Source organism: Microtus oregoni, unplaced genomic scaffold (genome assembly GCF_018167655.1).
Source record: "Microtus oregoni isolate MIOR12 unplaced genomic scaffold, Mior012 000171F_ref0000002, whole genome shotgun sequence".
In the NCBI taxonomy this organism is placed as follows: Eukaryota; Metazoa; Chordata; class Mammalia; order Rodentia; family Cricetidae; genus Microtus; species Microtus oregoni.
This window is the reverse complement of record NW_024544827.1, coordinates 663,437-735,525: the sequence shown is the minus strand read 5'-3', so window position 1 is coordinate 735,525 and position 72,089 is coordinate 663,437. Positions and strand designations below refer to the sequence as shown.

Below are 72,089 nucleotides of genomic sequence, written 5' to 3'. Positions count from 1 at the left end.
TAGATTAAGTATGACTGACATTTTATGCCCTGGCTCTCCTCTTGAATAAGGAATTACATAACTTGTTTGAAAGATACTGAAATTTTTAAGTATTAACTTATTTATACATTTATTATCTTATATTTATAAGGCTTATATTTATTTATTTATTTATTTTTTATTGAAAAAATTTCCGCCTCCTCCCTGCCTCCCATTTCCCTCCCCCTCCCCCCACTCCCCTCCCACAGGGCAGGCAACCCTGATTGCTCTTTGGACTGGAGGGGGGGAGGAATACTGAATTTTTAAAGTGTTGGAATTTGTAATTTTTTGGTTGCTCTGTAGATGAAGCTGGCCACAAACTCAGATCTACCTGGCTCTACCTCCCAAGTACTAGGATTAAAGGCATGTGCCACCATGGCTGGCAAGTGTTAGAAATTTTTTGGTTCTTTATTTCTTTCCTTCTTTTTTAACTTTTTCAAAAAATTTTATTGATTTTTATTGAGCTCTACATTTTTCTCTGCTCTCCTCCCTGCCTTCCCCTCCCCCTCAATTCTCCCCCAAGGTCCCCATGCTCCCACTTACTCAGGAGATCTTGTCTTTTTTCTACTTTCTACTATTCATGTAGATTGGATCTATGTACGTCTCTCTTAGGGTCCTCATTGTTGTCTAGGTTCTCTGGGATTGTGGTTTGTAGGCTGGTTTTCTTTGCTTTATGTTTAAAAACCACTTATGAGTGAGTACATGTGATAATTGTCTTTCTGGGTCTGGGTTATCTCACTCAAAATAATGTTTTCTAGCTCCATCCATTTGCCTGTCAAGCTGTTGTTATTTTTTTCTGCTGTGTAGTACTCCGTTGTGTAAATGTACTATATTTTTCTTATCCATTCTTCAGTTGAGGGGCATTTAGGTTGCTTCCAGGTTCTGGATATGACAAACAATGCTGCTATGAACATAGTTGATCACATGTCCTTATGGCATGATTGAGCATCCTTTAGATATATACCCAAAAGTGGTATCACTGGGTCTTGAGGAAGGTTGCTTCCTAATTTTCTGAGAAATCGCCACACTGACATCCAAAGGAGCTGTACCAGCTTGCATTCCCATCAGCAATGCAGAAGTGTTCCCTTTCCACCACAGTCTCTCCTGCATAAGTTGTCATCATTGTTTCTTTTTTTTTAAGATTTATTTATTTATTATGTATACAACATTCTGCCTCTGCCCGCATGCCAGAGGAGGGCACCAGATGTCAGTACAGATGGTTGTGAGCCACCATGTGGTTGCTGGGAATTGAACTCAGGACCTCTGGAAGAGCAGCCAGTGCTCTTAACCTCTGAACCATCTCTCCAGCCCTCATCAGTGTTTCTTATCTTGGTCATTCTTATAGGTATAAGATGGAATCTCAGAGTTGTTTTGATTTGCATTTCTCTGATGACTAAGTATGTTGAGCATTTCCTTAAGTGTCTTTCAGCCATTTTAGATTCCTCTGTTGAGAGTTCTCTGTTTAGGACTATACTCCATTTTTTTTTATTGGATTTTTTGGTCTTTCTTTCTTTCTTTCTTTCTTTCTTTCTTTCTTTCTTTCTTTCTTTCTTTCTTTCTTTCTTTCTTTCTTTCTTTTTTTTTCTCGAGACAGGGTTTCTCTGTAGCTTTGGAGCCTGCCCTGGAACTAGCTCTTGTAAACCAGGCTGGCCTCGAACTCGCAGAGATCCACCCGCCTCTGCCTCCCGAGTGCTGGGATTAAAGGCATGTGCCACCACTGCCTGGCTGGATTATTTGTTCTTTTGATGACTAATTTCTTGAGATCTTTGTATATTTTGGAGATCAGTGATGTGGGGTTAGTGAAGATCCTTTCCCATTCTGTAGGCTTTCATTTTGTCTTATTGACCTTGTCCTTTGCTTTACAGAAGTTTTTCAGTTTCAAGAGGTCCCATTAATTAATTGTTTCTCTCAATGTCTGTGCTACTGGGGATGTGTTTAAGAAGTGGTCTCCTGGGCTGGAGAGATGGCTCAGTGGTTGGGAGCATTGCCTGCTCTTCCAAAGGTCCTGAGTTCAATTCCCAGCAACCACATGGTGGCTCACAGCCATCTGTGATGGGGTCTGGTGCCCTCTTCTGGCCTTCAGGCATGCACACAGACAGAATGTTGTGTACATAATAAATGGATAAATATTTAAAAAAAAAAAAGAAGTGGTCTCCTGTGCCAATGCGTTCAAGTGTATTTCCAACTTTCTTTTCTGTGAGGTTCAGTGTGGCTGGCTTTATGTTGAAGTCTTTGATCCATTTGGACTTGAGTTTTGTGCATGGTGATAGATATGGAATATCTATTTTCATTCTTCTACATGTTGATATCCAGTTATGCCAGTACCATTTGTTAAATATGCTTTTTTTCCCATTTGATATTTTTTTTGCTTCTTTGTCAAAAATCAGGTGTTTGAAGGTGTGTGAATTGATATCAGGGTCTTCTATTTGGGTCCACTGGTCCTCCTGTCTGGTTTTTTTGCCAATACCAGGCTGTTTCAGTACTATAGTTCTGTAGTAGAGTTTGAAGTCAGGGGTTGTGATGCCTCCAGAAGTTCTTTTATTGTACAGGATTGTTTTGGCTATCCTGGGTTTTTTGCTTTTCTATATGAAGTTAAGTATTGTTCTTTTGACGTCTATGAAGAATTTTGGTGGGATTTTAATGCATTGAATCTGTCGATTGCTTTTGATAAGATTGACATTTTTACTATGTTAATTCTATCTACCCAAGAACATTGGATATCTTTCCACTTTCTGGTGTCTTCTTCAATTTCTTTCTTCAAAGATTTAAAGCTTTTGCCGGGCGATGGTGGCACACGCCTTTAATCCCAGCACTTGGGAGGCAGAGGCAGGCGGATCTCTGTGAGTTCGAGACCAGCCTGGTCTACAGAGCTAGTTCCAGGACAGGCTCCAAAGCCACAGAGAAACCCTGTCTCAAAAAACTAAAAAAAAAAACAACAAAGATTTAAAGTTTTTGTCTTACAAGTCTTCTACTTGTTTGGTTAGAGTTACTCCAAGATATTTTATGCTATTTGTGATTATTGTTCACACACCTTCAGGGTGATGGTTCTCTGATTTCTTTCTCAATCTTTTTATCATCTGTGTACAGGAAGGCTACTGATTTTTTTGAGCTAATCATGTATCTTGCTACATTACTGAAAGTGTTTATGAGTCATATAAGTTCCTTGGTAGAATTTTTGGGATTGCTTATGTAAACTATCATATCATCAGCAAACAGTGAGAGTTTGACTTCTTCTTTTATGATTTGTATACCGTTGATCTCCTTTTGTTGTTTTATTGCTCTAGCTAGGACCTCAAGAACTATATTGAATAGATATGGAGAGAGTGGACAACCATGTCTTGCTCCTGATTTCAGTGGGATCACTGTGAGTTTCTCTCCATTTCGTTTGATGCTGGCTGTTGGCTTGCTGTATATTGCCTGGCTCAGGTCTACTCCCTTGAAGGTCCCAAATCCCAAGTTCACGGGGTCTCTGGCTCTGGCCCACTCACTTAGCAGTTGCTCTCCTGTACATGCTATTGTGGAGTTTCCTGTCTCAGGTCTGCTCCAGCCCAGGTTGCTGGCTCAGTTCTTCTCTTTTGGAGTTTGCTGCCTCAGACCTCCTCCTCCTCCTCCTCCTCCTCCTCCTCCTCCTCCTCCTCCTCCTCCTTTTTCTTCTTCTTCTTCTCTTTATTTTGTTTTCTTTTTCAAGACAGGGTTTCCCTCTGTAACAGTTCTAGCTGTCCTGAAACTCAATTTGTAGACCAGACTGTCGTCAAACTCACAGAGATCCACCTGCATCTGCCTCTTAAGTGCTGGGATTAAAGGTGTGCGCCCTGACCCACAATGTTGGAATTTTTAAAGACTGTGGGAATTTTAAAAAGTTGGACTGTGTTTTATATTATGGTATTAACATGAGACTTTAGAACTGGGCAACAACAACAATAAAAATCATGAGATCTTGGGACCAAAAGAATGGAAAGTTAAAAGGGATGTGTTTGAGCCAGATATGGTTGAGCACACCTTTAATAATTGCACTTGGGAGGCAGAGGCAGGTGATTATCTGTGATTCTGAGCCCAGCTTGGTTTGCATAGCAAATTCCAGGTCAACCTAGAACAGGAGAGAACCTGTCTCGAAAAAGAGTTGTGTTTGCATGTCAAGTTGACAAGGAATGGAGTGTCCTAGTCATTTTTAACTGTCAACTTGACACAGTCAACTAAGAAGGGATTCTCAATAGAGGGCTTGAACAGATAAGGTTTGTCTGTGGATGTGTCTATGGGGGGTTTTCTTGATTATTAACTGATGCAGGATAGCACAGCCCATTGTGGCCTGCTCCAGCCATGGGCAGGTGGTCCTAGAGTATATAAGAAAGCAAATTAACCATGAGCCTGAGAGTGTGCTACTAAGAAACATCCCTTTATGGTTTCTCCTTTAAGTTTCTGCTTGAATTCTTGCTCTGATGTCCCTTAATGAGAGACCACGACTCAAAATTGTAAGCCAAAGCCGGGCAGAGGTGGCACACGCCTTTAATCCCAGCACTCGGGAGGCAGAGGCAGGCGGATCTCTGTGAGTTCGAGATCAGCCTGGTCTACAAGAGCTAGTTCCAGGACAGGCTCCAAAACCATAGAGAAACCCTGTCTCGAAAAACAAAACAAAACAAAACAAAAAAACAAACCCAAAAAATTGTAAGCCAAATAAAGCCTTTCTTCCTCCAAGTTGCTTGTTTGGTCATGTCATGATATTTGTCACAACAACAGAATGAAACCAGACACTTGATGTTTTTATGGCCATAGATCCATTTAGTGTTTGATAAGTTCCCTGGCACCATGCACAAAAATCCCCGAGACTCAGCTATACTCCAATGCTGGGCAGAATGGAACTTTCTGGGCTCACCTAGGAAGACACTCAGGAGGGTTGGTCATCCAGTGTCTTGCGCCCCATCATGTTTCCTGTAATTTGCTGGACAAGTCTCAGACACAGTGAGAGAACTACTTCTTCAAAGCAGCACACTCTGGAACCCAAACACATTAAGAATGGTCTCATCTATTTTCAGATGATAGAGATTTTTTTTTAAAAATATATTGGTGATTACTGTTTCCATTAAAATGTACTTCAAGAAATACAGGGGGGCTGGAGAGGTGGCTCAGAGGTTAAGAGCACTGGCTGCTCTTTCGGAGGACAGGTTCAATTCCCAGCAACCACATGTCGGCTCACAACTGTCTGCATCTCTAGTTCCAGGGAGTCTGACACTCTATACACATGCAGGCAAAACATCAATGCACATAAAAAAAAAAAAGAAATACAGGGAAACCATAGAATTAAAAATAAGAGTGTTTGTATTAGTGCTTATTTTATTTAGATTGCTATGATAAAACAACATGACCACTGGGCAATGGTGGTACACATCTTTAATCCCAGCACAGCACACTGGAGGCAGAAGCAGGTGGATCTCTGTGAGTTTGAGATCAGCCTGTTCTACAGAGCAGTTCTGGGACTGCCAGGGCTATTGGACAGAGAAACCCTAACTTGAAAAACTTGAAAAACCAAAACCAAACCAAAACCCAAAACAAAAATAACAACAAAAAACAAACACCAAAACACCAAAAGAATCCCCAAACAACCAACCCACCATGACCAAAGCAATTTGGAAAGAAGGATTCTTTGGCTTACAAGTCCTGATCCGTTCCTCAAGAAGGGAAGTCAGAGCAGAAACCTGGAAACAGAAACACACACATGTATATATTTAAATTAAAAAACATTTCAAATATATATATTTAAAATTTTTATTATAAAGGAATATCACACCTCTTTGGTACATATTGATCCACCAGTAAACGGTAACTTTCTTCTATCTACATTATCTCATTGTCTTAGGAACTGGGGCATTACTCAGCTAGGCCCAGCAAAGCGTTTGTGGACAGTAAGCTTGACTATATCTGATTCTTGTCCATCTATCCATCAGTACTTGGGGCCAATATGTTGGGCCGTAGTGTACTCCAGGGTGGTCATGGCCCTATGAGCTACAGTGTACTTCTTCCCTCATCTACAATGGGTTAGGAGGCAAAGAAGGGGATTGCCCAGAGACTGAAGGTGGCAGGTGACTTTTCAAAACCCATTAGGGTTTAGCTACTCCACTACCCTTACTCAGCCCTAGAGTACCAGGCTCTGAAGCTGTCAGATAGAGTCAGGGGAGTCAGGGTCACCTCTTGTGCTCATTTGTCTTAGTATATTTAATGTCAGAACAGAAACTTGTGGTCAGAGAGAACGCTCATGAGTTTTTTCCTTTTTTCTTTTCTTTTCTTTTCTTTTCTTTTTTTTTTTGACAATGTAGATTATTTCAAGCCCGAGTTAGCAGATCTCTAGACATAATGCAGTTTTGCTCCTCCCTCCATACTCCCTCTGGCCTTCCCGCAACCCAGGAAACCCTACAGATTCCTCTTGGTTCTCCTCATACCCATATGCCACTGCTCTCCTGACCAGATGCCATCGGGCGACTTTCAATCAGGTTGGGCCTCTTTTTAAGGGTGGGCTGCTACTATGCCATCAGGAATCTGTTCCTTTTCTCATCTTGTTTCTAGTCAACACTAAAACAGAGAGAAAAATTGGTCAATTCATGGATAGGAGACAGAGAGAGGAGAGAGAGAGAGAGAGAGAGAGATTGATTTAGAGTCTGATCACCATAAAAGATGGCATCAAGGTAGGAGGATGCCCTGGATGAGTGACTAAATGGATGTAACCAGCTGGTGGAGGTGGCACACACCTTTTATCCCAGCACTTGGGAGGCAGAGGCAGGCAGGTCTCTGTGAGTTCGAGGCCAACCTGGTCTTCAAGAGCTAGTTCCAGGACAGTCAGGGCTGTCACACCCTGTCTCGGGGGAAAAAAAAAACCTAAATGGATGAAACCAAGTTCTGTTACTCTTTAACGCTTGCTAGAATGTTCAACTGGATGGTGTTCACATGGACACTGGGCAGGGTAAAACCACTGAGCTTGATGATGTAATGATGTGTTCAATTTGCCTTCTTTGTAGTTTTGACTGCTTGCAAAAGTGTGTTCAGGACTTCCTAATCTGGAAGGGGGGAGATTTCATGGAGGCCCCAACTGCAGACGAAAGATGAAAGATTACAGGCAAGTAAGGAAGTCCTAGAGCAGAAGTAGTCTTTCCCAGGAACAGCGCACCCACTTCATTATCCAGTACCAAGTGGTTAGCCCTAAAATCTTATTCATACAAGTGACATTATATGAAGTAAGCAGGTTATATTTATATATTTAGGAAGTTATTATTGTTATTATTATTGTGGTTTTTTTTTGAGACAGGGTTTCTCTGTGTAACCCTGGGTGTCCTGGAACTTACTCTGTAGATCAGGCTGGCCTTGAATTTAGAGATTCAGGTGGCTGCCTCTGCATCCTGACTGATAGGATTAAAGACATATGCCATCACACCTGGCTTATGAATATATATATATATATGTATAATGTGTGCATGGCTGTAACAATAATTCAAGAAAAATTAAGCAAATAGAAAAGGGGAAAATGATGTAATTATATTTTATATTTTAATTTCAAAAAATAAAAACTTGATTTAAAAAAAAAGTGTTCATGTTTCTAGCCCAAAATGTTATTCCAGTTTCCACATTAAATGTCCACAATTCTGTGTAGTCCTGTTAGAAACACTCACTCTTCCATAGGGCTATAGCATACATGTACTCTTGGAAATGAGTTCATCATGATTGACCAAGTGTGTTCTGTGTTGAATGCATCTGTAGTTCTCTGGCAAGAGATCAGAAATGGCCAGGCGGTGGTGGCGCACACCTTTAATCCCAACACTTGGGAGGCAGAGGCAGGCGGATCTCTGTGAGCTCGAGACCAGCCTGGTCTACAGAGCTAGTTCCAGGACAGGCTCCAAAGCTGCAGAGAAACCCTGTCTCGAAAAACCAAAAAAAAAAAAAAAAAAAAAAAAAAAGAGAGAGAGAGAGAGAGAGAGAGAGAGAGAGAGAGATCAGAAATGCCTAAAAAAAATTCTTCGCCTTTGTCATCTTCAACATTGGCCAGGCTGAGTGTGGTGTGAACTGCAGGGCAGCCCACAAGGCACTCCTATGGGATGGGATGGGTCACACAATACACACCAAAAGACACTGGTAAAGGCCATTGTTTGGGGAGGGGTGGGTGTGCGGTAGGCTCATACCGGAGCAGGTCTTCAGAGGAGGGCTATTTCAGCAGCCTGATAGGCACTGGCATCTGCTGTTCTGGACTGTACAGTGGGAAAAGATCTTACAGTTCCAATGGAAGGAATGAAATTAAGGCTGGAATGCTTGTAAAAAAATGATGCTGAGCACCAGGCAGTGGTGGTGAGTGCCTTTAATACCAGCATTCGGGAGACAGAGACAGGTGAATCTCTTAGTAGGAGGCCAGCCTGGTCTACAGAGAGAGTTCTAGGACAGCCAAGGCTGCACAGAGAAACCCTGTCTCTGGGGAGTCGGGGGATGATGGTGATAAATGTGTGCAAAAGATCTTGATGCAAAATTTTAATTTCATGGTGAAAGCTGTAGAATATATATATATATATATATATATATATATACATATGTATATGTATATTCCCAACAAACAGTAACATCCAAAATTCAAGGTTCTGATTTTGTTCAATTTAAGATAATGCAGAAAAGAGCCATTTTAAAACTAAGCTGTTGCTTTGCATGGTGGCACACGCCTTTATCTAAGCACTAAGGAGTCAGGCAGGTGAATCCCTGTAAATTGGAAGCCAATCTGGTGGAGTTTCAGGACAGCCATGGGTACATAATGAGACCCTCTCTTATACCCACACAAACCGTTCCCCACCCAAAGTCAAGCTGTTGGTACCCATTCTGCCTGCTTATAAATAATAAGGTGGGGTTCTGGGTCCTTAAGAACCAGTGTAGTAATTAGGGCGGCGGGGCTGCATTCCCAGCACCCCGGCCACCTGCTCGGCTAGCTTATGCCCCAAAATAATTACACAGACACTGTATTCTTTTAAGCACTGCTTGGCCCTTTAGCTCTAGCACTTACAGGCTAATTCTCACATCCCGATCAACCCATCTCTAATAATCTGTGAGAACCGGTCTTACCGGGAAGATTCTAGCCTAGTCCATCCTGGGTTGGAGCTTCATGCCGTGTGTCTGCCCGGGAGCGGGGCATGGCTCATCCCGGGAGCTGGGCATGGCGTCTCTCTCAGGCATCTGCTCCGGAGAGGAGAGATGTCGAGACTCTTAGCTCACTTCCTCTTCCTCCCAGCGTCCTGTTCTGCTTTCTCCTCCCACCTATCCTCTAACCAATAAAATGGGCCAGGGCAGTGCCTTTATTAGCCAATGACCTTCCTCCATCAAACCAGTATCTACAAAACCCCAGTAGTGAGAAAGGGAAGCCTAGCCAAAGAGCTATTTACAATTGAACTGCTGGAAAGGGAACATCTAGTTTCTCCACTGTGTATAGCAACCATACTCCAGGGCAGACCCCAAGTCCATAAAATGAACTTCATGGTTTTGCATGATTTTATTTTGTTTTTGATATTTTTGTCCTGTTTATTTCCTTTCTTTCATCTTTCCCCTTCCTTCCTTCCTTCCTTCCTTCCTTCCTTCCTTCCTTCCTTCCTTCCTTCCTTCCTTCCTTCCTTCCTTCCTTCCTTCCTTCCTTCCTTCTTTCTTTCTTTCTTTCTTTCTTTCTTTCTTTCTTTCTTTCTTTCTTTCTTTTTGTGTTTTTTCAAGACAGGGTTTCTCTGTATAGCCTTGCCTGTCCTAGAATTAACTCTGAGGAGGAAGCGACTTTGAACTCACAGAGATCTGTCTGCCTCTTCTTTCCAAGTGCTGGAATTAAAGGCGTGTACCACCACTGCCCGGCATCTTTTTTTCTTTTTAAGTTTGTCTGTTTTGATTTTCAGTTTTTGTTGTTTTTCTTGTCTTTTGGGGGTGGGCATGAGGTTCAGTGGCTAGCAAGGTGGAGAGGATCTGGAGGCTTGGGGAAGAAGAAATTATGACCAAAATGTATGAAAAACATTTTAATAAAAATTAAAAAATGAAACAAAAAAATCAAGTCTTATCAGATTGAGTTTTATGGTACAGGTCTTTAATCCCAGCACTTCGGAATCAGAAGTTTGGGGATCTGTGAGTTTCAGGCCAGGCAGGTTTACAGAGTGACTACCAGGCCAGCTACTCATGAGACTCTGATTCAGACAAACAAAATTATTGCCGGGCGGTGGTGGCGCACGCCTTTAATCCCAGCACTTGGGAGGCAGAGGCAGGCGGATCTCTGTGAGTTCGAGACCAGCCTGGTCTACAAGAGCTAGTTCCAGGACAGGCTCCAAAACCACAGAGAAACCCTGTCTCGAAAAACCAAAAAAAAAAAAAAAAAAAAAAAAAGAGTCTAACCTATTAAAGTAAAATTCTGAAATTGCTTCAAACTACAAAAATTTCAGATAAACAGTCTAACTTCAAAACTGACAATTGAGGGCTTCGTAAGGAAAAGGCACTTGCTTCTATGTTTGACAGACAGTCTTATTTCTTACTTCAATCCCTGGGACCTGAGACCCATATTGTGGAAGGAGAGAACTAACTCTCATAAATTGCATATGAGTTCCATGCTCATGTGTACACTGTCTTGTGAGGGTGGAGAGAGAGCGAGAGCGAGAGCGAGAGAGAGAGAGAGAGAGAAACTACATGCACAAACATACAAATGAACAATTTAAAAAAACCTGATAAAGGGCTGAGGAGGTGGATCAGTGGTTAAGAGCACTGGCTGTTCTTCCAGAGGACCTGGGTTCAATTCCCAACACCCACATGGCAGCTCACAACTGTCTGTAATTACAGATCAGAGGATCTAATACACACAGACATATATGCAGGTCAAATACCAATGCATATAAAATAAAAATAAATAAATAAAAGAAAAAATCTGATAAATGATTTCAATAAAAGTTGTAAAATCCTTTATTTTTAAACATAATCTTCTGTGCCAGGCAGTGATGCACACCTTTAATCCTGGCAGTCAGGAAGCAGAGGCAGAGGATCTGAGTTTGAGGCCACTCCAGTTCACACAGTGAGTTCCAAGACAGCCAGTGCTACATAGTGAGACCCTGTCCCCAAAAACCAACCAAACAAAGAAACAAACAAAAAACAACAAAACCCCCTACCTATATGTATCTATGTATTGCCTATATGTGCTTTGGTTTGTATATTGTTTGTATGGTTCCAAATTGATTTTAAAACTAGTCTGTTTGGATGCTCACCTTCCTGGACCTGGAGGGAGTGGGGAGGATCCTGGACTTCCCACAGGGCAGGGAACCCTGACTGCTCCTTGGACTGGAGAGGGAGGAAGAGGGGGAGTTGAAGGAGGGGAGGGAAGTGGGAGGACGGGAGGAGGTGGAAATTTTCAATTAAAAAAATGTTCATATAAGTTACAACTACTAAAATTAACCCCAAATTCTTTTTCAGTTCATATTATAGCTAGAATTTTAAGGGGAAAGGCCCCAATTCCAACAACCTGATTGATTAAGCTTGACTATGTATTTCTATATGCCGGGTAAAGAAAATGCTTGAGGCTGGAGAGCCGGCTCAGCAGTAAGAAGCATTTGCTGCTATTTCAAGGACCTGGGTTTGACTCCCAGTACCCACATAGCCATTTCCAAAGGATCCAGCAGTCTTCTGACCTTTGCAGACACTGTACACATGCTGAACTTACATACATGCAGTCAAAACATTCATACATATCAAATAAAATCCCTAAAAAGAGACAAAGAGAGGGTATTTAATCAATGGGATCACATTGGACAAGCATACAGAGCTTTCTAATGGTCTAAGATCTTTCTTTGGGGGTACTAATATGTACTTTTCTTTTGGATTTAAATAAAACTGTAAAAAAAGATAAGGCGTGTGTAGATAGACAGTTCTGGTCACAACGTTTTATCTTTGATTCTTGTCTCAGTTCTGGTTTCATGAGATTGTAGAAAGGTTCCTATTACTCGAGATATGAATTGGTTTTCAAGTGCTAATTGTTCCTATTCCAGGATTTGACACCATCTAGGCTATGTCTCCTATTTTATTATTATGTTACTTATTTTATTATTAAAATCTGGCACATGGGAAAAGACAATTATTATTATTAGGGACAGGACTTTTCTGTGTAGTCCTGGCTGTCCTGGAAGTCACTCTGTAGACCAGGCTGGCTTTGATCTCACAGAGATCCACCTGCCTCTGCTCTTGAGTGCTGGGATTAAAAGTACATACCACCACTGCCCAGCTGATAACTTATTAAATTAAAAAAATACTATATTCTTATCTAATTTCTTCTGTACTGTAACTGTTCCTTACCCATATTCCTGTAATTAATCTCAATAAAACTCATTGGTTCGCCAAGTTAGATTTAGGTGCTATCCAGACTTTGGTCTATGGTTGGTTTTCTATCTGGGTTAGTAGAAGTTTGTTCAGATCTCTCCAGAAATAGTGTCACACAACACAATCCCATTTTTAAAAAATACTAATCTTGGCTGTTCAAAATGCCTGTTTTCACTAGGTGCGATGGCACATATCTTCAATCCCCATACTCAAAAGGCAGAGACTGGTGGAATTCTATGAGTTAGAAGCCAACTTTGTCTGCATTGGGGAGTTTCAGGCCAGCCAGGACTACAACAGAGTGAGGCCCTGTCTCGTTAAATAAATAAATTTAATTAAATAAAATAGATGCCTATTTCTCTCATCTGTTGCCTTCGTTTTGTTAGGCTAGACAATGTTCTTGATTTATTTTGATTTTAGACATATTACTCTCATTATATGCCTCATGTTATGTCAAGTACAGAGGATAAAAAAATAAAATCAGACTGAGATCTTAATGGCTAGCAAAGTTTGATAATATGGTCCAGGAGTGCCTTTCTTAATGACTTTCCCAACTAGTCTCCTCTCCCAAAGACTGCTTTCCCAACTGCGTCTCAGCCTTATCTATGGAATGTTTGGGTTTGGCTTCCACCGCTCACAAAGTGTGCTGAAGAGCAACAGGAAGAACTGAGAACAGGAATTCTTGGAGAGAAAGTGCACCTTTCATTGAACCTTCTTCAAGGCCGATTAACTGATTAGAACTTCAAAGATTGTGGAAAAAGTCGGAATGCTGCTGGTCCAGAGCCTGATTTAGTTTATCTTGGGCTATATTTAGCCCCTAAAAAAATTTTTTAAGTCAAAATTTATTCATTTTATTTTATGGTAGTGTTTTGTCTTCAATATATGTTTGTGCACCATGTGATTGCTTGGTGCTCGAGGTAAGAAGAAAACATCCATCCCTTGGAAATGGAGTTACAGTTAGCTATGAGTCACTATGTGGGTGCTGGCACTTGAACCTGGTTTTTCTGAAAGCCATGCTCTTAATTGCTGAGCCAACTTATCAGCCTGATATATATTTAGTTTCCGTAATTTCTATTCCTTAGCCACCTCTGTTTCTGACCCAATATCCTTGTAACTAACAAATAAAATCATTTGGGATGTATTAATGTAACAAACCCCTAATTTCCATGACCCGAAAGGCTAAGATTGACATCAGATAACCTTTAAGACCTATAACTCTGATTTCTCCTCTTGGTTGTAACTGTTATCTTTACCAATGTGTTTAAAAGGTGCCTTGTTTGGTGCTTTTCTTATTCCTGGGCTATACCCGACTCTAGAATAAAGTGTCTCTTACCCTCTTTGAGGTGAGAGTGGTATTTTTGTGTTGATAGTCATAACAGCACAAAATAGGTTAAGACACAAATGGGCTAAAAGATTCAGATACTACTACATTCCATACAGATACTGTCATTCTATGTTTGAACCCCTTTCTAGGCCTTATTTATTTTTTTCACTTAGCACATTGGGGTGTTGGAAGAAAAAACCAGAATTCCTGGGGGGAGTTCTAAAAACACAGATGCCTGATCATTACATCCCAGAGATTCTGGTTGTTTGGGGATGGGGCTCAAATACCAAAGTTCATTACATTTCTCAATTAGATCTCACAAGTTGGGGATGAAAACCACAGAACTCTGAGTCTATCAGTTGGCCCTTTGGGGAAAAGCAGTTTTTTTTTTAATTTATTTTTTTTATTGGAAAAAAAATTCCGCCTCCTCCCAGCCTCCCATTTCCCTCCCCCTCCTCCCACTTCTCTCCCCCTCCCCCCACTCCTCTCCCCCTCCCTCTCCAGTCTGAAGAGCAGTCAGGGTTCCCTGCCCTGTGGAAAGACCAAAGTCCTCCCCCCTCAATCCTGGTCTAGGAAGGTGAACATCCAAACTGGCTAGGCTCCCACAAAGCCAGAACATGAAATAGGATCAAAACCCAGTGCCATTATCCTTGGCTTCTCAGCAGCCCACATTGTCCGCCATATTCAGAGAGTCCGTTTTTTTTAAAAATATTTTTATTTATTATGTATACAGTGTTCTGTCTTCATATATGCTTACTTGCCAGAGAGGGCACCAGATCTCATTACAGATGGTTGTGAGCCACCATGTAGTTGCTGGGAATTGAACTCAGGACCTTAGGAAGAGCAGTCAGTGCCCTTAACCTCTGAGCCATCTCTCCAGCCCCAAAGAGTCCGGTTTTATCCCATGCTTTTTCAGTCCCAGTCCAGCTGGCCTTGGTGAGCTCCCAATACATCAGCCCCACTGTCTCCGTGGGTGGGTGCACCCCTTGTGGTCCTGACTTCTTTGCTCATGTTCTCTCTCCTTCTGCTCCTCATTGGGACATTGGGAGCGGGAAAAGCAGTTTTAAAGACCAAAAAAAAAGGAGATTCCACACATGAAGCTTCAGGGACAGATTAGCGACTAGAAGACAGTGAGCTATGTATTCATGGTCCATGCTACTTTGGTAAAGGTATTATACTTCAATTAAAATTAAAGTGTTCTTGGGATAAAAAAATGAAGAGTGTGGCTGCTGGTAGGTCCAGTGGATAGGCCCACACCCAGGAGTATTTGGCAGCACAAATTGAACTGTGGTTTGTTTGTTTATTATTTACTACGAGGAGGACTCACAGTTGGGAAGGGAGGTGGGTCTGGAAGGAGCTGGGAGAGGAGTAGGCGGTTGTATGATCAAAGAACACTATATGAAATTCTCAAGTAATTGATGAAAACATTTCATTTAAAAAGATTAGTGGTTGAGCCGGCTGTGGTAGCACATGTCTTTAATCCCAGAATTTGGGAGGCAGAGGTTGTGAGTTTGAGGCCAGCCTGGTCTACATAGTGAGTTCCAGGACAGCCAGGGCTGTTGCACAGAGAAACCCTGTTTTGAAAAATAAAACAAGGATGGCCAGTGGTGGCACATGCCATTAATCCCAGCACTCAGGAGGCAGAGGCTGGTGGATCTCTGTGAGGTCTAGGCCAGCCTGGACTACAAAGCGAGTCCAGGGCAGTCAGGGCTGGTACACAGAGAAACCCGCCCTATCTCGAAAAAGCAAGAAAAAAAAGATTAGTGGTAATTGAATTTGTTTTAGCATTGGGTAATTTGATTGACCTCTTTTGGCCTCCCTGGTTATCCAATGTGAGCTCAAAATTTCAGCCCAGCTCAAACGCTCTAAATACTATTCTAAGGACAGTCTGGGATGTGACTGCTTTGTGACTGTCAGAGCTTCACACCCAGAAAGTGGGAAGGATAAAGAATGGACCTCTTCAGCGCACAAAGAAGATGAAGTCAGTTTTAAACAAAGCAAGCAATTAGGAAGCTCACTTTCCTTCTCAAGAATGAGTTCTGTATCTTTAAATTAGAGTACATGCCGGGTGGTGGTGGTGCACACCTCTAATCCCAGCACTCGGGAGGCAGAGACAGATGGATCTCTGTGAGTTCGAGGCCAGCCTGGTCTGTAGAGAGAGTTCCAGGACAGGCTCCAAAGTCACAGAGAAACCCTGTCTTGAAAAATAAAACAAAACAAAATTACAGAGCATGCAAGCTGTAAATCTCGACAGCTGCTGGGATGAAGAGGAAGCCCTGGGTTTTGAGTTAGGGTCCAAGCAAGAGGGCATGTTCAGGAATGAAGGTTGACAAGCAGTTGTGAAATGGTCTCCAAGTGCAAGTGGATTAACTATATTAAAAAGGATTATTGTTTCATGTGTATGTGAGTGCCTGTGTGAATTCATGAGCACCACATACTTTCGGTGCCTATGGAGGCCAGAGAGCATCAGATCCCTGGAGCTAGACTTACTGATAGTTGCAAGCCGCTTGCTGTGGGCGAGGTCTTGTTCTTTGTAAAAGCAGTAAGCCCTCTTAAACACTGAGCAATCCCTCCAGCTTTAGGTTAACTCCTAAGGATGAAGACAATAGTATGCCATTTTCTAATCTTGGGAGCAGACCAGAAAGTCAGTCTCCACCTAGAGGCAGAGTCGGAGCTCAGATTCCATCCTTTCCACCTGGAGGAAGTTTAGCTTTCCCATAAAGGGCCTTTACAGAGCCCTGGAATCTCCACCTTCTTGAAAGGAAACTGAAGACCTAAGAATAGTAATTGTAAATTGTAAGGGGGCAGGGAATTGGAGTTCAGGTGAAAAAACAGATCAATCCAGAAAGGCCCATCCTCATAGCCGCAAGGCTACCAATCCCGGTCTATCTACCTAACAACAGTGTTAAACTTTGATAGAGAAACAGAAGCCAGCAGATATGCATATTAATCTGACCACGAGTTAAGCTGTTTGAACTGTGGAAAATCTCTTCCTGCAAAGCAAGTTTCTCTTTTGTGCTAGGTCTTTCACCTTTTCCTCTACCAGCATGGGGTTCCTGGGCAAGTTTTAGCTGTTAGGGCTCCATTATTTTAGGGTTCTTACTGTGAGATGGAGATAAGCCATTGGGATTCATTCATGGCAAATAATTCTTCCAGGCTTTTTGAATGCATTTGCTTCTATTGTGTTATAGTACATTGCATGCATTCTTTTCTTTTCTTTCTTTTCTTCCTTTCTTCTTTCTTTCTTTCTCTTTTTTAGACAGAGTTTCTCTGTTACGGAACTCTGTAGACCAGGGTGGCCTCAAGCTCAGAGATCCACCTGTCCCCCAGTGCTGGGATTAAGGCCTGTGCCACCACTTCTTGGCTTTTCAACTTGCTATTTTCATATGACAGCAATCATTGTTAATGACTGCCATTGACAGAGCTAGACCTGCTATTAATTTTTATGTGGTGTGTGTGCTCGTTTGTGCTTTTGAGAATCCGTGTGTGTGGGAGTCAATAGAGGCTGGATCTCCTGGAACTGGAGTTACAGCTGCCATGTGAGTGCTAGGAAACTCAGATCCTTTGCAAGGGCAGCAGGTGGTCTAATCTGCTGGGCCATCCCTCTAGCTCCCCCTTGATATTTAAAAAGATATTTTTATGTGAATGTGTGTGTACCTGAGTATGTGTATGCACATCATATGCATACAGGAGCCCATGGGGAGGGGTCAGACGATGTGTCAGATTTCCTTAGAACTGAAGACACTGACTCACCATGTGGGTGCTGGAAATCGAACCCAGACCATTTGCAGGAGTAGTAAGTGCTCTTAACTGCTGAGCCATCTCTCTAACCCTTGCTTTACTATATTTGATGAAATTTGCAAAAGGTATACTTGTACAACTGGATGTTTTGCAGATGAGTACAACTCACGTAGGAGATGCTAGGAACCTGTGACGAGTCAAAACTGGCTAAGTAGCTTCACATTTCCGCACTCCTTGAGTAAACACTTATATTTAGTAAGGTCATTTAAAAACAACTTTTAGGGGCTGGAGAGATGGCTCAGCGGTTAAGAGCATTGCCTGCTCTTCTAAAGGTCCTGGGTTCAATTCCTAGCAACCACATGGTGGCTGACAACCATCTGTAATGAGGTCTGGACAGAATATTGTATGCATAATAAATAAATAAATATTTTTTAAAAAAACAAACAACTTTTTACTTAGCCACATGCAAACACTGGGTACAACGAAGGCTCCCAAATTCAATAAATGGCATAAATTACTCATAAATTACTTACAGAATCAGACACAATTCTAACCAATGGGATTTTGCAATATGCAAAATACTGTCATTTAAAGGAAGCTTCAAGTAATGATCTTTTCAAAGATTTATTTAATATTATTAGTTTCATTACTAACCCCAGTTGGTCTGGAACCTGCTAGTGTGGAATTTACTATGTAGATCATGCTGGCTTTGAGTTTATCATAACCTTCCTGCTTCCGGCTCCCAAGTGCTGGGATTAGAGGTCTGAGACACCATGTCTGATTTGTTGAATTTAGGTGTTAGATTGCTACCAATGGGGTCGGAAGGAACTTTCTTTGTTTTTTTTTTTTTTTTTTTTTCAGTTTTCCAAGGCAGGGTTTCTGTGCAGTTCTGCAATTCCCTCTATAGGGCTGGCCCTGAACTCAGAGACCCGCCTGCCTTTGCCTCCTGAGTGCTGGGACTAAAATGTGCACTACCAACCACCCTGTGGAAGGAACTTTCTTTTTTTTTTTAAAAATATTTATTTATTTATTATGTATACAATATTCTGTCTGTATGCCTGAAGGCCAGAAGAGGGCGCCAGACCTCTTTACAGATGGTTGTGAGCCACCACGTGGTTGCTGGGAATTAAATTCAGGACCTTTGGAAGAGCAGGCAATGCTCTTAACCACTGAGCCATCTCTCCAGCCCCTGGAAGGAACTTTCTAAAGTGAACATGTTTGACCTTAACTATGCTTATAGCTTCATAAGGTCTAAACTTATGTAACGTTAATATAAATTAATATAAATTAACTTTATTATACAACATGATTAAATGTGACCTGGAAGTAAGCCAAATAAACCCTTTTCTATTAAAAAAGAAAAGTGGGAAAAGTTCTTTTAATTACATTTAGGTATTAATTTTTATTCATTTATTTATATTCTTTCTCTGGGGGGGGGGCATGTGAAGAGGTCAGAGGAAATCTTGTAGGAGTTAGTTCTCTCCTTTCACCAAGTAGCTCCCAGGAATTGAACTCAGGTCACCAGGCTTGGCAACAAGTGCCTCTGTACCTGCTGAGTTCTTTTTTTTTTTTTTTTTGTGGTTTTTCGAGACAGGGTTTCTCTGTGGTTTTGGAGCCTGTCCCGGAACTAGCTCTTGTAGACCAGGCTGGTCTCGAACTCATAGAGATCCGCCTGCCTCTGCCTCCCGAGTGCTGGGATTAAAGGCGTGCGCCACCACCGCCCGGCCTACCAGCTGAGTTCTTGTACCCACGCCCAAGTAATGAAAACATAAAGCAGGAAAGAAAGAAGGTGCACACCAAAGCCACAGGGTTCAATTAATTAACATAGATTTGTACTTTATTGGAATTTTGCATCCTGAGAATAAAATTTTATCTGACAATGAACAACGACAGAAGCAGCAGTGAAAGTTTCAGAGGCAGGTATCCTTCATTTTGGCACAGCTGAATATAGGTTGAGTTCTTTCAGGGGAGTCAATCCTTGACTCCAGGGGGAAGAGGAATTCATTCCACAGGCTACATAACACTACAAGATGCATGAAAGTTCGTGGTTTGAAGGACATATCCACTGTTATTTTCTTCTGGTAAAGCTGTCCAAACAGGAATCCTCTGCCAAAATGTAGAAGTCACTTATATTTCAACCAGATTTTTTTTTTGAACAATGACAGCTCTGTAGCTATCTGGATGTCCTGTTCTTGCAGTAGAGATTCACACTTGTATGTGGTTAGTCCAAGGATGGCAAACTAGCTTGTAGATTATATAATTTCAAACATTTGAAACTTGTTCCAAAGTCCAGGCATTAAAACAGTTTCCAACTATTTGCTTACAATAAAACAGAAAAGCAGGAAAATTATGCCAAGATAAAAGCAAATCAAATAAGCAGGAGTAAAAGGAACATTAGAGAACTTATTGCCTTGCTTATCACACAGACATCACACAAACTTTTAAGAGGCTGAGAAATTATCATTTAGACCAACATGACACCAGAACACTGCACATTTGAATCCTCTGTGTGTACATGGACACGCCTCAGTGAATCAGTTCAGTTTCAGAATCCTGAAACAAACCAAAACTGGGCAAATTATAATTCGAATTTATAGCCCAATCTCTCTCTCTCCTCTCCTTCTCTCTCTCTCTGCCTCTCCCCCCCCCCTCTCTCTCTCTCTCCATCATCCAGGAACTAGGAAGCAATATGTTGAGAGGGTCAAATAATCCTGATTCTTTTAGAAAAGTGGCCCCCAACTTTTTCATTATATAAATCTCTAAATTCCTTCCCCATTTTCAAGTACATATTAAAGTACACTTAAGGACGCCTTCCTATTTTCCATTAAATACAAGCACACTTCCGCTCACAGTTTCTGATCAGTGTTGGTAAGTAATGTTGAAAGACAGAACAGGAAAGAACATGAGCAAAATGCATGCTGATTCCATGTCTTGTTCGGCTGGTGGAGAAGGAATGTGATAGGTCAGTGTGTGGCCTTTAGTGTTATTTTCCGAATTAATTCTTGAAAAAGGCTCAAGGATACTTTCCACTGCTCTCTTTATCTGCCCCAAGCTAGAACCACTGGTTTACACCCACCTGTTCTCCCTAAATCAAGTATTACTATAGTACAATCATTCATGTTTAACAAATAGGGTATTGGCAACAAAAGTGACTATGGAAAAAAATAAATCAAGCACACACTTACTCTGTAGGGTGTTACCAAGAAAGAAAACAACAATGTGGATTGAAAGCCACATCTCCTTAGAAATTATGTAATTATTCGATCCAATATTTCTTTTAGTCAGTTTCTAAGCATATGAGCACACGAAAAAGACCTTCAATATCCCTGTGAGGTAGGTCCAGATGTCGTCCCCACTTCAACAATGAGAACATGAGGTACAGAGGGATTAAGCAGCCGAGCTAAAAATTAAACCAAAAGTGACTTGGGGTTGAACTCTAGGCCATTTTCCTTTCCACTTAATTTTCTAAATTCATTCCAATAGATTTTGTTGAGGGTAGGGAACTTGGTGAGAGACTGAAGCAGATGTGAAATTGGATATGCAACTCTTCACATACTCTTAAGGGGACACTTTTCCATGTCTGCTGTTGTCACAGCTCCAGTTCTTGCCTGGATACCAACTGCATAGTTGTATCCCACATGCAAACAGAGATCCCAGCCCTTGCTTCCTAGGGAAATGCTATTCATTTTTCTCAGCACAGAGGGGATAGGTCTACCAGAGATTTGGTTCTTTGAGTGTGCTTTTATTAACACACATCGACTAGCAGCGAGGCAGCAAACTGAACTCAAACTGCGCAAGGCACTGTGAGTTTCCACCAAGTCTGCACAGTCAAGATCTTCCACGGCTTCTCAGAACCATGGTGTGTTAGATCATTTCTCTTTTTTTTTTTTTTTTTGTTGTCCAGCTCAAGGTTCAACCCTCTCCTTTTACAGATGGAAACACTGACATGTACTTTAGGTCACTTGCCTGGGGGCCACAATATTAGATTGTTTCTTCATTAAGTCTGACTTCGACAAAATTCACAGAAAATGGAACATATTCTCAGGTTGCCATCATCAAATTAAAAAGGCTGGCTCAGAATCAGGTAAGGAAATGTTGGAACAAGGTAAGGATTATATACACACACATATATACACACACTCACACATACATACATGGAAGGATATACTTATAGATATTTTCAATTATTTTTGCTCACAAGTACATGAACAAGTATTAATAAACTTATTCTTCACCATGAAAAACCTCCCAACAGTTCACCACTCAAGGGATCCTGAATGACTTGATAGTTGTAAAATAGACCTTTTTCTTTTCTTTTTTAAAAAGAAGCAGATTTTTATAGGCATATTTAGACTTAATTTCAATGAACTTGAACACTTCCAGTTAATTTAGTAAAAAAAAATATTTCTACTATATGAATTGTTCCGATTAATCAGGTAAGTATATTCTATATTTGCCTAGGGCATATAGTAAATTCAAATGAAATTTTGTTTGGGGTCTGCATGTTCAAGTAGTGCTTTAATTTTTAAGTGGCAGCTTATCTGTAAACAAAAATCAAAGTGCTAATGACTTACAAGGTCACAGACATTTGGAAATACCTAACTCTTGATAGGTTTACAAATGTTATTGAGCTTTACTCAAATTATCAAAGGCAACAATAACTCTCAGTAAAATGGCAATGCTAGGCATGAACACAGTTAAAATTCTGAGATATTAGTGTTTATAGAACATGCTAGTATAAGAAATATATGAGTTTTAGTAGGGTCTTTAATCAAAGACCACTGTCCTTCCAGAACCATGTTGAATTCTATGCTTACTAGCATTAAAATTACAGTAATTTTAAGTGACTGATAGTTTTATTCAATGATATTTTGTCATTAATGTATCTCATGTTTGGAAGATAAGTAAATGGGCTTAAATAAGAGGCAATCAATAACCTTGTGCTATCATGCCTAGTTGAAAAGAATAATTTCTAATAATTCATTCACTCTGCTTTCTTCCACATACCATGCTATCTTTGAAAAAGTCAAGGCACTTTCCCATCTACTTCTAAAGTTACAATAATCTCTTTCCTAAATTAGGGGAACACATAGAGGACATGTCTTGAGATGGAGTTATTCGGCTAATGACATTTGTCCATGTTTTTATTAATAATATAGATGCTACTTGCCTTATGGACAAGCTTTAAAATGACCAGTTGAATCAATTTATTAAGCCAGAATCTTGGACCAAATGAGAAGTAACAGAAACCATGCTCTTTCATTTCTTTTCTTTGGAGACAGGGTCTCATTCTGTAGCCCAGGCTGGCTTCCAATTCATGGCAATTCTCTTGCTTTAGCTTCTGAAATTGTGGGATTAAAAGTGCAAACCAGCACGCCAGGTTTTTCAGAATGTGACTTAGAAAAAAGTCTTTTAATTTGCAATCTCCAAGTCTGGTGAGATTGAAATGCTTTGGCAAAAACATGCTATTTTAAAATGTTTTTCCTCTGGAAACTACCATGGCAGTTTTAATAAAGGGATATCAAAGAAATTAAAGTTATGTTTTTTTTCAATCAAAAATAACTTTCACAAAATAGTTGGTTAACCCAATGGAAAAATACAAGTTACACTCTATCCTGAGGCTAAGGGAAAAACAGTGTGGTGGGGGAGGAATTAGAGACCAAGGCGCACTCCGTCACATTAGCATTTGTTGATTCATTTCACTAAGAAGGAATCTCATCCCCAACCAAACTAATCACCCCCCTGGCGGGGAAGCAGTGTGAAACAAAGAAAAGAAAAAAGCCAGATTGTCTTCTGTGTAGTTCGAGAAACTATGATTAGTCAATCACTATACTGAATAATCAATTAACACATGAGTAGTTCTAATCGAATTGACATATTGTAAAATGTTATTTTTAATGACAAATACTATTGTAACTTGAATTATACTTGGTCACCTCCAGATACAAGCTATTCCTATTTCAATATCTGTTTCATGGAAACAATTCGTTACACTTCTTGTTTTTTGTGTTGTTGAACAAAATGAAGTGTGATTTGTCCACGGCAGAAAAAGTATCTATGATCACTACTTGGTCAAATTCTAAGGCTCAAAACGTAATGTAAGATTGCCAAGGGCTGACATTCACAAGGAATTATCTTACCAGTAAGGATTAAGATTTTGTATTATGATGGAATGGAAATCAATTTTGGTATTTAAATGTCACAGTATGAAGCATAAATCTGATGACATTAGCTGCAACATAAAACATAGATATGATTTTCCCTGACCTTAGCTATAAAACAAGACATTGGGTATGCATTTTCAGAGGCTTTCTTCTTGTCTATAAAAATACACCTTCAATCCTGCAGCAAGCAGACATATTTGCAGGCATACACAATAAATATGCTAGAATTTAGAGATCTGGGGTGGCTGGGTGACATGGGGGGGGATGGGTCTCCAAAAGTGTTTGTGCAAACCATTAGAACAACACCAAACTGGTCTTTCCTCCTCTGGTCAAGGATAAGGATTCCAGATTAGGCAAAACTTTTAAAAGTGGCTTTAAAAGGCTTGACCTTGTATGCAGAAATGATTGTTCTGTTCAATAAAATGAACTGACTTAAAAGCAGTTAAGAAGGATAAAGAGAATGTATTCAGTAATGGCAAGTACAAACAATGCCCATATACAGGCATTCCCTTGCAGTTGAATTCGTGTGATATCAAACTTTTGTTATATTTTAATTTCAAATTGTAGTAGAACCAGAGGGGTAATCTCACTCAATTTAACTGTAAAAAAAAAAAAAAAAAAGAGAGAAAGATGCATGTTCCAACCAAAACACATGATCAATTTACAAACAGAATACAATTTTATCTAAATTTTACTTGTCTTTCCTCATTGATAATTTCAAAATGTTTAGAAAGGATTCTCAAGCAGAAGGCTAAGAATATTTTCCCAGCTCTGACTAGACTACTGCATAGTCCATAGCTACAGCTTCTCAGCACTCTTTCTCAATGTAAAATGCAGGCTAAAATGTGGCTTTCATGGAGGCCTTGATATCTCACAAGATTAAAAATCTCAAAACACTTTTTTGATTTTTTTTTTGAGACAGTGTTTCTCTGTGTAGCCCTGGATGTCCTGGAACTCATTATGCAGATCAGGCTGGACTTGAACTCAGAGATCCACTGCTTTAGCCTCCTAAGTACTGGGATTAAAGGCCTGCACCAGGATGAATTGGCTCTCAAGACACTTAAAAGGGGAAATTCTATGTATTTTCAAAGGAGGGAAAAGACACATAGGGGAAAGGAAATGAGAGCTAACGCGGCCATAAGATGAGTTAGATGTCAACTATTTTGAGGGGGTGGAATGGAGGACAAATGAAGAGCAGTGAATTAAATGGAAAAAATAAGATTCTTGGTCTCAGGTGTAACTCACAAGGTCTGAACTAATGGTTTCAATTTTAATCCACTTTGTTAGGAAGGGCAATCTTGCCCCACACCTGAAATTTAACATACTCATGTTGGCTTTGCCACAAAACAGCATGTTAAAGGTCTCTACATTCAAAAGGATGCTTGCAAACTTCATATCAAAATCTACGTGGACATGTTGGCAATACATTAATAATAATAATCCTGTAAACCATGGCATACCACATTTTACATTATGCAAAGAGACAATATTTACAAGTCTTTAGGAGTTTAAATATTTTATCCACTAACATAAGTGACAATTTAGCAAAGTGCAGGAGGAAACCAGTGCTATTAATTGCATGTTCTTTAAAAGCAGAGTAAAACCATTTCTAAAAGCTCCCAAAAGCGTATTTGGGTGTGTCCAGTAAGGGATTACAGAGCATTAAATAGCCTAGAAAATGACGCGTATTTAGAAACGGTGAGTGTGAAAATCCTAAGGCAGCATGCTCAGAACAAGGGTTTTGTTTGTTTCTTTACACACCAGCACTGATGTTTTTAGTGTCAACTACATATGATTGTATATGTTTGTGTGTATTTATTTAAAAATTGAGAGTGCAAAACACAAGCCTCATTTAATAACAAAAAAGATGTGCAAATTGCCTTCTTAAATCAACACAAATAAAAGAGTGAGAAGAATATTCTACTGTTATAAAGAATAAATTGAACACAGCAAAGGAGACTTCTCCATTCCAAGATCATCTACAAGGCACTAAGGGTAGGAAATGACAGAAAACACAGAAGTGACCGAACAAAACTCCTCAGTCAGGTCGGAATATGGGGTATTTTGGTAAGAATTCTATTAGGATTACCTGTAAAAAAAAAAAAAGAAAAGAATATATTGACAAAATAATCTTTATTTAATGTACATAAACTTGCAAAGTCTAGTTGATTTCCACAGGACTGTATTTTCATTCTGAATTACAGGAAGTAAGTAAAATATACAAGATGTGACAAAACAGGCCATGCTTTTCAAAACTGAACAGGACGGTGAACCTACCCGTTAGAACTGACAGCTGCTACTGCCTGATTTCCAACAGTTACTTTCTTAGAACCAAATTCTATTACATTTTTATATCCTAGAGCCAAGTAGAAGAGATTAAAACTACTTTATACAGATTAGGAAAAATAATACCAGTTTTTTTTTTTTATATTTATTTATTATGTATACAGTATTCTGTCTGTATGTCTGCAGGCCGGAAGAGGGCACCAGACCTCATTACAGATGGTTGTGAGCCACCATGTGGTTGCTGGGAATTGAACTCAGGACCTTCGGAAGAGCAGGCAATGCTCTTAACCACTGAGCTATCTCTCCAGCCCCAATAATACCAGTTTTTATTTTATTTTTCAATTAAAACAGCTAATATTAGTTGAGGATTATTATTTTTTGAAAGTTGTTTGCAAAATAGGAGTTGTCCAAATGATTGACTATAAAACAAGCGAATTGCAGAAGGGCTTCCAAGATTTCTGTTTTTGTGAGACAAGAGCCTCAATTTGTGGCCCTGGCCAGCCTGGAACTCTCTATATAGATCAAGCCGGCCCCAAACTCACAGACACCTACCTGCTTCTGCTTCCAAGTGCTGGAATTAAAGGCAGGAGGAACTTCTCTTATTAAGCTATTATCATCATCATGATGAAGACAGTCCTAAGGATCAAACTCAGGGCTCTAGATGCTGGACAAGTACTTTACCAACTGCACTATAGTCTCAGACCTGGCATGTTTAATGATAAACATTGGGAGCTTGGAAGATCCATGATGGTGGACTAGATCATGTTGTTTCGAAGTGCTCTTATGCTTTATGATTAAAGCTGCCTGTTTTCTTTTCTTTTTGAAATTGTTTTGAGATAGGGTCTCATTATGTTACCCTGGCTGGCCTGAAACTTCGAGATCCACTTGCCCCTGACACCCAAGTGCTGGGATGAGAGGTGTGTGCCACTGCACCCAGCAAGACCGCATATTTTCAGTAAAAATGCTTAGCCAATATTTAAATCTATTTTAATAGATTTTATTTATTCAATAGTTTATTCACTCCAAGTTAAATTTCAGCCATATTAGAGATGAACCAGATAGCCAGGTGGTGGTGGCACCTGAAGGCACAGGCAGGTGGATCTCTTGTGAGTCTGAGGACAGCCTGGTCTACAGAGTGTGAATTCCAGGACAGCCAGGGCTGTTACACACAGAAACCTTGTCTCGAAAAACTAAACCAAACAACCAAACAGGAAAAACAAAACAAAACAAACAAAAACCAAAAAAAAAAAAAATAATAAAAGAAAGAAAAGCCAGGTACGAGATGACTTTATGGGAAAAAAAAAGAGAGAAAAAAAAAAAGAAAAGAAAAGCCAGGGATATGGTTCCAGAATTGAAAGTTAATTCCTTAGGTAAGTTTTTTTATTCTTTTTTTTTTTTTTGACACACTTGCACCGTGGTGTATTTTGCTAGGCAGCAGCTGTTCTCAGTGCTGTAGGTTAGGGTGTACAACATTTTGAGCTGAGACTTTTCTAAGATGTACATGATCTGTAGGCTTTCAAGATACTTTAGGTTGGCCACAAATCTAAAGAAAATGAATGGTGGCCTCTATGCCCCAACAGACAGAAGTTCAGGCTGAGAAGCTAAAGGGCCTGAACAACAGATGGGAAACACAGTAAGCAATACATAGCATTTGGGGTGAAATCACAAGAATAATTAAAACAGCTTCATACTTACATATTCCATCATATTGCTAGTTTCACATTTCCTTTTAGTCAACTTCCAGTGCAAAGCAAGCTAAAAAGGTAGAGTTTGGTTAAGAATTTTTCTATCATCTTTGGTTAATTGCAATGTACTGCATTTGAATAAGAGTAAAATCTAGGCTGCATGCCATAAAACAGCACCTCAAATACCTTACCCAGAAGATATGCTAGTAACGGGGTAAAAGGATTAAGTTTGCTAATCCATTCCTTTGTATGCTGGATTAATTCACTTAGTACTTACTTTTTCAATTTGATAATTCAAAACTATAAATAGGGTACCTACTTGCCTTAAATTTCTTACCTTGTGGTATAATCTGTTATTTTCCCATTCTAGTAACTTCTGAATTGATCTTCTGGTCTAAGAAAAAGGATTAAGATTCCATGAGAAGATAACTTAAACATTATAAGCTACATGTATCTGTGTTTTTTGTCTTCTTGTAAGGCATTACTCATTTTTTGTTTTTTTTATTACAAATCAGAAAAAAGTGCAACATATATAGGAACTGCCAAAAGTGAAGTAACACTTTGAGTGGTTACTGCATAGCTATAAAAAAAAAAAAATCTCTCTGTGAGTTTGAGGCCAGCCTGGTCTACAAAGGGAGTTCCAGGACAGGCTCCAAAGCTACAGAGAAACAATGTCTCAAAAAACAACAACAAACCCCCCCCAAAACAAACAAACAAACAAACAAGATCTCTCCACCCACTCATCCATCCATCAAATTTTAACTTATGCCTTTTTAAAAAAAATATTTATTTATTAAGCATACAATGTACTGCTGGCAAGGAAGGCACCAGGTCTCATTACAGATGGTTGTGAGCCACCATGTGGTTGCCGGGAATTGAACTCGGGATCTCTGGAAGAGCAACCAGTGCTCTTACCCTTTGAGCCATCTCTCCAGCCCCTAATTTATGCTTTTCCAAATGAAGTATGCATATGAATTGCTGTGTGGTACGTGGCCATGCACTGGACAGCTATGGAAACCCATCAACAGTGCTAACACGGAGCAGCAGCAGCTGTGGGCCTCATAAAGATGTTCGAGAACCTTTCTCGGGACTACTTTTTCAGTAAACACATCACATTCCAAACTAAGCTGGTTCAGCCCAGGTTTTCCTAGCAGATGGTAAAGTGTAATGGAGAGATGACACAATGCAGGAACCGTGGACATAGCAGAGTCTCTCCATTCTAATCCATTCAAAATGCATGCATATTGGAGGGTGTTAGAAAGTCTCTAAAGCTTTTGAAAACGCTGGAAGATTACCAGGCATTTTTGATTCTTATTGGAAAGGGTTTTTGATTAACATAAAAGAAGGAAACCCAGATGCTCCCCAGCATTTGGGAGGTGCACTCTGTGAGTTCTGCACAGTTAGGAGTAGGTGCCACAAGTGAGATCCTGCGTCAAAATACATAAATAAGAAAAGGGAGGAAGGAGTCGTTTGTAAAAAAAAAAATTGAAAAGAAAATTCAGTAGAAAGACCTGTATTTTGATCATGAAATGATGCATTCTATTGTTGAACTGTCCATACTGCTTCAGGGCAATACACAAATGAGAAAGAAAATCCTCAGACTTGTATGGGACCACCAAAGACCTTCAGAGACAAAAGAATCTCGAGAAAGAGCAAAGGTTAAAGCCATCACGTGTCCTGATGTGAAACTCTTAATTGAAAGGATAATCAAAACAGTGGGACACTAGTGTAAAAGACAGACATAATGGCTGCTCTTGCAGAGGACTGGGATTCAGTTTCTAGCATCCATGCTGGGAGATTTATAACCAGTTGTAATTCTTTTTTTTTTAAATATTTATTTATTATGTATACAATATTCTGTCTGTGTGCATGCCAGCAGGCCAGAAGAGGGCACCAGATCTCATTACAGATGGTTGTGAGCCACCATGTGGTTGCTGGGAATTGAACTCAGGACCTTAGGAAGAGCAGGCAATGCTCTTAACCTCTGAGCCATCTCTCCAGCCCCCCAGTTGTAATTCTTACTCCAGGGGATCTGACACCTCTTTCTGGACTCCATGGGTGCCAACACACACACACACACACACACACACACACACACACACACACACACACACAAAAACAACCCCCTCAGACATAGACCAGTAGAACAGAACAGGGAACCTAAAAATAAACCCACACACGATCAAGTAATTTTCAAGAAGGCTAGCAAAAGTGCACACTGGGAAGGCAGAAGGCAGGAGTTTCCTGAATGGTGTTGGGAAACCGGATATCTAAAGGTAAGCGTGAAGTTGGTCCAAGCTTTCTTATATTAACTCAGATGAATTAAAAGCTAAATATTTACTCAGAAGCTAGAAAACTCATTTTTTAAAAAAAGATAATATGCAATAAGCTCCTTTATACTGCTTTTGGCAATGTTTTCTTTTAATATGAACCCCCCAACAAAAATACCCACCCAAAACAAAACAATAACAGAAAACCCTAGCACCTCTCCCAACTCCCACCAAAAAAAAAAACCCCAAAACATAAAACCCAGACAGGGAGAAAATAAAAAAAGAAATCAAAAGGCAACACGCAGAATGTGAGACCATTATCTGCAAGTCATACACCTGAATTAAACTCCAAAACATGTAAAGAACCCCCACAATGGAACAGAAAACAACAAAACAACCAGCAAAGAACCAGTCCAAACCGGTCCATTAGCAGAAGGGCCAACTGGTGAAAGAGGAAAAAAAAATTCTTTAGGCTTTTGTTTGAACCACTCTGCTTTTAATTTCTCACCAGGGGTGGGAGGTGGGAATGGGAGGTAGGGAAGAAGTCAGCCATTTTGGAAGTATGCCACCTTCATTACCTAGTCATGGCTCCTCTCCCTACCTGTCTGCCTATCGGGAAATCTGTCTAATTCCCAGTTCTCAGTATGATGATATATGGATCGGTAGACCACTTTGAAGCCAACTTTTTCATTGCTGAGACTAGCAGAATTTTGGAGGAGCAGGAGGGAAATGGTGAAATTTAGTAGGGGATGGTGGCACACGCCTTTAATCCCGGCACTCGGGAGGGTGACGCAGATGGATTTGTGTGATTTGAGGCCAGCCTGGTCTACGAAGTTCCAAGACAGCAAACTCTACGTAGTGAGACTCTGTCTCAAAAAAGTTAATAAAGAAAGGTGTATAAATATCTAGCTTTTCCAGAGTTTGGTTTTGTTTTGCCTGCAGTCACTTCTGCTGTTGTGACACAAGGTGGCGCTCTAGGTCCAGGTTTCTGTATAGGCTTAGCAGTTCTCAAGACCTCACTTTCTCTCGTTTTTTTCTTTTTGCTCCCCCCCCCCTCTTTTTTTTTAAGACAGGGTCTTACTATGCAGCCCGGGCTGTCCTGATAACTCACTGTGTAGATCAGGCTGGCCTCGAACTCACAGGGGTCTTAAACTTGCAAAGACCCACCTACTGCTGTCTCCTGAGTGCTGGGATTAAAAGAATGTATGAAGTTTGGTCAAATTTGCTACTCTTACAGAGGATCCAGGTTGAGCACCCGAGTGGCAGCTCACAAGTGTCTGTAACTTTAGTTTCGGGGCATGCAATGCCCTCTTCTAGCCTCCATGAACAACAGGTGCACAAGTGGTGCATATACATACATAAAGGCACAACACCCATACACATAAAAATAGAGAAATAAATAAGAAATTAAATAATGATATCTCCTGCATAGAGATCATTTGACCTATATGGATTCACTGCTGAATTCTATGAAATCGTTAAGGAAGAAATTAGTATTTCTCAGTAATATCATCCAGAAAACAGGGACAGAGCAAATCCTTCCTAACTTGTCTACAGGGCCATTATTTCCATAGTACTCAAACCAAATAAAGATGCTACACAAACATACCTGTAGGTTAGCTGGTATTTCTTTGTAAACAATGCTACAATAATCCCAAATTAAACATTACAAATACAGTAAGGTATTTATCACAGCCAAGTGGGATTTGAAAATCAATCCATCATATTAGCAAATGTAAAGAAATATCATGTGCTCGTACCAATACATTTAAGGTTTCTGACAAAATGAAACAACACTGAGTGGACTCAGAATAGGAAGGAACTTCTTCAACTTGAAGAATAAGATCTAGAAAAAGCACAGCTAAATTCATAGCTAAGATCACACATGGAACAGCTGAGGTACATAGCCAATATTCCTATTAAAAGTCACAGTGAGCCAGGTGGTGGTGGCACACACCTTTAATTCCAATGCTTGGGAGGCAGAGACAGGCAGATCTCTGTGAGTTCGAGGCCAGTCTGGTCTACAGAGCTGGTTCTAGGATGGTCAGGGCCACACAGAGAAATCGTGTCTCATAAAACCAAAACAACAACAACAAAATCACAGTGGTTATCATAGCTAATGTGATAGGACAAGAAAGACAAGACAGAAAGAATGGGGTATGTATCTGGCTGCTCACATTCCTGTAACAGTTTACCATGGAGCAGGTGGCTTTTGAAAAGCAGATATTTAGGGGCTGGAGAGATGGCTCAGCGGTTAAGAGCATTGCCTGCTCTTCCAAAGGTCCTGAGTTCAATTCCCAGCAACCACATGGTGGCTCACAACCATCTGTAATGGTGCCCTCTTCTGGCCTTCAGGCATACACACAGAAAGAATATTGCATAAATAAATAAATAAATATTAAAAAAAAAAGAAAAGAAAAGCAGATATTTAGTCCTCAGAGGTATGGAAGCGGAGATGTCCAAGAACATATTGCCTGAAGACGCAGTATCACATGAGGCACTAATTCTTGGCTCATGCATAGTCATCTGTGGTAATAGGGGCAGCGGGGCTGCGTTCCCAGCACCCCGGCCGCCTGCTCGGCTAGCTTATGCCCCGAAATAACAACACACAAACTGTATTCATTTAAGCTAGCCGAGCAGGCGGCCGGGGTGCTGGGAACGCAGCCCCGCCACTCTTATTACTTCATATGGCGCCCACGTGGACAACTGCTTCCACATAAAGCCTGAGACAGCTTGGGAAGTAATTCTAGAACAAAATGAAAGCATTGTGCCTGGTTTCTTGGTAGCAGCAATTTCTCGGTTTTACTCTGCTTGCTAGAGGCAAGCAAGCGCCTCATCTAAGAGAGGCTTCCTGACTCAGCTTTAGCTGCAAAGCCTGCAGCTCATTAAGAGGTCCTGCCACGAAACACTTAAACGGTGTTGACGAAAAGCTGAACACATGCTTTTCAGTTTTCAGCCATAACAGGAAAAAAGCTGCGCCGTTTAAAAATGCCGGCTTTCTGGGCCGTCCTGCCAGGGCAAACTCTGACTATTTGAGGCAGGAGGGCCGGCTACCGAGAGAGGACTTGAGTGTTGTCTGTTGTAGCTCGCTTGCTGGCTACAGCCAGTACCTCAGCCATGAGGCTGGAAAGCTAAGGAATGGACTGGATCTAGCTGGCAAAGCCACGCCTTTAGTCCTACTGAGATTGCTTGGTAAATTAAAGATTCATGTGGTCAGAAAAAGAGAGATATACAGTAAAGAGAGATTCAAAGACAAAGAAAATTTTTAAATGGTTTACAGTGTGTTAAAAATATATGCAGACTAAAAGTTGAAGTTCTTAAAGTAAAAAACAAAAAAAAAAAGGAAGAGAGTTGTTGTGTGTGGTAGCACACGCCTTTAATCCCAGTGCCTAGAAGGCAGAGACAAACAGATCTCTGTGAGTTCAAGGTGTAGTAGTGTACACCTTTAATCCCGAATGCCTGGGAGGCAGAGACAGGCGGATCTCTGAGAGTTCAAAGACAGCCTGGTCTACAGAGTTACTTCAGGTCAAAGATACAGAGAACCTGTCTCAAAAAGCAAAAAGTTAAAAGTAAAAATAAATAAAATAGAGGTTAAAACAAAGGTGTAATAAGATGGAAAATAAACAGAGAATTTTGATACTGTATGCTATTATGCTCTCTTTGAATTGTTTGAATGCTGAGGAAGGACAAACAACTGCTAAAAGATATTTGTTTATAAATGCTGCTAAACTAATCCAACATAGATACTTTGAAAATGCCTTAAATTTGAAATTTGGATCTAAAGACATGATACTTTGGAAAGGAGTTTCTTATTTTGTTTTCACAGAGGATGAGACGCTGTTCATTTCTTCTATTCCGATTTGGTATGATGGACCACGCCCTCCTGAAGGGTTGGTGTGAACGCCTTCAAAAAATTGCTTCGCTCAACTGCCAACTGAGATGAAACTAGCACACAGGTTATACCATGAAAGACCAAATTAACGACGCCCCCATTCAGCAGGAAGCAGTTTGGAGAGAAATAACTGCGCCCAAATTCCCAAAAAATGTTTATAAATGTTCTTTTACATTTAAAGGGGGATATGATATAGATATGAATAATTTACATTAGTATAGATTTTGCTTTATTGATAGAGATTTAAGGTCAATTTTGTTATATGTATAAGTGTTTCTGATTTTGATTAAGGTATTGCGATTGTGTAGTTCATTTAAATATGTACTGTATAATTAAGAAATATAGGTTGTTAATGGATAATCTTCGATAATAGTAAAGTTTGTAGTCATGTTAGTTAAGATTTTCTAGATGTGCGTAGATATATTTTAGATAGACATTCTTCATGTCTTTCAAAGATTACAGAATAGGACATTTAATATTTTAATAACTGAGGACTTTTCATGACAATGAGACACTCTGCTCCTGGCAGCACCAATCTACTTCAAGAGGAAGATGGGCATCGAAGAGGATCCTTATGGAGTTTGATCGCCATTTGGGCAAGAAACTGCTCTTGCCTGGACTATTGCATAAACTGGACGCAGAGAACCCACAGAGAGAGGACTACTGAACTTGCCTAAGGTAAGATGATCTTTCGGGGTTCCTGATTCATGAAAGAGTCTGTGAGACATTCTGCAGGACACAACAGATAGTGACTGAACTGACCTTGAATTTTCCTGCTTTATGGAAATGTCTGCTGGATACCATGGGCCTGAAGGCTGAAGATGGATGCCCCAACGGTACAGAGGAACTTTGGGTGACTGTCCAGGCAGCGAGATGTCTCTGTCATTTCTAGAGTTTTAAAAGTTGCTTTTTTCTTGTTTGCTTAGGTAGTATTGTATCTTTCTGGAGTCTTTGATGGAGTTAAGAATAGTTAGTTATAGTTTTCCTTAGTTATGATAAAGATTATTGTAACTTTTACTTGATAACTGTTTTGTTATATGTAATTTTGCTATGTTAAAGCCTTTTTTTGTTTAAACCGAAAAAAGGGGAAATGATGGAGGAAGGTCATTGGCTAATAAAGGAACTGCCCTGGCCCATTTTATTGGTTAGGACATAGGTAGGTGGAGTAAACAGAACAAAACGCTGGGAGGAAGAGGAAGTGAGGTCAGACTCCACAGCTCTGCTCTCCTGGGAGCAGACGCCTGAGAGAGACGCGACAGCTCTCCTCTCAGGAGCAGAGCTTGAGAGAGACGCCATGCTCCTGGCTCCTGGGCAGATGCACGCTATGAAGCTCCGACCCAGGATGGACTAGGCTAGAATCTTCCCGGTAAGATCGGTTCTCACAGATTATTAGAGATGGGTTGATCGGGATAACAGGATTAGCCAGTAAGGGCTAGGGCTAAAGGGCCAAGCAGTGATTAAAAGAATACGGTGTCTGTGTAATTATTTTGGGCATAAGCTAGCTGGGCAGGCGGCCGGGGGTGCTGAGAACGCAGCCCTGCCGCCCCTATTATTACAGTCATCTTCTTGCCATGTCATTCTTTTTGGCAGAGGGGTGAGACAGTTATCTAGGGTTTCTTTAATAAGGGCATTCATTCTGTTCATAAGGGCCCTGGCTCATGATGTAATCACTTTTCCAAAGCCCCACTCCCCAATACCATCACATGATGATTAGCTTTCAACACAGCAATTTTGGGAGATGTAAACATTTAGGCTGTACCATTCTGCCCCCCTGTCCCCAATTTCATATCCTCTCCCCCCCCTTTTTTTTTCGAGACAAGGTTTCTCTGTGGTTTTGGAGTCTGTCCTGGAACTAGCTCTTGTAGACCAGGCTGGTCTTGAACTCACAGAGATCCACCTGCCTCTGCCTCCTGAATGCTGGGATTAAAGGCGTGTGCCACCAGCACTCAGCATCATGTCCTCTTGTACAGAATGCATTTATTCCATCGCAATAGTCCCCATTCCAACATCAACTCAAGTGGAATTTGAAATTACAAACACAATACTGTTTAGTTGAGAATCCACAACCAGAAATAGTAAAGTAGAAATTTAATAAACTATGAAGGAAATCACAAACTCTGAGGAAAGAAATAAACAACTATCCAAATAGAGAGATATTCCAGGAACACAGGTGAACTAGACTCAATATTGTCAAAATGTCCAGTCTTCCCAAATTAATCTATATTTTAAAGTACTTTCAGACAAGGTCCCAGGTAGATATCATGAAAATATAAATGAACTGATTCTAGAGCTTATACAAAAAGGCAAACATCCAGAGTAATCAACAAAGGACTAACGTCAGAGGAGAACAAAGTCAGAGGCTGACTACTAACTGCTCTCTTCACTTAGTATAAAAGGTACATTTAAAAATTATTTACTCATGTATTTTATGTATATGAGTACCCTGTCTGTCCCTTCCAGAAGAGGGCATCAGATCCCACTATAGAAGATTGTGACTCCACTCTGTAGTAGTTGGGAATTGAACTCAGGACCTTTGGAAGACCAGCCAGTGATCTTAACTGCTGAGCCACCTCTCCAGTCCCATAAATGTACTTTAATCCAGCAAAGTGCTATTGATAAAAGTATTAATGGGACTAATAAGAGGAGTAAAAAGATAAATGCACATAAATCTAAAGCCTTCTGATTTTTGACAAATGATGAAAGGCCTTCTATTGGAGAAAGAATAGTATAGTCTTTTTGCATATAATTCTTTTTTTTTGTTGTTGTTTTTTTTGTTTTTCGAGACAGGGTTTCTCTGTGGTTTTGGTTCCTGTCCTGGAACTAGCTCTTGTAGACCAGGCTGGTCTTGAACTCACAGAGATCCGCCTGCCTCTGCCTCCCGAGTGCTGGGATTAAAGGCGTGCGCCACCACCGCCCGGCTGCATATAATTCTTGAACAAGCAGACATTCACAATTAAAAATGAATCTATTCAAAGATCATGGACATAAATGTAAACTGCAAAACTATAAAATGCCTATACTATAGCCTAAAACAAAATTGAGGTGACTTTAGGTTTGGTAATGGATTCTTAGATATGCAACCAAAAGAAAGAAGATCTAACTAAAATCAAAAATTGGTTATGTTGAAATCAATAAAATTTAAAAATTCTGGTACAGATATCTAATTGTTATGAGAATGAGAAGATAAGCAGTGGACTGGAGAAAATATTTGCAAAGTACTTATCTTTGAAGACTACTGGCATGCACAGTATTTGGATCGTTTTCAAAAGTTGAACAGTATTCAAAGAAAAAGAAAACTGGGCAAGCCCCTGGCTTGTTACATAATGGTGTTCCTTTAAAAATGGATGTGTGAGCATACTCTGGAAGGTATGCAGTCTTTCTTCTTCTTCTAGAAGTATCCCATACCTGGGTTATTAAAAATGGGGATGGTTGTGCACCATGGCACATGCTTTTAATTTTAGCGTTTGGGAAGCAGAGACAGTTGAACCTAAGATAATATCTCAAAAACAAAAACCCCAACCTATAACAGTCCCCCCAAAAATAAAAAACAACAAAACCAAATTCCCCAACAAAGGGATATGGTGAATAGAAACCTTTCAAAGAAGATACACAAATGGCAGGTAAGCACACAAAAAAGTCTGCTCAGCATCATATGACTCCGTAGAGCTCGAAATCAAAATTGTGAAGTGCTGATTGTGTTGCACCAGCTGAAGAACACCACTGCACAGGTGTTCAAACGACCAAAATCGAAAACAATGACAACGCCAAATGCTGGGGCTGAGGCTGTGGAGAAACAGAAGTTCTAGTTACTGCTTGTAGGAATGCAGAATGGATTGACACCAAATGCTGCGGCTGAGGCTGTGGAGAAACAGAAGTTCTAGTTACTGCTTGGAGGAATGCAGAATGGATTGACACCATGGGAGGCAGTTTGACAGTTTCCTACAAAGCTAAGCACACTCCCACTGAATGATCAGCATCGTACTTCTTGGTACTTATTCAAATGAGTTTTAAAGTTCTGCTCACTCATCTTTATGATTGCTACGTCTTGAAGCAACTAAGATGGCCTTCAACAGGTAAAGAGATGATTAAAAAAAAGCATAGAATATTTAAACAAAGCAATATTGTCCAGTGACTAGACTACCAAGGCTAGATCTGCTGAAATGAGCTACCAAGCCAAAACAAGTTTAAGAACCTTAAATATATCCCAGTAAGTGGAGGAAGTTAGCAAAAAAAGACTATCTGAACTAATTTTAAGCATATGTTTCTAGAAGAAACAGAAACATTAGAGACAAAAAAGTTCAGTGATTGCTCAGGATTTGGAAGTGGGAGAGAGGAACAGGTACAGTACAGTAGACACTTACGCCTGTGAAATTACTATTCAGTATGACACCGTGATGACAGATAGGATAATAAGCTGTTAAAACCCAAAGCATGTAGAATACAGAATGAACCCTAATGGAGACCATGAACTTTACTTAATTATAATGTAGCAACACTGGCTCATCAATTATGAAAATGTCATCACACGAACACTAGACGCCAACAGTAGGCAAAGTTGGCATCCAGTGATAACAAGTTTATGGGACTTCTGTATTTTTGTTCATTTTATTCTGTAAACCTAATATTGTTTAAGAAATATGCTAACTGGATTGGATATATATATAATAACTCTCTATATAAAAATATGCTAACACTCTAAGAGTGCTTGCTGCTCTTCCATAGGACCTGATTTTGATTCCCAGCACCCACATCAGGGAGCTCAGAACTGCCTGTAACTAACTCTAGGAGAGCCTGCTGCCTCTGGGCTGTGCAGGTACCTGTATTCATGTGGATATTAATTGCCCCTGCACATAATTAAAAATGAAATAAATCTAAAAAATAAGTGTCCTCTACAAGAGAAGCAAATTTTCATAACCACTAAGCTATATCTTCAGTCCTAGTAAGGAAGCTTTTAAAGATGAAACCAAGCGACAGTGGACATTAATTTGAATTTGCTGAGAAAAAATAGAGAACTCTTAAGAGGCCAAATGAATTTTAAGTAGGATAAATTCAAAGCGAGCATGTAATGACATACCAAGACAGCATGTAATGAAACTATTAAAAGTCAACACATAAACTTGAAATCAGCTAGAGAAGAGAACCCTGTATCAAGGGAGCCTCAAGGAGATGAAGAACTCATTTCACATCAGAGGCCAGGAAGCTCGGAGGCATTTAAGTGTTGAAAGAAAAATATCAATTAAAAATTCTGTGTCGGGGCTGGAGAGATGGCTCAGAGGTTAAGAGCATTGCCTGCTCTTCCAAAGGTCCTGAGTTCAATTCCCGGCAACCACATGGTGGCTCACAACCATCTGTAATGGAGTCTGGTGCCCTCTTCTGACCTGCAGGCGTACACACAGACAGAATATTGTATACATAATAAATAAATATTTTTTAAAAAAATAAAAATTCTGTGTCTAAAAAAATTATCCTTTCACTAACAAGAGAAAATTTTTAAAAAATCCAGAAAAAAAGGGGTGAGAAAATTTATTGTCATGTGAGCTGCCTATAAGAGATTCTAAAGAGAGTCCTTTAAGTTGAAATGAAAGGGCACCACCAATAAAATACCAAGTATATAATACATATTAAAAAAAACCCCAGTTCTATTGCAATATGCTTGGTAACATCTCTTTTGATTTAGATGAATCATAAAATGAAAATTATATATCTGTATTAATAGGCACATAATACTCAAGATGTAACCTGGGATAATAACAACATAAAGGTAGAAGTGAGGACATACACAGGAGCAGAGTCTGTGCAATATAAGGTTGGGATTACAGTGCACGATGGCGGACTCCTTTAATCCCAGCAATTGGGAGGCAGAGGCAGGCAGATCTTTGCCAAGTTTGTGGCTAGCCTGGACTACAGAGCGAGTTCCAGGATGGCCAAGGCTATACAGAGAAACCCTGTTTTGAAAAACCAAGAAAGTTGGAATTGGAACCAATAAAAAATATCAAAAAATTATACACAAAAAGAATTGAGAAAATACATGGTTATTAAATGTGAAATGACCGAGCAGGCTCATGTGTTTGAACCTTTGATCTCTAGCTAGCTATGTTCAGAAGATGTGGAACCTTTGGGGAAAGAGACATGGCTTGTAGAGGTGGGTCACTGAGGTAGGTCTTTGAAGGTTCTAGGCTGGCTGTGCTTCTGACCTAAGTTCTCTGCTCTGTGATCAACCATGATGTGAATGAGCTGCAAATTCTTGAGCCATGGACAGAGCTGCAACACCATGTCATCCCTGACTTGATGGGCTATTCTCTTTGAAATCATGAGCCCAAATAAATCCTCCCTTCTTTAAGCTGCCTTTTATCACAGGACATGAAAGATAAACCCAACAATACTTCACTACAAAAATCATTTATATATAAGACAAGGAGCTGTATTAGTTACTTCTCTACCGCTGCAATGAAACACCATGACCAAGGCAAATTAAAGAAGACTTTATTTGGGATTACAGTTCCGGAAGGCTAGACTCTGTGATGGCAAAGGGAAGGCATGGTGGCAGGAGCAGGAAGCTGAGGGCTGACATCTTGAACCATAAGCACTGAGAACAGAACTGGAAATGAAACCTCAAAGCCCACCCGCAATAGTATACTTCCTTCAACAAGGCCATACCTCCTAAATTTATCCAAACAGTGCCACCAACTGGGATCAAAGTATTCAAACATCTGATCTTATGGATGGTATTACCATTCAAACCACCACTGGAGGTAACAGAAGAACTGAGGAACAATAAAAGTATGACAGGTAAAAATCAAAAAGCAAAATTAAAAAAAAGATAATTGTTTTATGAGCTGAATTCTGTTCTCTGAAAATTCATATTAAGATATCAATTCCTGGTATCTTGGAAAGTGATTGCATTTGGAGATAGGGAACTGAACGGGGTAGTTCAGTTCAAATGAGGTCTTATTGGTATGGTATAATATAATGATATAATGATTTGTTTGCCTTTTTGTTGTTGTTTGAAACACGATATCAGGTTAGCATCAAACTTGCTAGGTAGCTGAGGCTGGCCTTGAATTTCTGATCCTCCTGCTTCTACCTCCTAAGTGCTGAGATTACAGGCATGAGGCACCATACCTGGTTATGATTGGAATTCTTATAGGAAGAGGATATTAAGAATCAGACCTGCAAACCGAGCAGTGGTGGTGCACACCTTTAAGCCCAGCACTCAGGAGGCAGAGGCAGGCAGATCTCTTGTGAATTTGAGGCCAGCCTGGTCTACAGAGTGAGTTCCAGGATGGCAAAGCCAACCCTGTCTTGAAACCAACCAACCAACAACAAGAAAAGAATCAGACATGGTGCTCGCTTTGGCACCTAAAATTGGAACGATACAGAGAAGATTAGCATGGCCCCTGCGCAAGGATGACACGCAAATTCGTGAAGCAAGAAAAAAAATCAGACACGCACAGAGACAGGTGAATATACAGGGACAAGACTGTAATTAACTGCCCCAAAGACTCAGAAAAACAATCCTCTTGGAAACATTTTTATTTTTGATTGAGGGATAGGGTCTCATTCACTATGTAGCCCTGGTTGGCCATGAAACTCTATGCAGGCCTTGAATTCACAGAAATATGCCTGCTTCAGCCTCCCAAATACTGAGATTAAAGGTGCGCTCCATCACGCACAGATGTTGAAGACATCTTTATCTTGGATTCCTAACATCCAGAATGGCAAGGAAATATATTTCAGTTGTTTAAGTCACCTAGCCTGTGGTACTTTGTTACCAAAGCATCAACAAGTTAATCATAATCAAGGTATATTATGTGGGAAAAGAATACATTATCTACTTTCCTTCCTTCCTTCCTTCCTTCCTTCCTTCCTTCCTTCCTTCCTTCCTTCCTTCCTTCCTTCCTTCCTTCCTTCCTTCTTCTTCTTTCTTTCTTTCTTTCTTTCTTTCTTTCTTTCTTTCTTTCTTTCTTTCTTTCTTTCTTTCTTTCTTTCTTTCTTTCTTTCTTTCTTTCTTTCTTTCAAGACAGGGTTTCTCTGTGTAGCCCTGGCTGTCCTGGAACTCATTTTGTAGACGACACTGGCATCACAGAACTCGGAGATCCACCTGCCTCCCTATTGCTGGGATTAAAGATGTGCATCGCCACCATCCGGCAACATTATCTATTTTCGATAATAGGGGAAAAACCCTAGAAATGTATATCTCACAGTTCTGGAGGTTTGAAATCTGTGATCAAGAAGCCAGCATGGTTGAGCCCTGGTGAGGGGCTTCTTGCCAGAGTGTTGAGAGCTGGCTATATATGTCTCTTCACATCACAAGGAAAGACAGAGATGGTGATGGAGAGGTAAAGTGAGTGGAGGATGGGAAGAGAGAACTCTTTGGTCTTTTCATATAAGGGCAATAATCTCATAAAGACTCTCCCCTTCAGGGTTAGGACTTCGACATAATGAATTTGGTGAAGACATAAACACTCAGTCAGTAATAATATAAGCTGATAAATCAAGAGGAGAAATCTTATCTAGAAGACCTAACTATTATGAACATACATGCAATGAACAACAAACTAAAACCTATGATTAAAAATTGACTACACTGGGCTAGAGAGATGGCTCAGAGGTTAAGAGCACTGACTGTTCTTCCAGAGGTCCTGAGTTCAATTCCCAGCAACCACATGATGGCTCACAGTCATCTATAATGAGATCTGGTGCTTTCTTCTGACAGGCAGGCATACATGGAAGGAATATTATATACATAATAAATGAATAAATAAATCTTAAAAAAATTGACTACACTAAGGTGAGAATTAGGTAATTCCATAACAATAGAGACTTTGATATCTTACTTTCAATAATGGACAAAACACAACTATGCAGCTCAACGAAGAGATTTACAAAGGAAGAAATCAAACACCATACCCTGAAACAATGAATAGCCCAAAGAACCCACAAGCAACCTAGAAAATAGTGAAAACAAACTACTTCAGGCTAAACTTAGAGGCTGCAACAAAAGCAATGCTTAGAAGGAAAAGGAACTATACACAGCTGTGGGAAGAGAGAAGGCTGGTCTCAATAACCTAGCTCACACCTTAAGGCATTAGCGAAGGAAGCAAATTAAATCCAAAGGCAGCAGAAGAAAGACAAAAAGAGAGAGTAGGAACAGAATAGTAACACCAAAAGGTCTCCTTTTGAAAATACTGACAAACATACCAAACATCTAGCTGCAAGAGAAGACTCAATGGACTAAGCCAGAAACTTTGCAGTTGACCTTTCAGGAATGCAGAGCTGCAGTACACGCTACGCTCTGCAGAGGTACTAGAGAGCCTAAACAAAGGGAAGGAATTTCTAGAATTGACTCAAATACAAATACAGAATCTGGTGAGGGACTGGGAGGATAGGAGAGAGGAAACTCTGGTTAAGATTCAAAAAAAAAAAAAAATTAGGGCTGGAGAGATGGCTCAGTGGTTAAGAGCATTGCCTGCTCTTCCAAAGGTCCTGAGTTCAATTCCCGGCAACCACATGGTGGCTCACAACCATCTGGAATGAGGTCTGGTGCCCTCTTCTGGCCTACAGACATACAGACAGAATATTGTATACATAATAAATAAATAAATATTTAAAAAAAAAATTAAAAAAAGAATAAGCCTCAGTAAATCTGACTAAGCCAAGTCAATAGAGTACATGCAAATCAAACCCTTGCCAACATAGTAAATCCCAGGCTTTCCTAGTACATTCTCCAAAGAATATTAAAGAATTAATATTAATCCTTTTAAAACTCTTCTGAAAGATAAAGAGGAGGGAGCACTTCTTAACTTGTAGAGGTGATGGAGAATGGCGGCTTCCGGGCATGGGGTTTTCCTGCAGGATGATGAAGGAGGGCTGGAATTGCACAATGGAGATGGCTGTGACAGTATTAATGGTTTTAATGCCATTGAATTATACACCTGAAAGTGGCTTCACAGGCAATTTTTGTATGTGTTTCTACCCAATAAAAGCCATTATCTTTTCTTGCTTTCAAAGCCAGCCATGAAGTAATATATAGGAATATAAAGGAAATATAAATATATAAATTTATAAAGTAAAAATAAATAATATAAAAATACAATACAACATAAATTTTATACTATATTTTATAGCTGGGCACACACTTTTAATCCCAGCACTCGGGAGACAGAGGCAGGCGGATCTCTGTGAGTTTAAGGCCAGCCTGGTCTACAAGAGCTAGTTCCAGGTCAGGCTCCAAAGCTACAGAGAAACCCTGTCTTACAAAAAAAACAAAAAAATTACATTTATGAAAATATAAATATAAAAAAGTAAAGTAATATAAAGGAAATGTAAGAGCCAAAGTAGGTTGCACTTGCTTGGGATTGGGGAAGGGGCTGAGGAGAAATTAGAAGTCACTACAAATGGTCCCAAGCTTTCCTTTTAAAGGTGAAGGAAATGTTCTAAAGTTAGAGTGTGTAGGATGGTTACACAAGCACTACTTGTAAATATACTAAAACTAAACCAAAGGATTCATCTTTTTAAAAAAGATTTATCTATCTATCTATCTATCTATCTATCTATCTATCTATCTATCTATCTATCTATCTATCTATCTATCATGTATACAGTGTTCTGTCTGCAGGTATGCCTGCACAATAGAAGAGGGCACCAGATCTCATTATGAAGGGTTATGAGTCACCATGTAGTTGCTGGGAATTGAACTCAGGACCTCTGGAAGAGCAGCCAGTGTGCTCTTAAACACTGAGACATCTCTCTAGCCATGTCATCTTCTTCTTTTCTGGGGGGTGGGGGTTGAGACCGGGTTTCTCTGTAGCTTTGGTGCCTCTCCTGGAACTCTGTCTGTAGACCAGGCTGGTCTCAGACTCACAGATATCTGCCTGTCACTGCCTCTGTTAGAGGTCAGCCTGGTCTACAGAGTGAGTTCCAGGACAGCCGGGGTTACACAGAGAAACCCTGTCTCAAAAAAGCAAAACAAAACAAAAAGGAAAAACAACAACAAAAAAAAACCACACAATTATTTTCTTATATATGGCTATAGGCAAATGATTCAAGTTCAGCAGAAGATAAAGGTAGTGGCTTGAGCTATGGATATAACTTAGTAGGTATAATGCTTGTCCGGCGTGGACTTAAACCCCTTGGTTCCACTCCCAGCACTATATAAACTAGACCTAGTTTATATAGTAGTATATTATAGTAGCCTATAATCTTAGCATTCAGGAGGCGGACACAGGATCAGAAATTCAAGGCCATCCTCACCTACATAGTCAGTTCAAGGCCAGCCTGGGATTGGCAACAGGCTCCCAACAAACAAACAAAAAACACCCCCTAAAGGTTCAAAGGCAGGGCACATCTAAGTTATAGCACTGTACAGAATAGCTTCATGTCTTCTTTGCATAAGAGCACACATGTACTCTGTGAAAGACACAAGTAAAATGCTTAAATACAACTTGCAGATAGAACTATTTGTCTTTCGCAACAAAGCCTGATTCCTTTTCTATGACATGATGTATGGGTAGGGCTTTTATTTTATCATCTCTTTTTTTAAATACTTAAGAAACCCTACAAACAAGGAATCAAGTATGATGGTAATTACAAGTTCTACCTCATAAAACACCATCATATTTGTTTTATGAGAATAGGCCCTCCCTTTGAAATAGCCCTCTCAATTTGTCAAGGCTCAGAGTAAAAAAGGGGAAAGGTTTAAAGTAATTTCACATGTAAGGGTGGTGATATGACCAAATCTCAAAGCTGAATACAAAACCATAGCTGCTTCCATGGTTTGTGTAAGAGGGGGTAAGTCGAAACTGACTGGACCCACATACCTACATGTAAGGAGGGGTAAGTTGAAATTGACTGGACCCACAGCATCCCTTCGTGTAAGAGGGGGTAAGTCGAAACTGACTGGACCCACATACCTACATGTAAGGAGGGTAAGTTGAAATTGACTGGACCCACAGCATCCCTACGTGGAAGAGGGGGTAAGTCGAAACTCATTGGACCTATCTATTGTGGCTACAGTTAACTCTCACTAATGTCCAATCTTCTCAGATCTCCAGCTTTTAGGAGAAGCTGACCGGATAGCACAAATTTTCTTTTAAAAATAAATGAATGAGGTGCCAGGCGTAGAATCCAGGACTTCACAAACTCTAAGCAAGAGCTGTCTCACTGATCCCTATCTCTGATTTCAGTATTCTAATTTTCTTTTTTGAGATAGGGTTTCTTTGTGTAACAGCTCTGGCTGTCCTGGAACTCACTCTGCAAAGCAGACTGGCCTCAAACTCAGAGATCTACCTGCCTCTGTCTCCTGAGGTGTGAGCCACCACCGCCCAGCCTAGTATTCCAATTTTTAAATGCTGATAATTTTTCTAAATGTTCAAGAATATAGAGGAGTGGTTTGGCTCTTAGGGTAATGGTTGACAAATCTACACTAACCAATCTTTAGACAGGGTCTCATATAGCCCAGGTAGGCTCAAACGCACTACACAGCCAAGAATAGCCTTGAACCTTGCTCCTACTGTTTTCACCTCAAGTGCTGGATAAGACATGTGCTACTCCGGACAGAAATCTCAAGGTCCAAATCAGGAGCAGAAGGAGAGAGAGTATGAGCATGGAACTCAGGACTGCAAGGGGTGCACCCACACACTGAGACAATGGGGATGTTTTATCGGGAACTCACCAAGGCCAGCTGGCCTGGGTCTGAAAAAACCTGGGATAAAACTGGACTCTCTGAACATAGCAGACAATGAGGACTGCTGAGAACTCAAGAACAATGGCACTGGGTTTCTGATCCTACTGCACGTACTGGCTTTGTGGGAGCCTAGGCAGTTTGGATGCTCACCTTACTAGACCTGGATGGAGGTGGGTGGTCCTTGGACTTCCCACTGGGCAGGGAACCCTGAGAGCTCAACGGGCTGACGAGGGAGGGGAACTTGATTGGGGGAGGGGGAGGGAAATGGGAGGAGGTGGCGGGGAAGAGACAGAAATCTTTAATAAATAAATAAACGAAAAAAAAAGACATGTGCTACTATGCCTGGTTATGTGATGCCGGGGATTGAACTTCGGGCTTTGTGCATGCAGAGGAAGCGGTTTACTTTTATCTCCAGTCTAAACTGTCATTTCTAAAGACTTATTTTGTATTTTTAAAAATGTGTGTGTGCCGGGCGGTGGTGGCGCATGCCTTTAATCCCAGCACTCAGGAGGCAGAGGCAGGCAGATCTCTGTGAGTTAGAGACCAGCCTGGTCTACAAGAGCTAGTTCCAGGACAGGCTCCAAAACCACAGAAAAACTCTGTCTCGAAAAACCAAAAATAAATAAATAAATAAATAAAAATAAAAATGTGTGTGTATGTGTGCCACATTTGTGAGGGTGCCCATGCAGGCCAGAAAAAAGCTTCCCTTGGAGCTGGAATTATAGGTGATTACAAGTCACTTGATGTGGGTCTGAAACTTGAACTTGGATCATCTGGAAGAATAGTAAACTCTTCTAAACTCTGAACCATGTCTTAAGCCCCATAAATTATCATTTTTTAAATTGTAAGATGTGTGTGTGTGTGCGCGCGCGCGTGCGTGCATGTGTGTGTATGTGTGTGAGTATACATATGTGGAGGTCAGAGACAACATGTGGGTGTTGGTTCTCTCGTCTATCATGTGGGTCTAGAGATTAAACTCAGGTTCTCAGGCTTAGCACCAATCACCTTTACTAGCAAAGCCATCCTGCTGGCCGCAGTGTAAATTTAGTTAACCAAAGCAATGGCAGAAAGAAGAATTATCAGGGAATCAGCATCATCTCAGCCTTTATTGAATATTCTACTAGAAATACTCATAGCAGAAACACATGGTTGGAAAAAATGTTTGTTTTAGGCCCTCCAGCACAGGTATTGAGATGGACAAAAGCATAAATAAATCAAGAGGAAAACATTCTTGATAACATTAAAACCAAAAACCTTGTTTCTAGTAATTAAGACTGGCTATAATGCCGGGCGGTGGTGGCGCATGCCTTTAATCCCAGCACTCAGGAGGCAGAGACGGGCGGATCTCTGTGAGTTCTAGGCCAGCCTGGTCTACAGGAGCTAGTGCCAGGACAGGCTCCAAAGCTACAGAGAAACCCTGCCTTGAAAAACAAACAAAAAAAAAAAAGACTGGCTATATTTATGTGATAGGAAATCTTTGGATTAATTCACACTGAGGCTTTAAAACAATGGGGTAGAAGTTAATGATTGTAACTTCTAAAAAATACAATTAAAATTTTTTTGCTCTCAGCTTTTTTAAACTTATAGACAGTCAGTTGAAAATACTATATTTGCTTTGACAAACAAATTAAACTGTATTTATTTAAAGCAAAGCTCTGATCTACTGGTGGCTTTAATAACCACCAGGAAATCAGTAAACTGTTTAACTTTTCCATTCCAAAAGTCATAGGGGAGCTTGATTTGGTGACGCATGCCTATAATGCTAAGGAGGCTGAAGCAGAAAGAGCAGGAAGGAGCTCAGGGCTGCCTGGGCTACAGAAGGAATTTAAGATCAGCCCTGGTCAGGTGTGTGGCAGTGTGAATCATTAATCCCAGCACTCAGGAGGCAAAGGCAGATGAAGACAGATCTCCGTGAATTCAGGATTAGTCTGGACTATACAGTGAGATCCAGGTTAGCCGGGACTACACACTGAGATCCCGTCTCAAAAAAAAATTAGCCTGGGTAACTTAATGGAACCATGTTTCAAAATAAAAACAAGGGTTGGGGCTTTGACTCAGTGGTGGAACACTTACTTACCATGCACAAGATTCTGGGTTAAGGGAAGAAGTCAAAGTTTACAACATTTTATTTATTATTTGTCTTTTTGAAGCAATCATAAAAGAGCTTAAGAGAAAACACAAGATAAAATGAGTATTTCTTGAAATATTTTCAACTTATAATACTATATCTGATTTAGTGGACCAATTGTGATTTACAAGTTTAAACAAACACCAGTAGACACTAGGGAAAGAATTTTAGGTAAAATGGGTGTTTGGATTTAATCATAATTGAATTTGTGTGTGTATGTGTGTACAGGCATATGGTGCATATGTACAGGCATGTGCCTGTGTGATCTTGTGGAGGCCTGCTCTACCTCCTTCCATTTCCTTCAGACAGAGCCTCTTGTTTAACCCAGAGGTATGGCCAGCAAGCCCCAAGGAGCCTTCTGCCTCCACCCACGCCTGGCTTTTGACATGGGTACTGGATTTAAACTCAGGTCCTCATTCTTGCTCTTACCATCTCTCCAGGGCCTGTAACCACATCTTTTCCATGTCTGGGAACTGAACTTAGGGCCTCACATCCGATAGACAAGCACTCTACCATTAAGCTATATTCCCTGCCCATTAATCAGATTTTTCAAAGAGGTCTTCCCACATTCCTGAAATAAAAGTAAATTTAAAAATTATATCTTTAAATAAATAAAAATTTTAAATTTATTTTTATTTTATGTGCATTGGTGTTTTGCCATGGGTGTTGGGTCCCCTGGAACTGACAGTTGTGAGCTGGGAATTGAACCCTGGTTCTCTGGAAGAACAGTCAGTGCTTTTAACCACTGAGCCATCTCTTCAGCCCCATTAAATATAATTTTAAAGAAGACAAAAGTAAGGCAGTATCCTAAATTCAGGACACAACTAGAAAGGTTATTTTGGAATTTTACTGTGACATGTTCAAAGCTAAGGGCTTTTTCAACCTTTGAGGATTGCTGGTTCTTTTGTTTGGCTTCAAAAAGCCAAAGATGCTCCCCTGGTACCTTAGCTCAGATTATTTAAGTCATTTCTTCAGGTTTTCTTTTTTAAAAAAGTAATTCATACACATTTACTTGAGTACATTTAATTAGACTGCATTTATTTCAAGTAGTGGAAGCTCATACCAAGTATTGATAAAGGCTGAACAAGTGGCTTCTACTCCCTTCCTGGAATTTCTTGAACTTTAATATAAGGACAGTATTGTTATGGGAATTTAATAAACCATGTAAAGTAAATTGAAACAGTTCTAACACATAGCAAGTGTCCACTAAACGGCAGCTCTTTTTATTGTTATACAATAGGCTGGTTATACTCACTCTCTTGTTGAGACAAATAACAGGCCACAGGCTGCACCCCAGGGTGCAGCAGCAGCAGAGACATCCACACAGCAGCCATTTCACATTGACTGGGAGAGCCTTTTTCAGACATGAGTTCACACGGCCAATGCTGGTCTTGAATTCTTCTGGAGCCACCTAAAACAGGGGGACTAACTTTATGAGTTTGTGGACAGCTTCCCACTACCCCCAATTCTAAAGAAAATATCTTATCAGAAATACTTTAATGTCTCAATATATTCTTCCCATAAATCTGTATCATATACTCTTTTTTTTAATTTTTTTAAAATGTTTATTTATTTATTTATTTATTATGTATACAATATTCTGTTTTGCGTGTATGCCTGCAGGCCAGAAGAGGGCACCAGACCTCATTACAGATGGTTGTGAGCCACCATGTGGTTGCTGGGAATTGAACTCAGGACCTTTGGAAGAGCAGGCAGTGCTCTTAACCTCTGAGCCATCTCTCCAGCCCCCTGTATCATATACTCTTGGAAGACATCAGGGAGTGAAGCAATATAATTTCATGCTTGAAGAATTTCATGTAATATCTACAATGCTCTGAAATGGCCATAATCCCCTGAAAGCAACATAACTGATAATATGGGAAACTCATCAAACATTCTTGTTAAGACAATGGTGCTCACAGTCTTCAGGCACCCTGACTGAAAGCTGAGCTATGGTCAGAAGCATAAGGCAAGAACAAAAACCAAACTACTGACCAGAGGAGACAGAATGAACATTAGGCATTCATAATAATCCTGAATTACTTTGATTTTTTTTTTGAGAGAGGGTTTCTTTGTATAGCAGCTCTGGCTGTCCTAGAACTCACTCCGTAGACCCAGGCTGTCCTTAAACTCACAGAGATCCACCTGCCTTTGCCTCCCCCACCTCCAGTGCTGAGATTAAAGGCACACACCTATGTCCAGCCCTGAATTAGTTTGAAATAAATTCTTAACACATTTTCTTTCTGGCAAATCTGCAATTATAATAGTTAAATTTGCTGCTGATTGCAGTGAAATACATTAACAAGAGATAATATCTGGTAATTATGCTTAAAACAGTCTGTCAGTATTCAGCACATATTAGATTCATAACCACTCTGAGTATTGAAGGTTGAAGAGTCTTTCCACAAATTTAGTATTTCTAATTACTCCCTCTGTTCCTGCAAGTAGTTGCTTGTGCTTCTCTGTAAACAATGACAGAGTCAATTCAAAGGCATGAGCATGACGCCATGTAGTTAAGATTTACATCAAAATTTCCTCTTGCAAGTTTCATGAGTCAAAGGCACACTAAAAATAGTCTGCTTTCGGTGAAATCATGTTTCTATATCCCCAAGATGCTGCTACATTACTCAGATTGTCGGCAGACAGTAAATTCAAGGGGAAGAGTTCAGCGTCTTGTTGTGAAAGCAAAACTTATGATGTTGGTAGAAAAATAAATTGTTGCAAAACAAAATGTGTAACACCACAAACCTAAAAGCTTAACTCTTCCACATAAACAGCTGCACTAGACAAGTCGCTTTTTCACATTTTAAACTTTTTTGGCAGGGTTGTCTTAGACTCTACACAAACATACATATTGATAGATGCTATAAAGGTTCAATTCAGCACCATCACAATCAAAACATTGAGTAGCCTTTAATCCCAGCACTCGGGAGGCAGGGGCAGGCGGATCTCTGTGAGTTCGAGGCCAGCCTGGTCTACAAGAGCTAGTTCCAGGAGAGGAACCAAAAACTACGGAGAAACCCTGTCTCGAAAAATCCAAAAAAAAAAAAAAAGAAAAAAAGGAACATTGAGTAGATAAGCTCTATTAGAACTGTTTGTGTCACCCATAAGTCAATTACTCAGTCCATGAAATGGCTGTTTTTGCTAAAAATGGCCAGTTTTGAAACTGTAGGGCTTAAAACTTTGTTTACACGGGAAAAATGGACTTCATTCTCCATCTACACTGTTAAAAACAACACAGTCACAGCTACTGTGCACCAAGAATCCCAATGAACTGATGTTTCTACAGGGCAAATATAGAAATAAATTCACAGGATTACACTTTATAATGGAAATAAAAAACATTAATAAGCCAAATCAGGAGAGTTGGCTTCCAGTTCTTGCTGTGCCTGAGAAAATCATAGACAAAATCATTTAATTTTTCTGAATCCTGGTTCCTCATGTACAAGGTAAAATGATAGTCTTTGCTTTATCTTTTTAATATATTTATTTAAGTATTTTGTGAGTGCTCTGTCTGCATGTATGCTTGAATGCTAGAAGAGGGAAACATCTCATTATGGATGGTTGTGAGCCACCATGTGGATGCTGGAGATTGAATGCTGGAGCTCTGGAACAGCAGCCAGTGCTCTTACCTGCTGAGTCACCGGAAATGCAAGTTTCACCTTAGAATTTCTTGGCTGGAGTACTTTGAAAAAGAAAGCCTGTAAATCATGTCTCAGACGTAGAGAAAGCAAAGCTGTTGCCTGACTTCTCTGAAGGCAAAGGGATTGGTCAGAAAGCCCACCATTTGTTATACCTTCGATTAGAAATATAAGGATAATCTGCCACGTTTTGAAGGAAACTCCAATGCTCTTCAGCTTTAGAATTTCTTCAGAGCGCTCTTTTCCATCTTCCTCTCGGAGAGGCAGCTTTGCTTCTGCCTCTCTCCCCACTTCTTTCTTCCCCCCCTTCTCTGTCTCTTTCTCCTCTTCTCTCTCTCCCCCTCTCTCTCTGTCCCCCCCCTTCACCCTTCCTCCTCCATAACCCCCTGAATAAACATTCAAAAAAAAAAAAAAGAATTTCTTCAGAGCTATTCCTCCCATCCGCCTCTTTCTTCTCCCTTCTTCTCAGAACCAGGGAGGAAACTGGGGAGTGGGGGGAGGTAGCCCACACTAAGCAGATGCTCTACCACTTGCTCCACCTGTGGTCCTTTGATGTTACTAGTTACTATCTAAACATTTATCTGTCCCAAACAGCAACATCTCACTTCCTTCTCAGCACAGGAAATCACCGAGTAACCCGGTACCAGTTAAAGAAACACAGTTTCCATCTGAAAGGAGTTTTCACCTTCACCTTCTACCTGAGCTAAGGGACACACAGAATCCCACGAGGGGCCAGAGTCCTTCACTCAGCTAGGCATTTATTCTTACTATCTTCTAACTGTGGAACATTGCTTCCTCCTATGCATAGGCTGCAATTATTTTTTCCTTCTGTAAGGAAAACTAAGAATAAATGAGGTAACAGCTATAAAACTAGTTAACACAATATCTAGTGTATATTAGGTACTCAGTAAATGGAGCTATTGTCCATATTGCATGGTGAGATTACAGGCAAAAGAGGAGTCTTAATTTGTGTTCTTTAAGCATTTAAATGCTACTGGTCTGACAACTGTACATCTTCTGAAAAATACAACCCCTTACCTCACTGCCTAGAAGGACTTAGAGAACAGCTTCTCTCTCTCTCTCTCTCTCTCTCTCTCTCTCTCTCTCTCTCTCTCTCTCTCTCTCTCTCTCTCAGGGAAGAACAGTGGTAGAAGGCTGAGGGAAGAGAAAGCTGGCTTTCAATTTGAAGCATGGAAATGAAATCAGTTATACGCCACAGTGTGCACAGTTTGTTAGGAAGCTGTCTAGTATTACTTGTTTCTGAAAATGTAAGCAACACTCCTTAAATTAGGCAATTTTCCTTCTCCCAAACCCTCTCCAAAAGGATACTCTCTTATTATAGACACATTAAAACTCAAATGTTCAACTTGCTAAAGATGAGAAATCAAATTTTGGGTCATAAAACGAATCTATTGAAAAGAAAAACATGCTAGAATCTCAAACTACAATCTGCATTTTGACTTTAAAAAGATGCCAGGATTGGCTTTGGGGGGTTGAACCCGTTTTGAGTAACAGTACAAATCCTAAAGCAGAGATAGGGAATGAGAATTGACTAACTCTTCGCTTTGAATAAGCAGAGAAATGTTTAGTTAACTGCAGATTCCGAGTTAGGACCATTTGACTCATGTATACAACTATTTCTAGTATTGAATGTCGGCTGGGAGCCTCTGACTTTCTAACTGGACAGTAGGCTGTAAAGAAATATGTCATTCCTTTTGACTCTCTTGGAGAGAAAAAAGAAAACAACAACATGAAGGTGGAGAAAAGGGTCATAATATTTTATAACAGGATGCAGGAGACTCAGAAGCAATCCAACCAAGCAAAGCCCAGCAGGACTGATTCGCCTCCCTCATTGTGAGGCCCACAAGCATAGCAATCGCTTGTCATACAGGACCACAATAGAAAAGGGCAATTTTTATGGCTCACCATTCCCAATACTGCACAGCGTTCTCCCCATAACACCCTTCACTCCTCTCAAGCTGAGAACTGGAGGCTCTCACCAGAATCTGTGTGTATACACATACATACCTACATGATTTGTCCTATCACGACAGGATAACTTACCTTTAGTGAAATGGGAAAAACAATCTTTTCTGCACTCACAAGAATTAACACAAAAGAAGCAAAACGTTAATACTGAGTTGTGGAATTTACAAAATGGCCTTTTAGATTTTCCTAACTCACTGCAATTTTGTTGACCTCAAGCCAGCTACTTGGAATATCTCTCTCATGCCAAAAGCTGATTTTTCTAAAGGGCAACTCTTTTCTGCCAGGTATTACACTTACCCATTTTAAGACAATCTACACAAGGAGTAGTAAGTAGGGAATTAAGACCTTTTAATTTAGTTTTTCATATTTTTATTCGTCCTTCCCCTACTTATTAGAGAAATGGTTTAATAATCCACACTAATCCATACAAGTAAAATAGTTCCTACTGGAGAAAAAAAATCTCATTAAGAAAATAAAACTTGTATTTATGTCATAAACATGTAACCTTAAAAATCAGACCGCCAGGAACTTGAGATGAAGCTCAGTGGTAGGTAGCACGCATGCTTAGTGTGAGCAAGGCCCAGGGCTTGATCCACAGCAAACAAACAAACAAAGAAACTAACATCAGACTTTCAGAATTACTTTTAGTGCTTTTCTCATTGTCAAACACACATTAAGAAAACATTGCACTAACATTTCTGCATTACCCAATGTATAGCCATGTACACATGCAAAAGTGTGAACAATACAAATAACATATAATTGAACATAAAGACACATATCAATATGGTGTGTACTATAAAAATAGTCACCTGAAAAGAATAGCTATTTTAGCCAGGCATGGTGACTCATGCTTGTAATCATAACATCAGAGGGCTGAGGCAGGAGGATTGCTACAAGCTTCAGATCAGCTTGGGTTATACAATAAATTCCAGGCAGCTTGAGATACATAACAAAATCCTGTTTCTAAAAAAGAAAAAGACAGATTGGAAAAAAAAAAGAATGGATGTTTTCAAGAACAGTTCCCTCCAGATTATCTAGGCTGTATGAATGGATCCCAAAAGCAGCTTACCATTCTTACAACTCCGATTTAAAAAATCTTAGTATCTTATGGGTCAATGGAATTTTTAGTTCCAAAAAGTTTGGAAAGGAATGAAGAGGTGTGAAAAGATATTCTAAAGATTACTTCAGCACATAAAACTGGCTAATTTAAAAAATGGATAATGCTTATGCCTGGGAACTATATTTACTGACAGTTTTCTAGAATTTTCTAGGTCTCTAATTTTAAACATGTAGAAAAAATTTAGCTAGTAATTTTTTTGAGACAGGGTTTTATTATGTATCCCTGGCTGGTTAGGAATTTGTTATGTAGACCAGGCTGGGCTCGAACTCACAGAGGTCTGCCTGTTTCTGCCTCCCGAGTGCTTGAATTACAGGCATGCAACACTGTCCAGCATATTAAGCTAGTATTAAAGCTATATGTAATTTCCCAGGCAACACATGCAGTAGCCTTAAGGAAAATGTAAAGATATTTTCTATTGGAGATGTTTTGATTTACATGCTTAATTTTAATATTAAACACATCATGTTTATATCAATGTTATTATTCAGGAGATATTTCCATGTTTAATTATACACATTTGGAGAAAATGTTTCTTACTAGTGTTTATAAAACATACCTAAGTTTAAGCTGCTGCTGCTGCACTTGGTGAAGTATTCTAAATGGTTAGGAGTGGCAGGTAGAACATACTAGAGACCAAAGCCGAACATTTATACCAAAGAGATTTTTCTTCCCCTCCCTGCCCTCTCCCTCTCTCAATCCCTCCATCTCTCTATGCCTTTCTCTCTCTCTCTCTCTCTCTCTCTCTCTCTCTCTCTCTCTCTCTCTCTCTCTCTCTCTCTCTCTCTCTGTGTGTGTGTGTGTGAGCGTGTGTGCATGCACTTGCCTGTGCAAGTGTAGATGCCAGAGATGGACTTGAGTTGTCTCTAAAGCTCTCTCACTCTCCACCTTATTTTGAGACAGGATCTCCCACTGAACCTGGAACTCATCATTTCTTCTAAACTAAATGGCTGGAAAATGTCCCCCATTGTACCTGCTTTTATGTGGGTACTGAGGATCTGAACTCGGGTTCTCATGCTTGCAGAGCAAGGACTTTTTGCCCACTGAGCCATCACCCCAAACTGAAAGTTACCATTCCTGTAAGAGAACTTTCCCAAATACAGTACATTTTTAAAAGGCAATATTTCAGCCAGGCTGTGGTGCATGCACTCAGGAGGCAGAGGCAGAGGTACTTCCTCTGTGAGTTAGAGCCCAGCCTGGTCTCCAGAGCGAGTTCCAGGCCAGTCTCCAAAGATACACAGAGAAACCCTGTCTCGAAAAACCAAGAAAAACAACAACAACAAAAAACCAAAAAACCAAAGCAAAACAAAGCAAAAAAGGCAACATTTCAAGTGTACAATATGCTGATGGGTTTGTTGTTGTTGTTGTTAGTGGTGGTAGCTTTTTTGACACAAGCTCTAACTGGCCTGGAATTCATGACCCTCTTGAATGTTAGTGCTGTGTTTACATATCTGTGCTACCAAGCAGCTCAACATGACATTTTAATATACCTATATATAGTGAAATAATTACTACAGTCAAGCAAGTTAATATATCTCCTTACATACTTATTTATCGTTTCTTTTAGAGAACCTGAAATCTGTTCATTTGGCAAACTTTCAGTATATAGTACAATATTATTAATAATCATCATGCTGTACATTAATCCATAATGATAGGTTTCAATCCTGGGAAGTCTGAATTTTAAGCAAGAATGCAACTGAATATAGAGAAACCCGCAAATAGAAAGGTAGTTATTTATTGCTGTGAGTCTAATTTTAGAAACTCAATCTAAAAGGAAAAAAAAATCTAACCAAAAATGTGATGCTTTTTATTTGTAATAAATGATGCCGTGCCACACAACACTTTAAAAATAATAGTGACTCAGTTACAAAAATAATTTGGTAATGAGACATATTAGAAATTATAGATCTAAATGAAAATAATTACAGCTACCTGTGCTGCGCAAAAAAGGCGACACTGGAAAAGCTGAACAGGTAAATAAACAATGGCTGACATTAAGAAACAACAGACAAAATAGCTGGCCAGAGGCTGGTTGTCATGGTAACACCATTTAGTCACTGCGAGCACAGCTTCCAAGTAGGGAGGCCTCCTGTTATTTGGCTTCATTACCAGTGAGTCAAAGCATTTGTCATAACACTGAATAAACCATAACACAGTGCATTAGAATCGGAAAATTCAAAGCAAACTCACTTACCTTCCCTGTCAGAACTGAGGGAAATTCCGTATCAAATTTGTTGCTTAATCCAAACCTTAAAAACAAAGACAAAACATAATCTATTCTCTTCAGCATATTTAACCCTTTCTCCCAATAGGTTATAAACCCATGCAGTTTCCTTTGGTCTTCAGATTTAAAAACATGTCCTGAATATGCACAACTTTATGATGTATATGCTAGTTAAAACTAAGTAATGGATTTAAAAAATTTGTAAGTCCCGAAAACAACATTAAATTAAAAAGTATGTTTCAAATAAAACTTTACATACTTAGAAAAATAATTTTTTGACTATTTGTCCAAATTAGTAGTTAAAGAAATCTCAGGAAAGCAATTAAAAATTGTTGTTTTATTGGGTTCTTGTTTGTTTTTCAGAAAGAACTTGGGTGGGTAGGGAGGCTGAAAAAATCTGGAAATCTCCCCTTGAGTGAGGGGAAGAATATGATCAGAATATATTTAAATTAAGAATCGTTTTAAGTGGGCTGGAGAGATAGCTCAGTGGTTAAAAGCAATAGCTGATCTTCCAGAGGACCCTGGCTCCCAGCACTCACAACAGTCTGTAACTCCAATTTCAGAGGATCTCATCACCTTCATATCAATGCCCATACAATAAATAAGTTTTAACTCAATTAAAAAATGTTTTAAGTAATAAAAAAATATAAGTGGAATTCTAACTATACCCATGAGACTAAAAATAGCTAGGAGTCATAATTTTAAATTTTTAATTACATGTGTGGGTTTTTTTTTTTTTTATTTCCCAAGACGGTTTCTCTGTGGCTTTGGAGCCTGTCCAGGAGCTAGCTCTTGTAGACCAGGCTGGCCTCGAACTCACAGAGATCCGCCTGCCTCTGCCTCCCGAGTGCTAGGATTAAAGGTGTGCGCTACCACTGCCTGGCCTGTATGTGTGGTATTCTTGGAGGCCAGAAAAAGAGTACGGGATCCCCTGGAACTGACTAGAGTTACAGGGGCTTGGAGTTGCCATGTGGGTGCTGGGAATCATACCCAGGTGCTCTGGGAGAGCAGCCAGTGCTCTCAGCTGAGCCACTTCTCCAGCGCCCCCCCCCATGTTATAGCTTTTGACTAAAATGTTTCTCTGTTAAAAATCTACTTTAGTAGATAATTGTTAGAACTGGATGACGACAATATATGAGGATGAATTATGCTATTCTTCCTACTTTTTTGTCCATGTATACAATTTTTTTTAAAAAAGTATTCTTTTCTGCTGGGTGGTGGTAGCACACACCTTTAATCCCAGCCCTCGGGAGGCAGAGGCAGGCAGATATCTGTGGGTTCGAGGCCCGCCTGGTCTACAGAGTGAGTTCCAGGACAGCCAGGGTTACACACAGAGAAACCCTGTGTCAAAAAAACATATAAAAGTATTCTTTTATCATTAATGTAGACTTTGGAACTATACTTTGATAACTTGCGACCAGTTACTCTTCAGACAATTAAAAGATCTTTTTAAATGCCTTTTATTTGTTCAATCATCTTGAGAAAGAGATGCTCGCCTCTAAAGTTTTCTCTTCCAATATGTTCATTAAAATATGCAATAAAGTCAAAAGGAATTTTACAGGCCTTTATTCATCCATTTGTTGAACTGAGTAGGGATAACTTAGGTTACTTTTTGAATGCCAGACAATCCCGTATTATAATACTAACAATTTTATGGCAGTGGGTGATGGAAAAGCAAAAAGAAAAATAGTGTTGAGAACGCCATGAAAGGAAGCAGTAACAGGCAACACATATTAGTAACTATGTATTTGTCAGGCTAAGTAACTGTGCTAAGTAACTACATTACTTCGAGACAGGGTCCCTCTCTGTAGCCCTGTCTGTTCTGGAACTAGCTCTGTAGACCAGGCTGGCCTCAAACTCACAGAGATCTGCCTGCCTCTGCCTCCCAGGTGCTGCTACTTCCAAGTCTTAAAGGCCTCTAAAAGTATTGTCATTCCCATTTTTCTGGATGGAGAAGCTGATATTCATGATGGCACATGCCTTTAATCCTAGCACTTAAAAACATTTTTAAAAATCAATTAATTAAATGATTTGCCTAAAGTCAAGTTTCTATCTAGTTAAGAAGTAGTGAGAACTAAAAATAATAGTTACTCATTTTCTTTTTTAATGAGCAAAAATGAAACTTCTAAAATATAAAAAGTATATTAAAATCGTAAAGGAAATATATTTTTTACTTCTTAAAAATCTCCTTTATGAGCAACATATAGACATCTCTGAGTGTCTTTGGAGATGACCTTGGACATCAAAATAACTATTAACAATTTTTATATTTATTTAATTCTATTATGTATATATTTTGCCTGCATATATGTATGTGTACCATGCGCTTGTCCAGTATCCCTGGAGGTCAGCAAAGGGTGTCAGATCTCCTGACACTGGAGTTACTGATGGTTATGAGTGTTCACATGAGTACTGGGAGCTGAATCTCAGTCCTTTGTAAGAGCAAGTGCTCTAAACTGCAGAGCCATCTCTGCAGCCCCAAGTTCCTTATACTAAAAAGGAATAGTATTTGCACGTAACCCGTGCACATCCTCTTGTAATTTTTTTGGTTTTTTGAGACAGGGTTTCTCTGTAGCTTTGGAGCTTGTCTGCAACTTGCTCTTTAGACCAGGCTGGCCTCGAACTCACAGAGCTCCTCTTGCCTCTGTCTCCTGAGTGCTGGGATTAAAGGTGTGCGCCACTACCGCCTGGCTTTTGTATTCTTTAAATCATCCCAGTAATAGCTAATACAACTGCTATGTGAATGGTTGCTATACTATATTGTTATTCAGAATAACGATAAGGGAATTTCCATACATGTTCAATATAGATGGTATTTTTTTCAGGTATTTTTGAATTGCAAATGGTTGGATTTATGCAAAACCTGTGAGTATTCAGGGTCAACTATTTATCTATACTATAAAATATAAAGAAACTGGCATCATCTGCCTTGCAATCCCAGGATGAGGCAGGAGGATAGTGAGCTCAAGGCCAGTCTTGAACCATATAGTGAGAATCCATCACAAAAAGCAAACCAGACTCACTACTCTCATAGTTTTGGCTAACAAGGAATAGCTATCCTATTCTCACCAACCAGGGATTTCTTTCTTACATATTTTCTTTCTTTAACACTGAGGACATAAAAAGAGTGCTTACTTCAAATAACCTTAATTCTGAGGGTTTAACTTGGTAGCCACAAATATACTGAAATGGCTGCTGTTGTATAAACACCTTACCTCTGTTTCATAAGCAAACTATGAAGTTAAGAACTGTGGCTCAGCCAGGTAGTGGTGATGCACTCCAAGCTTGAAAAACAAACAAAAAACAAAAACCAACCAAACAAAAAGAAGCTATGGTTCTATAGAGGTTACACAAATGCATCTATTCATTACTCATCAGTGATAGGCATTAGCCAAGATGTGGTACTCTTCAGCATTAGACAAAGAGGCACTTGGGAACTACTCAGAAGCCATTTTATTGACTTTATTAAATATAGAGTCTATTATGTGTTCGAAGTTGACCAAGCTGGTGGTTATCAATGATTGAATTTTCTTTAAGTGTTTCAATGCCCCTACATTTTAATTTCTTGGAACAATTCTTTGGACTATAGGAAATGGAGACAAAGAAGGATGGATCATTTTCCTTGTTTCTTCCTGCCTCCCTATATCCCTCGCTTTCCATGCTTGTAAAAATTACTATTTTCAATCATTTAAAAGCCTTGCCAAAATGAAAGCTCATGTGCTCAGGTAAAATAATCAGTGCAGTCAAATTCTGCTAACAAGAACTACTATTTTGCTAGAAAAGTATGTACTTAATAATAGTGTACTGATTCTGAAGCATGTGTAGTGAATTCTACTGCACTAAGAAAAAGAAAAACCATGCCATATAATAGAAACAGAAGTTTTGTTTGTTTGTTTGTTTTCAATTCTACTTAGATCTTTCTTCTGGAAATAAACCAAACTACGTGATGGCTTAAAGCTTTGTAAATAGTCATCTGATTGTTTTCAATGCTGGGGATTGAACCCAGGGCCTTGCTCATACTAGTTAGTTTTGATTTTCTATATAATAATTTTAGTGAGATTCCTTGAAAACTGGTAATTCAGAAGTCATCTCAACTACCTTCTATACAGGTACTCTTGCAAGTACAAACACCCATACATTTTAAGAAACAGAAGTGTGCTTGTGTTTATAGACATGGGGGGGAGTCTCATCAGATGTATTTGTTTTCTGTACTTCAATACACTGTGGCCCAATATTTATCCTAAAAAAGAAGAAAAAATATAACTCAAATTTACAGCATTTTTGAAATAGTTCACATTTGCAAGTGACATCCATCATTTTGTTTCTAAAGTCTTAAACCTGTGGGAGTTAATTTAGTAATACTTTTTGTTTTTTGAGACAGGGTCTCATTACCAGGCTGGACTCTAACTCATACTCAAACTTGTCTTTGCCTCTCAGTGTTAGGATTAAAGGTGTGCACCATCACAACTGGCTCACTCTGTTTCTTATGATATTATAATTAATTTAATATTAAAATTCATATTTTGTTAAAATAACTAAAAGGTCAAAAATATTAAGATGATACAAGTAAATTGGAGTACTTTTACACACATGAGCTAGCTTAAGAAAGCTTTATAGGGGGCTGGAGAGATGGCTCAGCTGTTAAGAGCATTGCCTGCTCTTCCAAAGGTCCTGAGTTCAATTCCCAGCAACCACATGGTGGCTCACAACCATCTGTAATGAGGTCTGGTGCCCTCTCCTGGCCTGCAGGGATACACCCAGACAGAACATTGTATATATACACAATAAATAAACAAATATTTAAAAAAAAAAAAAAAAAAAAAAAAAAAAAAAAAGAAAGCTTTATAGAGGAACAGTGATACTGTCAGTTGGAGAGTGATGGTACCTCATCACTAGGATTATTATATTATTACAGCTATATATACAGCTCAGAATAGTCTCCTTTATAGCATGATTGAACAAACTCACATTGAGGGCCTATAATATAGTCTGCACAACAAGGGGCATAAACTATCACTAAAGCAAGCCAATATTCATTGAACTTTCTTAAACAAGTATTATGGTAGGCACTGAAGATTCATAGGGAAAGAGAGATTGTTCTTGCTGGTGTGCTTCCAATTTAGCAAGAGCGAAAAAAACATAGGAAATGGTGACATTTGGAAAGCTAGGGTAAAGGGAGGTATATGCTGGCATTTAAGATGGAAGCACTAGGGCTGGAGAGATGGCTCAGAGGTTAAGAGCATTGCCTGCTCTTCCAAAGGTCCTGAGTTCAATTCCCAGCAACCACATGGTGGCTCACAACCATCTGTAATGAGGTCTGGTGCCCTCTTCTGGCCTGCAGGCATATACACAGACAGAACATTGTATACATAATAAATAAATATTTAAAATATTTATTTTAAATATTTATTTTAAATAATATTATTTTAAATAATAAATAAATATTTAAAAAAAAAGATGGAAGCACTAGGTGGAACAGACATTGACGATATGAAATAGCATGCTGTGATGAGTAAAAGGAGGTACACTCAACTGAGATGGAAAATAGAGAGCAATAAGAGGCATGTTTGAGGGTTAAGTAGCCCAGGGAAGTGTCCAAGCAGAGTCTGGTACAGAAACACTGGATAACTGAGACCACAAGAAGCAAGAAGAGACCATTTAAGATATGTAGACAGTAAGAGTAGAGGGCTAAGCATAAAATCACAGGTATTTAAGAAACAAGACAGGAAGAAGACTGTTAAAAAAAATACATGCCAGGCAAGCACTCTATTGCAAAACTATACTCCCAGTCTCTGACCATGGTGATCTCAACTGAGGTCAGAATCTTCACAGTTAAGGTGGCAGAATCCAGATAAGAGGAAGTAAATATAGTGCACGTACGTACTCTTAAGGAATGTGGAGAAGGAAGAGAGATTAGATAGCAGCTGAAGAGGATGTGAATATCAGAAGGTTTGGGGTTTGAATATATTACAGGGCAATCTGGACTCTAGATTCTAGAGGGGTCAAAGTGAGGCACTACTGGAGCCAGGAGCTGCCTTATGCTACAAGACTTTGCTTGGGTGGAGATTAGAAGAAAAGGGTATGGATGGCAGAAAAGAAGACATGAGAGGGACTCCTTGAATTCTAATGTTGAGAACACTAAGGTCTAATAAAGATCCAATGCAGGTTTACAACAGGACAGTGGCACAATTGAATGGAATTTTAAGAAAATTAGTTTGGCATGGGCATGCACAATGAAATGAGGAGAGGCAGCAGATTATGGCTATAACTCAAGAAGGAGATGATGGCCACTCAAACAAGAGTGCTGCCAAAGAAGAATAGAGAAAATGAAAAATCTAAGCGAATTTCCAAATGTATGATGACAATTCTGGGAAAATCAGACATAGGGCAATTCAAGGAGAAGAGTCAAAATGGCTCAAAGATTTAAAATATTACCCTGGGAAAGTAGAATGTTGGGGTCACTGCCAGAAATGTGGCAAATAGAAATATAAGCCATTTGGGGAGGGAAAATGTTGAGTTTAAGATATACTGAGTTAGAATCAGGTTAAATATAACTATCGTCTTAAATATGTATCTCTTATTCATGGTGAAAAGCTACAAAACACTCCCCCTTTTTTAAAAAAGTCCAGTTGATAGTGACAACTCCCACGTTTTCAACTTTCAATAGAAACAAAATCTTCCACAGATGAAGATCGAATAAAGCACAAAGTCAGGGTACAAAAGAATAAGAAATAGTTCATTCAACTGGGTGGTGGCGGCACATGCCTTTCATCTCAGTACTCCCAGAAGGCAAAGGCAGAGGAGAGGGATCTCTGAGTTCAAGGCCAGTTTTGTCAACAAAACAAGTTCCAGGACAGTCAGAGCTGTTACACAGAGAAACACTGTTTAAAAAAAAAAAAAAAAACCAGCAAAAAAAAAAAGGAATAAAAAAAGAAAGAACAAAGGAAAGAAAGAGTTCACTCACATAGATATAGGGCCAAGAGTGTAGCTCACCACAGAGAAACCCTGTCTCGAAAAACCAAAAAAAAAAAAAAAGAGTGTAGCTCAGTGACACAGCACTTGCCTCGATGCACAGTGCCCTAGTTTGAGTTCATCACACCCTCACCCCCAATAAAACATAGTTTAGAGCAATCGACACATGCCTACATCAGAAAAATGGAAACAAAATTCGACATTTTAGATGTATTAGATTAAAATTATTCTTACAGACTTACTCAACATATGGAAGGTTTTGCTATTATAGTTCATGTCTCAGATCCCAACCAAAAATTTTTTATTAAAGACAGGGTCTCACTCTGTAGCCCAGGTTGGTCTGGAGTTCATTATATGACCCCAGATTGGCCTTGATCTCATGGCACTCTTCTTGTCTTAGTCTCCCAAGTGATGGAATCACAGGCATAAAGCACCATGTCTGGCTTCTAGCAGACCTTCTAAACAGTCTTTTTTTTTTTTTTTTTGGTTTTTTTTCGAGACAGGGTTTCTCTGTGGTTTTGGAGCCTGTCCTGGAACTAGCTCTGTAGACCAGGCTGGTCTCAAACTCACAGAGATCCGCCTGCCTCTGCCTCCCAAGTGCTGGGATTAAAGGCGTGCGCCACCACCGCCCAGCAACAGTCCTTTTCTTAAATGTTAGATATTTAGCATCAAATGTTCTTCCTAAATAAGAAAATGTATACAACAAAACCAAACAATTTTCCAAACTATATTCATCTCTAGGATTTAAGTACTGGCTTATGCTTTTCAGACTTTTTTCCAATTAATACCAAGATACTACTGGCATTATCTCTTTACATGTGATTCCAGAATTTTTAAACTGTGTGTGTGTGGTGTCGGCAGGGAATTACATGTACAAGAGGCTAGACACAGCAAATCTCAGTGCTCTGTTTTAAATGAAGAAAGGAAATTGGTTGTGTGGCGCGTAGAATGGAGCCACGAGGAAGTTTTAGAGAACTTAAATTATGCTTCCTTGCTATGCATGCACTGTTTGAATTTTAGAAAATAATGGGGGAAAGTAGAACATAAAATTATGGATCGCAGTATAAAAACCATTGCTCTGCTTGGTCATGTAAAAGAATCTGCATAAAAAGAACCCTGGGTGCCAGCATCATAATTAGCTGGGATAATGGTCACCCTAGTGACAAAAGGAATGGAAGTAAAACTGCAGTAAGTTGGCACCTGAGCATTGCAGGCTTTCTGCAAAAACCCTGGACTGAGAAAAACTGTCTGAAAATTACCTAATCAAAAATAAGGCCTAAAGTCTCCCCAAAGCCTTCCACCACAACTGAAAAAATATTTGGTAATACATCATTCAGTAATTTAAAAGTGTATTATAGTCAAAAGAGTTAACATGCTAAAAATTAAAAGCTAACACGATTGAGGAATTGATACATACTGAATGATTTCATGCAAGCACTCAGTTGAGTCAAAGGGACTAGGTGAGCCATGATCAAAATGAAAGATAGGGAGACGTGATGAAAAGGGGCAAATCTATTTTGAAAATGCAGTAAATGACACCACAGTTAAGAGCATGAACACAACACCATACTCAAAATTCTAAGTATTTACAATCCAAGCTAATAAAAACTGGGACCCACTCTTCAAAGCCCAGAGGTCAGTTTTTCTTCTTTTACTGTGTAACCAAGATGATATGAAGTCCTTGCACACTTTATTTTCCCAAATACGATACAGAATTTCAATGTAAAAGAAGCCACCTTGGATGAGTTTTAGAGAAATCATCCTCAATTCATCAAAGGCCAATTTCCCTATATAGTTAATGTTTGGGCGAACAAAATCCCCTGTAGGCATCTTAATTTATTTCAGAACCAAAGGGCTTAGAAACCATGTACTTCAAACCCTACATTTGGAGAACCCAAAGTCCGGAAGTAAGAATCAACTGACCAAGGTCATAGGGCTAGTAAGAAGGGAAACTGAGATTAGCAACCAAGATCTCTCACCCTCTATCCATTGCTCGTTCTACTTTGCATAGATTCTTATCAACCTGAACCTCTAATGATGTGATATTACAGGAACGTCAGAGTAGTGCGTTCAACAGAGAAAGGATGACGATATTCATTCATATAAGCATTGGATAGGAAGAATGGATGGATAAATATGTGGGTGGATGAATATTTATATTATTCACAAAATGCATCACAGTTTTGTTTTGAAGAATCCAAGCCCAGATCTTGTCACATGTCACAGCAGTCGCCGTTTTCCACTAGCCATCAATCTTGGCAGCAGAGAAGCCTAGTACATCCTGCAGCTTAGAGACTATTGACTTGCCAGAACACGTACAAGCGGATCACCCCTACTCCAGTGCCTCTAGCTTTCCACCCCGTAACTCCACGTCCTACACTCACTCTTTTCTCAGGGTCGATGTCACTCTCCCCATTTCTTTTGCACTACACCTATTCAATCTGCGGTTTCTCTATTTAAACCAGGTGTCCTTTGCTAACAGTATGTCTTAGTCAGCCCTTCCCACTCTGCAGGCCCTTCGATGCCCTTCTCATTGTCTGCCGCCAATTCTCAGCCTCCGCAGGACCCCGGCCCCAATAGCTTACACAGTGATGTGGCCGGCGCCGCGCACCAACACAGGGTCTGGGGCATATCTCCGCAGATGCTCCTCGCTCACTACCCGAGGCGGGGGTGGCCCCTCCTCCTCCTCCTCTTCTTCCTCCTCTTCTTCCTCCTCCTCATCTTCCTCATCCTCATCGGGCCCAGATACCGACGACGACGACGACGACGACGGCGACGACGACGTCGTTGCTGCTTCTTCTTCTTCCTCCTCCAGTTCTGAGATGGTGTCGAACTCCGCCATGTTGGGCAGCAGGATGCTCATCACGTGACCTCACAACTGCCGCCACTCGCCGGGAGAAGAGTTTGAACCTGCGGAGCGGCTGGGAGAGGAGGGGGAACTGACTGAAGAGAAAGAGGAGGGGGTAGGGAAAGCACTTGAGGAGACGCGCCTGCGTATTGGGCAGACAGAGCGGGGGTTGGAGGCGGGGGCATGAGGGACCAAGGAGTAAATTCGGTGTACGCTTGCGCGGCTCCAAGGGGAGGGGGCCGGTAGAGGTGAACTCCAGGGAATTCTCGAGGTCCGGTCTGCGGGTGCTGATCTTCGTACTGCGCTTCGGACGTCAGTCTCTCGTACGCAGGGGACGTACGTTCTCGTTTTAGTGCCTGTTAATTAATGCGGGATATATTTACCTCTATGCAGGCAGTCGAGGGAAAGCAAATTCTATAAAAGCGAGTTTAGGACTTTGCCCAAAATATCTCAAGGTACACATATGTCAGTCCCTTACGAAGAGACTGTTCAATCCTAAGGGCAAACATTTTTATTAACGTTTTACAAAAGAGGAAACTTTCTATTAATTTCTCCTGCTGAATGGTACTTTGGGGACTTGCTAAGTGTCACAGACTGTGCTAAGTGCTCTGTGTGCGTATCTCATTTACTCTTCCCTACAACTCTTTGATGGGTGTACCATGTTGATTCAAATATCACACAAGGGAAATCTAGATACATAGAGAGCAAGTAATTTGTTCAAGGTCATGGAGCTAGTAAGTGACAGAGGAGCTTTTAAATCTGGAGTCTCTTCCTACTCCCAAAGCCCTGTACTCTTAGTCAAACAGCTACAGTGCCTAAAGTTGCTTGGAAAGGCTTGGGGGCAGTGGTGCATTTTGGTTGGTTCTTATTAATAAGAATAAACATGTTTGAAGCCAGGTGTAGTGGCACATGCCTTCAAACCCAGCACTTGGAAGGCAGAGGCAGGAGAATCTTTGAGTAAGGCTAGCTTGGTCTATAGACCTAGTTCCAGGACAGCTAGAGTTACACAGAGAAACCCTGTCTTATGAAAAAGAAAGAAAGGAAGAAAGAAGGAAGGAGGGAAGAAGGAGGAAAAGGGGAAAGAAAAAAGGAAGGAAGGAAGGAAGGAAGGAAGGAAGGAAGGAAGGAAGGAAGGAAGGAAGGAAGGAAGGAAGGAAAAGAAATTGGGGTTTTGAGGAGTGGAGCTGGAGAGTGTGTAGAAGGCATGCCAGTTTAGAGACATATTAATTAACATAGCCTATTCTATAGACTCTAAGCTATATTCTTCCCAATACCATAGGTCAGTTAATTCAAACAATCTGGTGAGGTAGGTACCTTTATATGTCTTTTATAGATGAAGAATTGATGGACTGGAGAGATGGCTCAGCAGTAAAGAGCAGTGGTTGCTCTTCCAGTAGGACCCGGGTTCAATTTCCAGCACCCACATGGTAGCTCACACCTGCCTGTGACTCCAGTTCTGGGGATTTGATACCTTCACACAGATATACATCAATGCACATAAAATAAAAATAAATCATTTAAAAAGATGACATATTAAATATCAGAAAATTTAAATAATTCATTCAGGTCTGTAGTGACCTTTTTTCCCCCCACCCTACCCTGTCCCCGTTTCAAACGTTCTACCTCATCTTCACTACATCACTAAAATACAGAGGCCACATATTTCAAGTATTTAGGTAATGTTCCAAACTGGTTCATACCTGGTAGCAGCACAGACTTTGTGCCGTTAAGACTATATAGTGCAGCTGCTCCTAATAGAATGAATATCACGGTGCAGGTACGCTCCATTAATACCAGCTTCCCTATGCCTTCCGCTGCGCTAGAGCTTTCATTCTGATTAGGTGATGTGACTGGGGAAACAGACAGAGCCTGGAATTTAGAATAAGCCTAGCATCAGCACCATATTGGCAGTAATCAAATATACTTAGGCATGTGTGGAAGAGAGAAATCTTTTTTGTAAGAGATATTGTTCAGATATCAAGGAATTGGTGTTATTAATATTGCATTTTTCATTATATTCAATAGCTTGTTTGTTTTGGAATTGAGAAGTAAGATGTAACATTATCTATAAAAAAACAAATGGAGCCTTTTGTTGTATAAAGAACTTTACTTTAGCCAGAGATTAGGATAAAAGAATCTTAAAGTATTTCATAACAATAATTGGTTTTTCCCAGTACTATTAAACATATATCAACAATGAGAGTGGATGACCCCAGACTGAGATCAACTTCAATATTCTGTACCTGTTCTTTTTAAGAAGCAAGACAAAATCACAGAGGAGATTAAATATTTCCCAAACATCTTCTCTATAAAGAGTCCAGTAAATCAGTATCTAGAGGGAATAATACTATTTTGCTGATTACTGCTCCAGTGGTAGCTTCTCATTTCCATCACTAAAGATTAGTCTAGGAAGGAATAGCTGACAGAAAGGAAAAGACTTGGATTTTGTGATAAATGCAATAAGACATTAGAACTGTTGTCAAGCTAGGATATAATGACTGGGGGAGATGGAAAGATGAAGGGAGAGAGGGCTGAGGAAATTCTACTGTAAGTTTCAAAGCGGAGAGTCCAGAGACGTAGTTTAGTTGGTAGAGAGCTTGCCTATCATGCAGGAAAACCCTACTTGTAATCTCCTGCACAGCATAAACTGGAGATGGAGGTGCATATTTGTAATCCCAAAAGTTGGGAGGTGGAGGCAGGAGGATCAGAAGTTCAAGTTCATCCTTGGCACCTCAGTAAGTATGAATGAAGTGAGCCTTGGACACTATCTCAAGCAAAATAAAAAACAAACTAAATAAATTGGAAAGAGGCCGCTGACGTTTAGTTAGAAGTCAAAAGGACAAAGCAGTGTAGAGAAGTGCTGCGCTTGGCCAAGTGTGCAAGCACAGTCTGATCAGCTCATCTGTTTGCCTGCACATACACGGTGCTGAAAAAGCATGTGTGATTGCAAAGGTAATCAGTTCTGCCAGGAGGACTGAGATTGGGAAAGCCGAGAAAAACATGTTTTGTCTGTCCACTGCCAGTGAACACATGAAGCGTGATGGCTTTTAAATGATAAGCTGGCTTTCAGGCTAGTAAATTGGTGAGTGGATGCAGAGGAAAGCAGGTGGTATAAGGCTTTGCTTACCTAATGTGCTGAGGAGGTCATGAGGGCAATTTTCTCATCTAATAGATAGGGGCCTGAGGCACAAAGTCTCAGGTTTAATGGACTGAGAAGGTTTCACAGTTTTAAAAGATAGCTTTGTTTATTTGTTAAAGTACACAATTCAGTGACGTTAGTCGATTTACAGATTTATGCAGTCATTACCACAAACTAATTTTAGAATGTATCCACTGCCTCAATTCAATACCCCCATTCTCATTCCCATTCCTATGTATTCTCAGTCTGTGTTGTGGGCTTTTCAAATAAATTGTGTTATAAAATATGCTGTCTCTGACACCTTCTTTTGCTTAGTGTGCCATTGAGGTTCATCATATTGTGTCATTTATTAGGACTTTGTTCCTTATAATGGATAAATACTATTTCATTTTTGCAATATATTACATTTTGCTTCTTTATTCACTTGGTGATGACATTTGGACCCCTTTCACCTTTTGTATATTGTGAAAATGCTATGTTATAGACATTCATATGTCTCTGTGAAACATGCTTTAATTTTTCACTTTCTTTTCTTTTTCTTTTTGTTTCTTTCTTTCTTTTTCTTTTCCCCCCTTTTTTTTTGAGACAGGATTTCTCTGTGTAACAGCCCTGGCTGTCCTGGAACTCAGTTTATAGACCAGGCTGGCCTCGAACTCACAGAGATCCACCTGCCTCTGTCCCTCAAGTACTGGGATTACAGCCGTATACCACCACCACCCGGTTTAATTTTTTCTTGAATAGATATATTTAAGTAGAATACTGGGCCACATACTTAAGACCATGTTGAACTTTGGGACTGGAGAGATGGCTCAGAGGTTAAGAGCACATAAGATCTAAATTTGTTTCTCAACACCCATTATTTGGGCAGTGTACAACAGGTGACTCCAACTTCCACAGATTAGATGCCTTTAACCTCTATGGGCACCTGCACACATGTTCACACACACAGTTGATGATAATTTTTTTAAACAAAGATTATATTGAACTTAATAAAATTGTTGAAATATTTTTCCAGAGTGGCTCTATCAGCTGCCATTCTCGTGAGTTATTTTCCGTCTTCTGAATGATTTATTTACAACTCAACTGCCATCACCATTTATAAACGTAAAAGGTGTTTATTAAAATTTAGCATACTGTTCCTTCTTTGTTCCTGATATTTCAAGACATTTGACATTTTTGTTGTCTTTCCTATTTTGTCTTGTCTTTGTTCCATGTTCTCTTTTCTGGTCTTTTTTTTTCCTTTTACCTTGCTGGGGATGGAACCCAGGACCTCACACACACACTGGGAGAAGAGCTCCAGCCCTGCATCACTCCTTCCTCAGCTCCTGTATGTGTTCTTCACGGCCATTGGCAGTAACTCATCTTACTTTTCTGCACCTGTGTCTTTTTGCTGGGTGTGTAAATTTGGACTGACGATGGTTTCAGCATTTGAAAAAGGTTATGTCACTTGTTTCGTGAACCCATATGTTTTAGAGAAAGAACGATCTCTTGGTTTTGAGTTGTCAATGATATTTTGTTTATTTGCTGGATGCTTTAAATATTTTTCTTTGTTGTTAATATTTGAAAATTGCATTACTATGTAGTTTGGTATGGATTTATTTGTCCGTCTATTTTGAGTCTCCTCCTC

The 72,089-nt window shown here is 39.9% G+C and overlaps 1 protein-coding gene and 1 pseudogene across 3 annotated transcripts; one reads left to right on the top strand and one right to left on the bottom strand.

The window, feature by feature from the left end:
* Positions 1–19,226: 19,226 nt before the first annotated feature.
* LOC121445273 (cysteine-rich hydrophobic domain-containing protein 1) lies at positions 19,227–67,490 on the bottom strand. Of its 3 annotated transcripts, XM_041647311.1 has the most exons (6): positions 67,061–67,487; positions 57,474–57,528; positions 49,782–49,937; positions 27,889–27,945; positions 27,562–27,621; positions 19,227–25,669 (listed from the first exon to the last, which is right to left on the bottom strand). In XM_041647311.1, exons 1-6 carry the CDS (start codon positions 67,336–67,338, stop codon positions 25,619–25,621), a joined length of 657 nt encoding a protein of 218 aa, XP_041503245.1. In that variant the 5' UTR covers positions 67,339–67,487; the 3' UTR covers positions 19,227–25,618. The 3 variants fall into 3 exon arrangements, with proteins under 3 accessions (XP_041503245.1, XP_041503246.1, XP_041503247.1); XM_041647312.1 differs by lacking the exons at positions 19,227–25,669; positions 27,562–27,621; positions 27,889–27,945 and adding an exon at positions 37,254–37,496 and having other exon boundaries at positions 67,061–67,489; XM_041647313.1 differs by lacking the exons at positions 19,227–25,669; positions 27,562–27,621; positions 27,889–27,945 and adding an exon at positions 48,594–49,097 and having other exon boundaries at positions 67,061–67,490.
* LOC121445285 lies at positions 41,057–41,155 on the top strand (annotated as a pseudogene).
* Positions 67,491–72,089: the final 4,599 nt, after the last annotated feature.

Excerpts from the sequence above, each read along its gene's own strand:
- LOC121445273 (XM_041647311.1), bottom strand. The coding sequence starts at position 67,338 with ATGAGCATCCTGCTGCCCAACATGGCGGAGTTCGACACCATCTCAGAA. Across the intron at positions 49,938-57,473 it reads CCTCAGTTCTGACAGGGAAG|GTGGCTCCAGAAGAATTCAA; the intron begins GTAAGTGAGTTT and ends CCCCTGTTTTAG. Across the intron at positions 27,622-27,888 it reads ATAACAGATTATACCACAAG|CTTGCTTTGCACTGGAAGTT; the intron begins GTAAGAAATTTA and ends CTACCTTTTTAG.